This window comes from Rattus norvegicus, chromosome X, assembly GCF_021556685.1.
Source record: "Rattus norvegicus strain SHRSP/BbbUtx chromosome X, alternate assembly SHRSP_T2T, whole genome shotgun sequence".
NCBI classification, from domain to species: Eukaryota; Metazoa; Chordata; class Mammalia; order Rodentia; family Muridae; genus Rattus; species Rattus norvegicus.
The window spans coordinates 142,447,518-142,519,606 of record NC_141554.1 but is presented as its reverse complement, the minus strand read 5'-3'; the positions used below and the strand labels follow the sequence as shown (position 1 = coordinate 142,519,606).

The 72,089-nt window shown below is 40.4% G+C and overlaps 2 protein-coding genes across 4 annotated transcripts; both read left to right on the top strand.

Moving 5' to 3' along the window:
• Positions 1-13,122: 13,122 nt before the first annotated feature.
• On the top strand, positions 13,123-22,449 carry LOC120099192 (uncharacterized). Its single transcript, XM_087601032.1, has 8 exons — positions 13,123-13,260; positions 13,695-13,761; positions 14,300-14,334; positions 16,905-17,022; positions 17,907-18,006; positions 19,109-19,207; positions 21,515-21,604; positions 21,722-22,449. Exons 1-8 carry the CDS (start codon positions 13,170-13,172, stop codon positions 21,773-21,775), a joined length of 654 nt encoding a protein of 217 aa, XP_087457158.1. The 5' UTR covers positions 13,123-13,169; the 3' UTR covers positions 21,776-22,449.
• A 12,054-nt stretch (positions 22,450-34,503) lies between these two features.
• Positions 34,504-45,936, top strand: LOC120099189 (cancer/testis antigen 55-like). Of its 3 annotated transcripts, XM_087601029.1 has the most exons (5): positions 34,504-34,767; positions 35,796-35,980; positions 44,035-44,179; positions 44,925-45,037; positions 45,674-45,936. In XM_087601029.1, exons 1-5 carry the CDS (start codon positions 34,686-34,688, stop codon positions 45,866-45,868), a joined length of 720 nt encoding a protein of 239 aa, XP_087457155.1. In that variant the 5' UTR covers positions 34,504-34,685; the 3' UTR covers positions 45,869-45,936. The 3 variants fall into 3 exon arrangements, 2 of the variants coding, with proteins under 2 accessions (XP_087457155.1, XP_087457156.1); XR_015646777.1 differs by lacking the exon at positions 44,035-44,179; XM_087601030.1 differs by lacking the exons at positions 44,035-44,179; positions 44,925-45,037.
• Positions 45,937-72,089: the final 26,153 nt, after the last annotated feature.

The window sequence follows — 72,089 nt, the reverse complement described above, 5'->3', positions numbered from 1 at the left end:
CCAGTGAACTAGACTCGTGGGGGGAGGGCGGCAATGGGGGGAGGGTTGGGAGGGTAACACCCATAAGGAAGGGGAGGGGGGAGGGGGATGTTTGCCCGGATACCGGGAAAGGGAATAACACTCGAAATGTATATAAGAAATACTCAAGTTAATAAAAAAAAAAAGAATACTCAAGTATTCCCTTGCATGCCACCAAGCATCTTCCTCATGAAATCCAAGGCTCTTGCCTATTTTGAAGAGATGGAGGTCTTCAAGAACAGTCCATATGTGGGACTGTCCACCAGGCAGGACTATTTTCTTCAACGGAAAGAAGTGAATGATTCATGGTCCCCTGAAATGCCAGAGTGAGAAGAGGTCCATCAACCTGGTGATTTTTTGCTATTCTACTGGGAGCCAGCCTCCACCTGAATCCCACGATATCCTGAGCATCTTCAGGTCCTGATCCTGCAGTAAATGGAGCACATCCCTATGAAAGAGGCCCCATGTACTCTGTATCTTCCACCAACAGAATCCATCCCTATCCTTACCTCAGACGTTTCCTCTAGACTTTAACCCTGAGCTCTATTTATCAGCCAAGAGAATTTATTCTTATGATAAAGGTCACAGGTCACAAACGCTACTACAATTAAATAGATTAAAGAAGTCAATTAAGAGGTCAGTCTTTGGAGGCCTTGACTAATTCCCTCAAAGAATGTACTGTACTGAATTTCATTCTTCACCTCTTCTGTGGGTCCTCATTCCACAGGCGTGTGAGGCTTAAGGGAGTCCCTGACAGATCTATGTATTAAACATGATGTCATTAAACGCGACACAGGAAACAAAATAATATATCAATTTGCTGAGGAAATGTCAACACCAAATACACAAGAACGAAATCATGTTTCCCGTTGAAAAAAAAAAAAGACACGTGCTCCACTATGTTCATCGCAGCCTTATTTATAATAGCCAGAAGCTGGAAAGAACCCAGATGCCCTTCAACAGAGGATGGATACAGAAAATGTGGTACATCTACACAATGGAATATTACTCAGCTATCAAAAACAATGACTTTATGAAATTCGTAGGCAAATGGTTGGAACTGGAAAATATCATCCTGAGTGAGGTAACCCAATCACAGAAAAACACACATGGTATGCACTCATTGATAAGTGGCTATTAGCCCAAATGCTTGAATTACCCTAGATGCCTAGAACAAATGAAACTCAAGACAGATGATCAAAATGTGAATGCTTCACTCCTTCTTTAAAAGGTGAACAAGAATACCCTTGGCAGGGAATAGAGAGGCAAAGATTAAAACAGACACAGAAGGAACACCCATTCAGAGCCTGCCCCACATGTGGCCCATACATATACAGCCATCCAATTAGACAAGATGGATGAAGCAAAGAAGTGCAGGCTGACAGGAGCCGGATGTAGATAGCTCCTGAGAGACACAGCCAGAATACAGCAAATACAGAGGCGAATGCCAGCAGCAAACCACTGAACTGAGAACAGGAGCCCCGTTGAAGGAATCAGAGAAAGAACTCGAAGAGCTTGAAGGGGCTCGAGACCCCTTATGAACAACAATGCCAAGCAACCAGAGCTTCCAGGGACTAAGCCACTACCTAAGGACTATACATGGACTGACCCTGGACTCTGACCTCATAGGTAGCAATGAATATTCTAGTAAGATCACCAGTGGAAGGGGAAGCCCTTGGTCCTGCTAAGACTGAACCCCCAGTGAACTTGATTGTTGAGGGGAGGGTGGCAATGGGGGGAGGATGGGGAGGGGAACACCCATGAAGAAGGGGAGGGGGAGGGATTAGGGGGATGTTGGCCCGGAAACCAGGAAAGGGAATAACACTCGAAATGTAAATAAGAAACACTCAAGTTAATAAAAAAAAAAGAACTGTGAACAAATAAATATAACCTTAATTACTATTTTTAAAAAAAGTGATTGGGCCTTGATAATGGACACAAAATTAAGTCAAAATGAATAAAAACAAAAATAAAAAACAAACCTTTAGAGTTTTAATCTTTAAATTATATCTTACATGTATGGGTGTTTTGCCTGGATGTATTTAGGACCATCACATGTGTGCCTGGTGTCTGAAGAAGCCAGAAGACAGCATCAGATCGCTATAGACCCTATAGCATAGGGGAATAAGTTTATATTTCACAGTAATTGTAGCTTTCTTTAAAACACATGCAGATTAATTCTCACCCAACATTCAGAACTAAAGATTGACTGAAAATGTAGCTCAGTAGTAGAGCAACATGTGAAAGTTAAGAGTTTCATCTTCGGTGGTGCACACAAAACAAATAAACAGAAAACCTACAAAACAAACAAGCAAAAAACAGCATTATGCCTCACCTATGAAATGTTGTTTTGTCCAGTTTGTCCAATTAATCCAAATTGTAAAGTGAGCAAGAAAGACAATTTGCATTTGTGAGGAAATAAACAAAACCAGCATTAAGCATTTCATTTTATAAGCCTAATCTTAGGCATGATTAGAGATATATAAACAAACAGTGGCTACAGCAACAGAACAGACCTCGCACAGGGGCTAGAGAAATGGCTCCTTTGGTAAAATACTTTCCTTGCAAGTATATGGACTTAAGGTAGGGGGCTAGAATCCACTTAAAAACTGCAGGGTGCAGCCCCGTGCAGGGTAGGTGGGTACAGCTTGCTGGCTAGCTAGGCTAGAGGAATTGGTGAGCTGTAGATTCATAGAAGCCCCGTCTCAAGATTTAAGTTGGAGCATGATGAGGATATACATGACATCCAGCTAAACAGGTATGCATGCAACTGCACACATAGAAACACACACATACACAGAGAGAGGAGGGGAGGGATGAGGGTAAAGAGAAAGGAGAGACAGAGACAGAGGGAGGCACACATGAACATGAACATAAGTGTATTCACATATATACACAGGGACATGTGAGAACACATACACATAATTTAAAATTATCATTCTTTTCAACACTGTGTTTCTCTGTGTAGCTCGGGATGTCCCGGAACTTACTTTGTAGCCCAGGCTGACCTCAAACAGAAATCGGCCTACCTCTGCCTTCCAAGTGCTGGAATAAAAGGTGTGCATGTGTATCATCACTACTTGGCTTCAAATTATTTTTTACTTAGTAGGGAGATCCGTTTTTGGCTTTTTGGATTTTTTTTTCTTGTTAAGATATATCTAAATCATCAGAATGTCATCTTTCCTTACAGTTTATAAAGCAAGCATATAAAATCTAAGTTACTTTCTGGAGATGGATAAGTTGAAAAGAACTATCATTTAAAATTATTTCTGGGACTGGAGGGATGGCTCAGTAGTCAACAGCACTGGATGCTTTTTTAGAGGTCCTGAGTTCAATTCCTAGCAACAATTTGATGGCTTACAACCATATATAAAGTAATCTGATGTCCCCTTCTGTCATGCAGGTATATAGGTACACAGAGAACTCGTATATTTAAATAATAATATACATAAATAAACACAGTAAAACATTTCTTTTCTTATTAATACTATTATTCTATAAGTACATAAATCGCCCCTCCATTTCCTTCCACCAAAACGGCCCAAGATTACACTTTGTTCTTTTTCAAAGTTAGACCCTTTTTGAAAAACTAATGTACACATGGGAAAACACCGAAAGCAAAAATATTTTTGAGAAATGTCCTAGCATACAAAATGAACACACAAGACTGAAGGGAAAAATGGTACTGCTGTTAAAAGCACCTTTTGCTATGGCAGAGGACCCGGCTCAAAGCACCTATATCATGGCTCACAATTTGTGAATAACTACAGTTTCAGAGAATCAGTGCTCTCTTCCAGGCTCTGTAGACCACAGAGAGGCAAAAATGAGACAGAGGGGGTACAGGACCTAGTATACTATAGTCATCATCCTCAGTACTAGGAAGGTGTAGACAGGACAGTACCATAGGTTGTAGGGGGTCTGGATGCTCACTTCTGATCGCAGAGGGCAGCACAGACTCCTGTGTTGTGTACATGTACGTGAAGAAGATGTCCACCCCTTTAAATTTATACATAAATAAAAGTGAAAATGCATTCAAGAGTCTCTTCAGTTGAAATAAAGTAGTGGTGTTCGTAGTGTTTCATATGTTACAGATTTGATTCAAGTATTTCAAGTCTGTAAGGGATTATAAACTGAGGAAATAGAAAACATTAGTCCTAAAGTCGGTAGCTCACACCCACTGCCTGAAAATTCCCTCAAGACTCTTAACAGGTTTGCCCTTCAATGAGCCGGTGCCAGGTATTCCATGTACGCCCTTCAGTGAGCCGGTGCCTGATGCTCATGTACGCATGCGCAGGATATATTCAGCCAATCAGCATGGTCGCTGTGTGAGACCAGCTTTTCTCCTACTCCAATCACAAGTGATCCTCAGAGACCTCAGGCCTGTGCTTCCTGGGAGTGTTTTTTTTTGTTTTTTTGTTTTTTTGTTTTTTTTTCAGTTGAGGAGCTGAGTGCGGGAGGGTGCAGCTGTGACGGTGTTCACCCCTCAGTTGGCCGGTAAGTAAGGACCAGCTCTGTTCAGGGGTGTTGGACAGTTGATCTAGGCGTGATGTGGGGGGGGGCATCTCAAGGGCAGATGGCCACTATGTGAGGAAAATCCTCGGAATTGGCGGTTCCTATGGCCGCTGAGGGTAAAATGGAGGTGGAGGACCGTACAGTGGCAGAGGATTGAACAGGCCAGGGCCTTAGAGGATTGGGAACCCTTGGAGAACACAGTCTTGGTGTCTGGGGAGGGGATCAGAGAGCCGGCGGCTGGACTTGGAGTTGGGGGATCAGGGAGCCCTGAGTGAGGAGCCATTGTGTCCTTAGTGCTTGTCCTGTGTGGTGTCCGTTAGAATCCGTTAGAAACAACCTGGGGATTCCTCCCTACTCCTTATCTTCTCTGGTGTATTTCTTTGGTATGGAATGTATCGACGTTGGAGACAGGGGAGTGGCAAAGCAAGAGTGAATAAAAAAATAAAAAGGAGACATTGCAGGAGATTAAAAAATAATCTGGGAGGGGTTGGGGATTTAGCTCAGTGGTAGAGCGCTTGCCTAGGAAGCGCAAGGCCCTGGGTTCGGTCCCCAGCTCCGAAAAAAAAAGAACCAAAAAAAAAAAATAATCTGGGATGGATTCTAAACACCTATCCTCTGGTCTCAGTCGCCCACATATTGGGATTAATGATTTGCAGAACCACGTACTGCTTCTTCTGTCAGTTTTAGTTTTGTAGGATGGGATCTACCTTTGTTGCTCAGGCTGGCCTGGATTGGGCTGGCCTTGAACTTATGATCTTAAGATGTTTGAAATCCTCAGTTTCCCATATCCTAAGGTTCTGAAATATGAGGCTGTTCAGTGTGGGTGGTGGTGGGTGTTTGTTGTAGACAGAGCATTGGGTCTTTTTGACATAAATGTTCAAATACAGTGCTCGATAACTTTTTGGATAGCACTGTGATTTTCAGTTAATTCTGACATACGCACATACAGAATTGCTGATTTTTTTTTGTTTGTTTAAAAGAATCTGTGGGACATAGGACCAAAATTCAGATGTCCCAGGAGTTTAGTGCAAACTCATTTTGCTCATCTTTTTTGGGGTGGGGTGGAGGTTTGGTGCGGTGTGGGAGGACTCACATAGTATAGGCTGGCCTGATTTTGCATGTTTTAAATTGAGAAATGACAGATTATTACCTTTGGTTCAAAAGAAGTTTTTTTTTTAAAGATGTAAGTTAAAGAAGTTTAAAATCAATGTTGGGAGGGAGAGGAACATGTTAAGTGGGATACATGGAGAAGATGGTAAGAAGAATTGCATATATACATCACCATCATTGAATGTGTGTAAAAAATTCTGTGGTAAAGAGAAATTCTTAAAAAATAATCTTAAGGGGCTGGAGAGATGGCTCAGAGGTTAAGAGCACTAACTGCTCTTCCACAGGTCCTGAGTTCAATTTCCAGCAGCCATATGTTGGCTCACATCCATTTGTAATGGGATCTAATGCCCTCTTGTGGTGGGTCTGAAGACAGCAACAGTGTACTTATACAACATAAGTAAATCTATTTTTTTTTTATTAACTTGAGTATTTCTTATATACATTTCGAGTGTTATTCCCTTTCCCGGTTTCCGGGCAAACATCCCCCTCCCCCCTCCCCTTCCTTATGGGTGTTCCCCTCCCAACCCTCCCCCCATTGCCGCCCTCCCCCCATAGACTAGTTCACTGGGGGTTCAGTCTTAGCAGGACCCAGGGCTTCCCCTTCCACTGGTGCTCTTACTAGGATATTCATTGCTACCTATGGGGTCAGAGTCCAGGGTCAGTCCATGTATAGTCTTTAGGTAGTGGCTTAGTCCCTGGAAGCTCTGGTTGCTTGGCATTGTTGTACTTTTGGGGTCTCGAGCCCCTTCAAGCTCTTCCAGTTCGTTCTCTGATTCCTTCAACAGGGGACCTATTCTCAGTTCAGTGGTTTGCTGCTGGCATTCGCCTCTGTATTTGCTGTATTCTGGCTGTGTCTCTCAGGAGCGATCTACATCCGGCTCCTGTCGGTCTGCACTTCTTTGCTTCATCCATCTAGTCCAATTGGGTGGCTGTATATGTATGGGCCAAATGTGGGACAGGCTCTGAATGGGTGTTCCTTCAGTCTCTGTTTTAATCTTTGCCTCTCCCTTCCCTGCCAAGGGTATTCTTTTTCCTCATTTAAAGAAGGAGTGAAGCATTCACATTTTGATCATCCGTCTTGAGTTTCCTTTGTTCTAGGCATCTAGGGTAATTCAAGCATTTGGGCTAATAGCCACTTATCAATGAGTGCATATAATGTATGTCTTTCTGTGATTGGGTTAGCTCACTCAGGATGATATTTTCCAGTTCCAACCATTTTCCTACGAATTTCATAAACTCGTTGTTTTTGATAGCTGAGTAATATTCCATTGTGTAGATGTACCACATTTTCTGTATCCATTCCTCTGTTGAAGGGCATCTGGGTTCTTTCCAGCTTCTGGCTATTATAAATAAGGCTGCGATGAACATATTGGAGCACGTGTCTCTTTTATATGTTGAGGCATCTTTTGGGTATATGCCCAAGAGAGGTATAGCTGGATCCTCAGGCAGTTCAATGTCCAATTTTCTGAGGAACCTCCAGACTGATTTCCAGAATGGTTGTACCAGTCTGCAATCCCACCAACAATGGAGGAGTGTTCCTCTTTCTCCACATCCTCGCCAGCATCTGCTGTCACCTGAGTTTTTGATCTTAGCCATTCTCACTGGTGTGAGGTGAAATCTCAGGGTTGTTTTGATTTGCATTTCCCTTATGACTAAAGGTGTTGAACATTTCTTTAGGTGTTTCTCAGCCATTCGGCATTCCTCAGCTGTGAATTCTTTGTTTAGCTCTGAACCCCATTTTTTAATAGGGTTATTTGTTTCCCTGCGGTCTAACTTCTTGAGTTCTTTGTATATTTTGGATATAAGGCCTCTATCTGTTGTAGGATTGGTAAAGATCTTTTCCCAATCTGTTGGTTGCCGTTTTGTCCTAACCACAGTGTCCTTTGCCTTACAGAAGCTTTGCAGTTTTATGAGATCCCATTTGTCGATTCTTGATCTTAGAGCATAAGCCATTGGTGTTTTGTTCAGGAAATTTTTTCCAGTGCCTATGTGTTCCAGATGCTTCCCTAGTTTTTCTTCTATTAGTTTGAGTGTGTCTGGTTTGATGTGGAGGTCCTTGATCCACCTGGACTTAAGCTTTGTACAGGGTGATAAGCATGGATCGATCTGCATTCTTCTACATGCTGACCTCCAGTTGAACCAGCACCATTTGCTGAAAATGCTATCTTTTTTCCATTGGATGGTTTTGGCTCCTTTGTCAAAAATCAAGTGACCATAGGTGTGTGGGTTCATTTCTGGGTCTTCAATTCTATTCCATTGGTCTATCTGTCTGTCTCTGTACCAATACCATGCAGTTTTTATCACTATTGCTCTGTAATACTGCTTGAGTTCAGGGATAGTGATTCCCCCTGAAGTCCTTTTATTGTTGAGGATAGCTTTAGCTATCCTGGGTTTTTTGTTATTCCAGATGAATTTGCAAATTGTTCTGTCTAACTCTTTGAAGAATTGGATTGGTATTTTGATGGGGATTGCATTGAATCTGTAGATTGCTTTTGGTAAAATGGCCATTTTTACTATAGTAATCCTGCCAATCCATGAGCATGGGAGATCTTTCCATCTTCTGAGGTCTTCTTCAATTTCTTTCCTCGGTGTCTTGAAGTTCTTATTGTACAGATCTTTTACTTGCTTGGTTAAAGTCACACCGAGGTACTTTATATTATTTGGGTCTATTATGAAGGGTGTCGTTTCCCCAATTTCTTTCTCGGCTTGTTTCTCTTTTGTATAGAGGAAGGCAACTGATTTATTTGAGTTAATTTTATACCCAGCCACTTTGCTGAAGTTGTTTATCAGCTTTAGTAGTTCTCTGGTGGAACTTTTGGGATCACTTAAATATACTATCATGTCATCTGCAAATAGTGATATTTTGACTTCTTCTTTTCCGATCTGTATCCCCTTGACCTCCTTTTGTTGTCTGATTGCTCTGGCTAGAACTTCAAGAACTATATTGAATAAGTAGGGAGACAGTAGGCAGCCTTGTCTAGTCCCTGATTTTAGTGGGATTGCTTCAAGTTTCTCTCCATTTAGTTTAATGTTAGCAACTGGTTTGCTGTATATGGCTTTTACTATGTTTAGGTATGGGCCTTGAATTCCTATTCTTTCCAGGACTTTTATCATGAAGGGGTGTTGAATTTTGTCAAATGCTTTCTCAGCGTCTAATGAAATGATCATGTGGTTCTGTTCTTTCAGTTTGTTTATATAATGGATCACGTTGATGGTTTTCCGTATATTAAACCATCCCTGCATGCCTGGGATAAAGCCTACTTGATCATGGTGGATGATTGTTTTGATGTGCTCTTGAATTCGGTTTGCCAGAATTTTATTGAGTATTTTTGCGTCGATATTCAAAAGGGAAATTGGTCTGAAGTTCTCTTTCTTTGTTGTGTCTTTGTGTGGTTTAGGTATAAGAGTAATTGTAGCTTCGTAGAAGGAATTCGGTAGTGCTCCATCTGTTTCCATTTTGTGGAATAGTTTGGATAATATTGGTATGAGGTCTTCTATGAAGGTTTGATAGAATTCTGCACTAAACCCGTCAGGACCTGGGCTCTTTTTAGTTGGGAGACCTTTAATGACTGCTTCTATTTCCTTAGGAGTTATGGGGTTGTTTAACTGGTTTATCTGTTCCTGATTTAACTTCGATACCTGGTATCTGTCTACGAAATTGTCCATTTCCTGAAGATTTTCAAATTTTGTTGAGTATAGGTTTTTATAGTAAGATCTGATGATTTTTTGAATTTCCTCTGAATCTGTAGTTATGTCTCCCTTTTCATTTCTGATTTTGTTATTTTGGACGCACTCTCTGTGTCCTCTCGTTAGTCTGGCTAAGGGTTTATCTATCTTGTTGATTTTCTCAAAGAACCAACTTTTGGTTCTGTTGATTCTTTCTATGGTTCTTTTTGTTTCTACTTGGTTGATTTCAGCTCTGAGTTTGATTATTTCCTGCCTTCTACTCCTCCTGGGTGTATTTGCTTCTTTTGTTCTAGAGCTTTTAGGTGTGCTGTCAAGCTGCTGACATATGCTCTTTCCTGTTTCTTTCTGCAGGCACTCAGCGCTATGAGTTTTCCTCTTAGCACAGCTTTCATTGTGTCCCATAAGTTTGGGTATGTTGTATCTTCATTTTCATTAAATTCTAAAAAGTTTTTAATTTCTTTCTTTATTTCTTCCTTGACCAGGTTATCATTGAGTAGAGCATTGTTCAATTTCCACGTATATGTGGGCATTCTTCCCTTATTGTTATTGAAGACCAGTTTTAGGCCGTGGTGGTCCGATAGCACGCATGGGATTATTTTTATCTTTCTGTACCTGTTGAGGCCCGTTTTTTGACCAATTATATGGTCAATTTTGGAGAAAGTACCATGAGGAGCTGAGAAGAAGGTATATCCTTTTGCTTTAGGATAGAATGTTCTATAACTATCCGTTAAGTCCATTTGGCTCATGACTTCTCTTAGTCTGTCGACATCACTGTTTAATTTCTGTTTCCATGATCTGTCCATTGATGAGAGTGGTGTGTTGAAATCTCCCACTATTATTGTGTGAGGTGCAATGTGTGTTTTGAGCTTTAGTAAGGTTTCTTTTACGTATGTAGTTGCCCTTGTATTTGGGGCATAGATATTTGGGATTGAGAGTTCATCTTGGTGGATTTTTCCTTTGATGAATATGAAGTGTCCTTCCTTATCTTTTTTGATGACTTTTAGTTGGAAATTGATTTTATTTGATATTAGAATGGCTACTCCAGCTTGCTTCTTCTGACCATTTGCTTGGAAAATTGTTTTCCAGCCTTTCACTCTGAGGAAGTGTCTGTCTTTGTCTCTGAGGTGTGTTTCCTGTAGGCAGCAGAATGCAGGGTCCTCGTTGCGTATCCAGTTTGTTAATCTATGTCTTTTTATTGGGGAGTTGAGGCCATTGATATTGAGAGATATTAAGGAATAGTGATTATTGCTTCCCTTTATATTCATATTTGGATGTGAGGTTATGTTTGTGTGCTTTCATTCTCTTTCTTTTGTTGCCAAGACGATTAGTTTCTTGCTTCTTCTAGGGTATAGCTTGCCTCCTTATGTTGGGCTTTACCATTTATTATCCTTTGTAGTGCTGGATTTGTAGAAAGATATTGTGTAAATTTGGTTTTGTCATGGAATATCTTGGTTTCTCCATCAATGTTAATTGAGAGTTTTGCTGGATACAGTAACCTGGGCTGGCATTTGTGTTCTTTTAGGGTCTGTATGACATCAGTCCAGGATCTTCTGGCCTTCATAGTTTCTGGCGAGAAGTCTGGTGTGATTCTGATAGGCCTCCCTTTATATGTTACTTGACCTTTCTCCCTTACTGCTTTTTATATTCTTTCTTTATTTTGTGCGTTTGGTGTTTTGACTATTATGTGACGGGAGGTGTTTCTTTTCTGGTCCAATCTATTTGGAGTTCTGTAGGCTTCTTGTATGTCTATGGGTATCTCTTTTTTTAGGTTAGGGAAGTTTTCTTCTATGATTTTGTTGAAGATATTTACTGGTCCTTTGAGCTGGGAGTCTTCACTCTCTTCTATACCTATTATCCTTAGGTTTGATCTTCTCATTGAGTCCTGGATTTCCTGTATGTTTTGGACCAGTAGCTTTTTCCGCTTTACATTATCTTTGACAGTTGAGTCAATGATTTCTATGGAATCTTCTGCTCCTGAGATTCTCTCTTCCATCTCTTGTATTCTGTTGGTGAAGCTTGTATCTACAGCTCCTTGTCTCTTCTTTTGGTTTTCTATATCCAGGGTTGTTTCCATGTGTTCTTTCTTGATTGCTTCTATTTCCATTTTTAATTCCTTCAACTGTTTGATTGTGTTTTCCTGGAATTCTTTCAGGGATTTTTGTGTCTCCTCTCTATGGGCTTCTACTTGTTTATTTATGTTTTCCTGGAATTCTTTCAGGGATTTTTGTGTCTCCTCTCTATGGGCTTCTACTTGTTTATTTATGTTTTCCTGGAATTCTTTCAGGGATTTTTGCGATTCTTTCAGGCATTTTTGCGATTCCTCTCTGTAGGCTTCTACTTGTTCTCTAAGGGAGTTCTTCATGTCTTTCTTGAAGTCCTCCAGCATCATGATCAAATATGATTTTGAAAATAGATCTTGCTTTTCTGGTGTGTTTGGATATTCCATGTTTGTTTTGATGGGAGAATTGGGCTCCGATGGTGCCATGTAGTCTTGGTTTCTGTTGCTTGGGTTCCTGCGCTTGCCTCTCGCCATCAGATTATCTCTAGTGTTACTTTGTTCTGCTATTTCTGACAGTGGCTAGACTGTCCTATAAGCCTGTGTGTCAGGAGTGCTGTAGACCTGTTTTCCTCTCTTTCAGTCAGTTATGGGGACAGAGTGTTCTGCTTTCGGGTGTGTAGTTTTTCCTCTCTACAGGTCTTCAGCTGTTCCTGTGGGCCTGTGTCTTGAGTTCACCAGGCAGCTTTCTTGCAGAAAATTTGGTCTTACCTGTGGTCCTGAGGCTCAAGTTCGCTCGTGGGGTGCTGCCCACGGGCTCTCTGCAGCGGCAGCAACAAGGAAGACCTGTTCCGCCCCTTCCGGGAGCTTCAGTGCACCAGGGTTCCAGATGGTCTTTGGCTTTTTCCTCTGGCGTCCGAGATGTGTGTGCAGGGAGCAGTCTCTTCTGGTTTCCCAGGCTTGTCTGCCTCTCTGAAGGTTTAGCTCTCCCTCCCACGGGATTTGGGTGCAGAGAACTGTTTATCCGGTCTGTTTCTTTCAGGTTCCGGCGGTGTCTCAGGCAGGGGTCCTGCCGCTCCTGGGCCCTCCCCCACGGGAGCCCAGAGGCCTTATTCAGTTTCCTCTTGGGCCAGGGATGTGGGCAGGGGTGGGCAGTGTTGGTGGTCTCCTCCGCTCTGCAGCCTCAGGAGTGCCCACCTGACCAGGCAGTGAGGTCTCTTTCCCACGGGGTCTGGGAGCAGAGAGCTGCTGCGGGCCGGGATCCGCGGGTGTGGGACTTCCGGTAAACACAGAACGCGCCCGGTCCTAGAGAAATTCTGCTTCTGTGTGTCCCAAGCTCACCAGGGAGCTTTCTTGCAGCAGAAAATTTGGTCTTACCTGTGGTCCCGAGGCTCAGGTTCGCTCGTGGGGTGCTGCCCACGGGCTCTCTGCAGCGTCAGTAACAAGGAAGACCTGTTCCGCCCCTTCCGGGAGCTTCAGTGCACCAGGGTTCCAGATGGTCTTTGGCTTTTTCCTCTGGCGTCCGAGATGTGTGTGCAGGGAGCAGTCTCTTCTGGTTTCCCAGGCTTGTCTGCCTGTCTCAGTAAATCTATTTTTAAAAAAGGAACAAAAGAGGGAGAGTAGGGGACAAGCAACCCCTTTAAAAATAGATAAATCTTAAAAAAGACAAGGCATGATCTTTCATGAAACTAAGAGATTTATTTGATTTCTGACAATTTAAATTTATCTACTTAAGTGATTCCTTTGGACTCAGATAATTTCAAATTTTTCTTCCCCCCACCCCTTTTTTTTTAACTAAGAAAACCTCTGAGTGCTTACTAGTAGAAGAAGGAATCTTAGGGAAGTCATGACAGTACCAATGGAGGAGCGCTTAATACTTTTTGACTTTGATGATGAAGAAGATGATACAAATGTTTTGGAGAAGGCTCTTTCTGAAGGTACAGCATATGCAATGTTGGGCATTGATGGGTCCTGTAGTTCCTTAGATTTTTACCTAGTCACTTGAAGTGTAATAAAACTTTCCTAAGGGTTTTCATATACTTCATTTCTAATTTTATCGACATCTATATGTTCCTACCCTAGAGTTTAGCAATGCCTACAACTTCTCTTGGCACTGCAGTCACAGTATGTTGTGAAATAATAACTTGCTATGATTTTACCCCAGGAACACTTAAATGTTGTTACTATAAAATATTGGCGAATCGCGAATTTATTTTATAAAACCTGTAAAGGAATTATTTCAGTTCTGAGGCTGCTCTAGAAACTGACCTGGGGTATTCTTCCAGGGAAATGCAAATCTATAGGAATTTTATTAACTATTACTAATATAACATAATTTCAACTGTGTTTACATTTCTCCTTGTCAATACAGAAAAGAACCCAGCATTTGACAAAGATGAGAATAAGTCACCTCCTATAGAAGCAGATGAAGATATGGGGTAATATTTTCCAATAATTTTTGCCAGTTCAATAGAGTACATCAAAAGTAGTGTCTGATCCTTGCACTGGAGAGGTAGATGCAGGAAGATCAGGAATTCAAGGTCATCCTCAGCTATGTATCCAGTTCAAGCCCAGCGTGTTTTCCTTGAGACCTTGGGATCACAGACACAACGAGACTGGGACAATATGATCACCAGCATGACATCTTCACATGTACACGCCCAAAGGACAGGGGAGAACCATAAAAATGAGAGTGGGACCAGCTGGGCAGAAGAAGGGTCTCAGTTAGATTTGAGTTTATGAAGAAAGCAGTGTGGGGTATACATGTGTGAATTGTTAAATGTAAATAATACAAGTTCACGTTGTTTGTCCAACGTGTGTTTTATATGACTATGAACTTTATTGCAAACCAAACATTATATCTTTATTATAAACAATTACAAGGACGTTCTTTGTAAAGTTCTGTGTGTGGTGGTCAAATGCACTACCGGTTATCTGTATTTCCAGCTTTAATTTTTTTGTTGTCCTTCTTCACAGGGATGAAATACACAGCATGTTGCATAAATTTGGAGGTATGATTTTTGGAGATATTTTTATCTTTAGAAACGTGTTTAAAATCATATACCAATTTTTGTAAAAGTAATGCCAATGTTTATTCTATGTTAACTGACAATTAGTCCCTTCTTAGGACAGAATTTTACAGAAATTTTGTGATTCTAAAACAATATTTCACAGGTGAACGTTTCCATCCTTTAAACAAAAGTGAAAAGATTGTTTTTGGACCCTGGAGGCAACTAGAAATTTAGAAACAAAACAAATGGGACAGTGTTGCATTTCGTTCTATTCACAAACTAAGGGATAGTACACAGAAGTGTCTCTGTGCCTTTCTGTGCCTCAGCTTTCATTCCCAACATTTATTATGTGAGGCTCTTGAGGAATCTTTTTCTGCTTGGTTCCCAGCATTCCCATGGTGACTCACAACCATCTATAATTGTAGATCATCCATGACCTTCTATTTCTTGAGCTCTGACCTTCTCTTCTTATCTCTGTGGACAGAAGTTTAAATACTATGTTTATCAATTGAGTGAACTCATTCTAATCGTTTCTTTTGTTTTGTCTTTGTTATTTTGTATATTGCTTGCTTGGCTTTGAGGCGGGGTCTTACTGTCAATTGTGAGTTCAAACTGCTCTGGAAGTTGTTATGATGCCAAGTCTAGGCCTAGTCTACAGATCTCCTCTGTCAGCTTCCTGGTTGCTAGAATTACAGGTAGGAGCCACCACAACCAGTTTGGGAAGCAGTGTTCTTTTAAAAGGAGTTAAGAACAATTGATTCTTTTGTAGGAATTATTGATATCATGAACTTTTCCCAAAGACATTTTTTTTTGGAGCTGAGGACCAAATCCAGGGCCTTGGGCTTGCTAGGCAAGCGCTCTACCATTGAGCTAAACCCCCAACCCTGAGACATATTTTTCTATTTGTGATGACAAAGAATTTGTTTTCTACACTATTTCATGAATTTGTGGTTATGGGTTCTGAAAGTATATAATTGTAGTTAATAGCCAAATTTGTTCTAGTTACTGAACGGTCCCTATTTATGGTAGAATGCATGTTTAATAAACATTATTTGATGTACTGGATTTTTATGCACTGCTCTATTAAATGGAATTCCTTCTGAAACATTCTTTGAAATTGCTATCAACTCTTTCTTAATTATATCCATGCTGCTTACATGGGCTACTTTTTCATGTGTGTGTGTGAGTGTGTGTGTGTGTGTGTGTGTGTGTGTGTGTGTGTGTGTTTTGCAGGTGTGCACATGTATGGGCAATTATGTTGGAGCACATGTCAGTCAGAGTTTGAAATTAGAATGTATTTGTCAATTGTATGTGGGGGGTGGCATGTATGGTTTGCATGTATATGTGGTATATGTGCTTACCTGGTACCCTCAAAGGCCTAAAGATGGCATTAGATCCCCTTTGCTGTGGTTATGAGGCACCATGTGGTTGCTGAAAACTGAACCCAGGTTCCCTGCTCGAGCTGCCAATGTTCTTAAAAACTGAGCCAACTGTCTAGAGCCTCCAAATTATTATTTTTGAGACAGTATTTTTCTGTATCTTGAGCTATCATTTCAGTGAGACGGAATGGCCAAGAGTCCCAGGGATCTGCCTATCTCTACCCGTAAGTGCTGTGTTTCAGGACACGAAGCATCACACCTGGCTTTTATGTGTGTGGTACAAGTTCAAACCCACGTTCTCCTGCTTTGCACAACAAGCAGTTTAACAACTAAGGCATCTCCCCAGACCAAAGCCCCTATTTTCATATATATATATATATATATATATATATTTGATTATTTAGCCTACTTTATACACTTATCTTACTGTTAGATTTAAAGATGACTGGGATTGTTTTTAAAAGAATTTCCATGTATTTTATAGCTCAAGTTCTAAGACTGGACTTTGAAGATCATTTCTCTAGTTAAAGCATGACTGCCAACCACAGTACAGTAGTGTACTATATCATTTCACCTGGACAATATTTTTTGAATAACAGTATTTCCCTTTTAGCAAAGTGTTTGGGAATAACTTAACGTATAACCTCAACCCTCTTGTTTTATTTCCTGGGTTGTTTAGTATAATGTCTCGATTTTAGAAATATCCTCAACTAGGAAAATCAGATCTGAGATGAAGATGGATATTTCTTCTGCAAAATACATGGGTCAAAAAATATTTCAGGTTTCAGAGATTTGTGTGTTTTATTTGCATTGACCTCACTGGTTGTGCATCCCTAGTCTGCAAATGCAAATTTCTAAGTACTCTAAAATATGAAACTTTGTGTGTTGTTTGGGTTTTCAAGACAGGGTTTCTCTGTTCAGCCCTGGCTGCGCTGGAACTCACTCTGTAGACTAGGATGGACTGAAACTCTCAGAGATCCACTAACTTCTGCTTTCCAAGTGCTGCGATAAAATAAAGGTGTGCACCACCACCACCTATCAAACATATGATACTTTTTGTGTAGCATGTTGATGCTATATCTCAATTTAATATTTGAGTATCATCAATATTTTAATAAACCATATCAGTCTATGCTTGAAAGTTTAGGAACAATAGAATACTTTTAATATTACCCTTTATTTTCAATACAGAGAATGTGAACAATTCTCTTCTTGAGAAAAGAAGAAGAATCCAAATGTACTCTCAAATGATTTCCAAGGAGAGTAGCTATAAAATGAAACAAGTTTGGAAAACCAAACAAAAGCAATTGTAAGTTTGGTGGTAATTTTAGGGCCATGTTTATATCATTTCTCACTGTATATTGGTGCAAATGACTTAGGAAATATTATTACCTGTGTATTGGAATCTCCAGCGAAAATGTTGACCTTGATTCTGTAAGCAAGTAATGTTATAATTCCAGGCTGTCATAGAACTGACATGTGTTTCTTGGAAGTCAGTGAAGATTATATTTTCTTCCTTATTATTTTTAAAGTAATTCATGTTTACTCTGGAAATATATTAATTAGGGAAGTGGTAGGTGCCATGTACACTATTAAATGTCTTTTAGTTAACTGTATAGACAATGTAGAGGAGAGTTAATTGCATATCTTAAGTCATTTGTATATTTGAGCTAACTCAATTAGTCTTTGTATTAAAAGTTAGCTGTGACAGAGGGCTTAGTGAAATATTCTGACTCAGAAAAAACAACTTACTTCCTTATTAGAACCAGCAGAAAAAATAAAAAATTGGTGGAAATGAAATTGACTTTCATAAAAAATGTGTGTGTGTGCGTGTGTGTGTGGGCGTGTGTCTGAGATTTAGCTCAGTAGTAAAGTGGTTGCCTATCAAGTACAAAGTGAAAGATTGGGTCCTGGGCTTTGGAAAAAGTATAATAATACCTTTAAAAATCCCAATTTTGGGGTTGCAGATTTAGCTCAGTGGTAGAGCACTTGCCTAGCAAGCGCAAGGCCCAGGGTTCTGTCCCCAGCTCCGAAAAAAAAAAAAAATCCCAATTTTATTTCTTGGGGTCCCATCAGAATATTTGAAGTGTTATGACTAATTTCTTTTTCAGAGTATAAATATGACAGTTCAATTTTGTTTTGATATTTCATAGTGATATAAGATATAAGCATGTATTCTTATCTTTTTTACAGGCTAAAGCTTAACAATATGTATTACCAGCAATTTATGGATCTGTTTAAACAATGGGATTTGGATAAGCAGAGATTTGAAAAACAGCAAGAAAACCTAATTGTTGGTATCACTCTCAGCTTTCTAAATAATCTCTTATAACAAAAACTCCAGTAGAATCAGGATGCTCACGTTATAATAGGTCTGTGGAAGTAAACCAAGCTATACTTCAGTTGTTGACTTTGTTCTTACCCCTCAGAACCACACCCGTTTTGTTCTGGAGGCCCGAAATGAGAGCCCAGGGTTTCATCCAAGCTAGGAAATATCTCTTAACCCTACGCTATAGCCTCAGACAGTTCTTGCTTTTGAGACAGGGTTCATTAACTTTGCCAGGCTGACCTATACCTCAGGCATTGCCTTGTCCCTGTGATCCTCATGCCTCATAGTGCCAGAAGCTGTTATGGCAGCCTGGTGTCAACTAGCCTGGCTGGAGAGTCAAATCAAAAATAGAGAGTAGAGGATATAAAAGCTGAATTGTTGGGACATCGATGGGCATGTGACAAGAACTTGGTAAAGAGCAGGTATGCTGACCCTGAGAAATGAGAGCAGAGTCAGATAAAGGGTGGTAAGGAGAGACTCTATGTTTCCTTTGTATTGTTTCTGTATACTTAGTGAAATACGACCATCAGCAGGTGAAAATGTTACCTAGGTACACTAGCTGGATTTCAGTTTTCCAGCCAAGGTACTTAGCCACGTCCAAGTGAGTATAAAAACCAATTTTATGTAGACATTGAGGTATCAAAGAATAAGCTATTACTTGAATATAGATCTTTCCCACTTGTTTTTACTGGGATGTGCATGCTGTTAATGTCTGATGTTTGGGGGGCCGAGGAAGAATAGGGACAAGTTCCAGCCAGCATGTGCAACATAGGCTGACTCTGTCTTAAATGTTTACTAATTCCTATTTAGTGACTAGTGGATCATTATACTGCATATTAACGATTTTTAAATTATTTAAACTTAAATATCTGTCAAAGTAAAATGTTAAAAGTATTCCTTTTAAAATGCTTCCTTTTGACTTTGCTATAGAATTATTATTTTTCTTTAAGGATCGAGCCTAGCTTAGAGAATTAGTGTTTCCCTGTATATAATTTATGAATCCTTAAAGAACAGCTAAAATCCTTTACCAAACTCTTGTTACTTAAGCTTTCTTTTATATCTGCAGAGTATCTTCAAACAACAACAAATGGTACTAATACAGCAGAAAATTAAACAGAACCAGAGAATGACACTAATCATGCAGATGGTTATACAGTACACACAGGTACTTACCCACGAGGGAGCATAACACCTCAGAAAAGAAGCCTGCAATGTTTTTTTGCAAGCTGGTGAAACTTTATTAATCTAAAATCTTAACTGCTTGTCTGTTTGAATTGTTTGAGGAAAATATTGCATGTAGCTTTAGGGTTCTGTTTTACGATGATTATTCAAGGTAGGAAACTAGGAAATTACCTAGAAATGTACTTTTCCTGCATCTTATTGATAGCTGATCAACACTTAAGTCAAGCCACGAAAGACTGGACAGTTGAGGATGTTTTTAGAGGGAGAGTCAAGCATAAATGTGGGTCTACATATTAAATAGTTTAATAAGGAATTTAAAGGGTTTTCAATTTAAAATACCTTTTCTGAAAACAAAAGTTATTTGTCAGTGTTTGCAGGCAGAGGCCTTGTCAGGCTGCTCTAATGTTCCCTTTGAACAGGATTTTAATTGGTATCAGAGTTTGATAAAACACCAGTCAACCTTTCTTCTAAACATTCTTATGAAATGTTCCATTTCCCATTAAGAACATTGGTGTGATGTTTAATTCTTCCTTGTCTTTTAGGTTCTCAAATCAAGCTACAGCACATTTGTTTCTTCGTGCAGTGGCTCAGTATAGCACTAAATTTATCTCACTAAGGCTCTTAACCTGAGTCCATTTTTCTCCTGTTAACCATCATCATCTTTGAACTGTGAACACGTGTTAACTGATCTCGTGCTGTCAGTCCAACCTTCCTATGTCTGCCATGCTGTCTTTCTCTAACATCTCTGTTTCCAGCAAATTATCAGTAATTTCTCATTTTGTAGCCTTAGGCTTTAGAGATTCCCTGTGACTGAGTCTTTCTTAAAGTTTCATTTACTACATGTACCCATTATCTCCACTCATCTATTGATTTCTTATTGATATGCAAACTACACCCAAGTCATTTACCAATGTGTACTTTGTATATACAGAAAGAAGCATTTCTGTCTATATTTTAGTTTATTAACATTGTTGTTTGTGCTTTTCCTTACTGGAGAGAAACAAAGCATATGTCTTCGATGATGGTGATGATGATGTTGTTGTTCTTGATGATGATGATGGTGATGATGATGTTGTTCTTATTGTTGATGATGATGGTGATGATGATTTGTTGATGTTGATGATGATGATGGTGATGATGATTTTGCTGTTGTTGATGATGATGGAGTTAATGTTGTTGTTTTTGATGATGATGTTTTCGTTGTTGATGATGATGATGGTGATGATGATGTTGTTCTTGTTGATGATGCTGATGGTTATGATGATCATGTTGTTGTTGATGATCATGATGGTGATGATGATGTTGTTGTTGATGATGGTGGTGATGGAAATGTCGTTTATGATGATGATGATGGTGAAGATGATGAAGAAGAAGATGTTTCTTCACAGCACTAAGTGTAGTACTCTTTGGGGTAGTAGCAAGTGGGTCCGTATTTTATTAATGCATGTTAATGGTCTAAAACTTATTTCTTCTAACCACATGGGATGGTACAGGTGTATAGTGATAGTATTATACAGCCTTAACTAAAGTACTATAGTATAACCCTGCCTTTTAAAAATAGTGCACATGTGTGATTTTTTTAAAGGTAAAAACCAATGAATTGCTAAATGTGAGGTTTTTTTGAGACAGGCCTCACTATATAAACTAAGAAGGCCTTGAGCTCACAATCCAGCCTTGAACTCAAGAGATTCGTGTGCCTTGGCCTTCCAAGTGCTATGAATTAAATTATGCACCACTACATATAGTTTAGCAATGTAATTTTAATTTACATAAGTTAAACAGATTTCACAGTACAGATTATTTTTCCTTTATTAAATCCATGTTACATAACCATTCTGCCCAGATGATTGAAACTTTCTAGAAATTTATAAAATTATCTTGCTGATGGGATATTGTAGTTTTTATTCACATATCTTTTTTTGTCTCTTCTTTGAGCCAGAGATTCCCTGTGTTCCTCAGGCTTATCTCTAGATTTCTATCCTTCCTGACTTTCAAGAGTACCAAGAAATCATGTGAAACTCTGCATGATTTTGCTCCATTTAGACTTCAAAATTTAATTGATCCTTTGTTTTGGGGAAATATGCTAATTTCATCCCTTTAATGACATTGTACATGTGTCTGCTATATTTCAATTCATTATCTTTAATTCTTTTATTATTTGTAATGTTTTTAAAAATTGGAATAAATAATGAGAATTATTTGAATACTAATACTTTCTCACTTGTGAAAATGAATTTTGCAATTTAGAAACTAAAAGGAATTATAAGTGAACCAGTCTTTCGTGTTTTAGCTTTTGACGAACATAAAGGATAAAAGTGCTTCATGCCTTGAATTGAAAAAGGAAATTGCTGAGTATCAAAAGAAACAAATGATAGAAACTGTAAGTTATATTTTGAACTAGAAATGACATAATTGAGCAGAAACATTAAAGTGTTTTATTTAGTAAAATTTGCACAACAGTAACAATTCACCATGTTTCTTTTCTCCTATGAGACAGCAGCAGCTCGAGATTGCAAACATTCGAAAGTCTCTTCTATCCATACTATTCTGAGGAGTCCTTGAAGAACAAACACTTCAACTTGTTTGCTGCAATAGAATTCTAATGTTCTCTAAAAACAGTTCCTTACATCAAATTTAAGTTTAAATGAAATCTAAGCAGGCCTATGACAAGCAGCTCTTTTGCTGTATCAAGATTTTAACTCCTGGGTTTTTAATTAGTGACATTTCTCTCTCCAACAGTGTGAATTCTCATGTATGATTGAACATCAGTTAGTTTGTTTGTTCATTTATTTAAGCATCAGAAAACCCCTAATCAATGATGAAAGAGACAAAGAACAATTATAGAAGGTTATGTTGGCATTTGCCTTGCTTTGCTTGGCTTTATTTTTGAGACATGAGCTCGCCATGTGACCCAGGCTGGTCTCCCATTTCTGGGCGTAACCTCAGCCTGCAAAGTACCCATGGTTTTTAATTTTTAATTTGACAAAATTGATATTGCCTGGATCTCACAATTGAGCACATTTGCTACCTTGTTTTTAATGAAAAAGCAACAGCAAAAGATTGAAAATTCTCAAGAGCATTTACAAATCTGTATTAATGAAATGAACTGTTCAAATGAAATCTAAAATGTCATGTGACTTGCAGCCATTCCTCTGTAGCAAGGCTTATTGTAATATGAACTGTTTCTCTATGGTTGTAAATATTATATCACAAATAAAGATTATTTGAATTTCAGTTTCGGCTTCAGAATATTTTTACCATTCTTAAAAGATACAAAATATTGTTATGGATGTTAAATTGAGCATTGTATTATGTTTTGTGGATTTTTGTCTTTTCTTGTTTTGGAGACAGAGTCAAATGGTGTTTCCCATATCAGATCGACCTCCAGGCCTCAACTGAGCTTCACATTTCAGCCCTCCAAATAACTAGTTCTACGGCTGTGTGCACAACACAACACAACACGACGAGTTGTTCTTGAAGGAAAGTCTTCAAGAACCCCATTTTGCATGTATACCCTCCTTTGTGTTCTTAGAAAAATACGAAGCCAATTCTATGTGGGAAATAGTCTATGATGTATAAAATGTACCCAAATCGTGTTTAACAATAACTGAAGTTGTCATGTGTGCCTTCATGGCACCATAGTCCTTGACATCATGATTATGAACCTGACCGAGCTTCTGCAAGGCCCAGTGGATGCTTTTCTTTGTTACAGATGCCATGGTCATGGTTTCTCTTCAGAACAGTAGCACAGTCACTAAGACAGTAGAGGATGTCTATATTGTGAGGAAATGGACACTTGAGGAACTAAAGTTTAACTCTCTCAAACCCAAGTATGAAAAATCTGTGTTTATCTATCCCAATTATACATTTTAGTACTGAGGAAGTAACCATGGGATGAGTTCAGGAAACACCTGGACATACTATGAGTCATATTACATTGAAATTCCATTAATTAATTATTTCATTAAGCCCATACTTTAACTAGAGGCCACAGTATTTCTTGCCGTCTCCTGGAATCATTCTCAATTGAAAATCAGCATCCAGTAGACCCAAGAAGTCTTTCCTTCCCTCACAGTAGAGTTACCCTGGTAAAAGGCCATTGGTTCCTCTACAGAATCTCTCCAGAAAGGCAAACTGTAAAACTCTTAGATATTGTATTAAGGTTCTTCCTTAGGGGAACCTGGCTGTCCCCACTTTAAGATTCTATGTTACATTAGTCAGAATGGCTAAGAACAGACACAGAACTGACTGACAGCTCATGCTGGCAAGGATGTGAAGCAGTGGGAACAATTATTCATTTCTGGCGAGACAGCAATTTTGTATGGCCACTATCAAAATCAATATGGTGCTTCCTCAGAATATCGGGAATCTGCCTACCTCAAGACCCAGCTATGCCACAGTTTGGCATACTCCCAAAGGATGCTTCATCCTAACACAAGAAAACATGCTCACCTATGTTCATTGTGGCTTTATACATAACAGAATCAGGAAACAGCCTAGATGTCCCCCAACTAAAGAATGGATAAGGAAGATAGGGTACATTTACACAATGGAGTATTATTTAGCTGTTTAAATATGACATCATGAAATTGGGAGGTAAATGGATCCAACTAGAAAAAAATCATCCTGAGTGAGTTAACCCAGACCAACAAAGACAAAATGGTATATATTCCCCTATAAATGGATATTAACTATTAAGTAAATGATAGTCTTCAGATCCAGAGATCTTAGATAAAGAGGAGAGTAGCAGTGTAGGCGAGCATCTTCCTGGGAAGGGAAAATTGAATAGATTTTGGGTGTACTGGGAGGTGGTGGGGACAGGAGCATGAGGGATTGGCTTGTAGGGAAGGCATAGAGGGAGAGAGTGCAGGGAGAGTCAGGTGGAATTGGAGGAAAGTTGAGGAGTGTAGAAACCTAGCACAGTGGAAATTGTGGTAATCAATGACAGGGACCAGGGACCGTACTCTGGGAGGATATGGAGCCTGAACTGACCATCTGTTGTACTTAGGCAAGGCTTCCAGTGATGGGCTAGGATTTCATTCAGTTGAAATTTAGGTCAAGGGGATCTTTTTGAGATCCTCAAATGGCCCAAGCTAATGCTAGGACAGAGGACCACTTTCCAAAAATGCTCAGTGGTGACCCCATTACAGAGGACAACATCTACACAGGTCATGAACATAGGAAAGACAACCTGGTGTCTGTACAGACCCTTCACTTCTATGTTCTAGTCTCTTTGGTTCAGGGAGGTACTCGGCAGGCTACTGAAAGAGAAACTCAGACACCAAGCTGGCAGCAAAACCTTCAATCTACAATCTGCCTGCAAGGAGGCAATGGTTGCCATTGAATTTATGGTAGTGGTCAACTGCTTTAACTTGAGACCCCTTCTACAATTGGGAGCTCATGCCCTACACTATCGTGATTGCCAGGAATAGAAGACTGGATAGCAGAGAGACCTTGGGTAGAACAAAACAAGAGATTCAGGCAATAAATAAATAAATAAATAAATAAATAAATAAATAAATAAATAAATAAAATTATCTTGGTGATATTTTGCTATACACGTAGATTGAGGTCCTGCACAGTCAGAATCCTCAGACTGACCTCTTATAGCAGCAAATGGGAGAAGATGCAGAGATCACAGTGAAACATGTGGAGAGAGAATTATTTACAGATCTGCATAGGATTCCTCCTCTCAGAACTCAGGGAAGCCCATGGAAGTGGCAAAGGAAAGATAACAAGAATATAAGAGTCAAAGGCGATTGGGGACAGGAAGAGAACACAGCCCACTGAATCAACTGAGCAGGGCACATATGGAGTCACAGGGATGAAAGCAATGAGCACAGGGCTTGTGTGCGTCTGCATCAGGTCCTCAGCATTTATGTGATGGTTGAGAGCTTGACATTTCTGTAGGAGGCCTAACAACGGGAGCAGGTTTGTCTCTGTCTCCCTTGCCTGCTTTTGGCATTCTTGTCCTCCTATTTTTTTCCCCGCCTTGTTCAACCATCATGTGAGGGCTTTCATCTTGTCTTCTTGTGTCTTCTGTTGTTCTTCTTTGTGGTTCTCTTTCAGAGGCCTGGTCCTTTGTGAAAGAAGACAGAAGTGAAGTGGGTCTTGGCGAGAGGAATCCCTAGATCTGGATTTGTTTCTACTTTGGAGTCTAGAAGAACTGGGAAGTGTTCTTCAGCTGATATTTCAGCTGAATTGGTAGGCAGGTGCAAGGGAAATTTTAGTTCCTTGAGGAGTAAGGTGATGAAGGTGTCTAATTTTCTCTGCCTAGACAGAGATCTGGACAAGCTGAGACTTCCAAGCTATCCTTTCAGGTGTGAGCTGATAGTCCTCAATCATGCCTGTGGCTCCCTGTCTTGGTCTATTGAGTTCAGTGCTGGATCTTAAGGATGCTTTCTTTTCCAGTTTGCTGGCACTAGAGAATCCATCTTTGCCTTTGAATGACTGATCCAATGTCCATTGAATCTAGTCAGCTAAACTGGACAGGACTCTCCTAAAGGTTCAAAATTTCCCCTACACATTTTGTAAAAGAGTTAACAAAAATCCTTAACACCTAGATTCAACTCAGCTCCACTACAGGGATGATCTATTCGCAGCAATCAACACAACCACCTGTGTGAAAGGCACAAAGGCCTTGCTCTAACTGCTCTAGACATAGGGATATAACATCTGCCTGAAAAAGGCTCAGGCTTTGCCAAACACAGGTCTCCTAACTCAGGCCACAATATGAGGGAGGGAAGCTGACAAGCTCACCCTGGGCCAGTACCTGACTTTACGGGTTCTCCATGTTTTGGAAACACTTCTAAGAGGGTCAAATGGGCACTGGGTGTCAAATGCCCACATAGAGTCTGGAGTCTGGTGCTTGATTAGCTCTCTCTCTCTCTCTCTCTCTCTCTCTCTCTCTCTCTCTCTCTCTCTCTCTCTCTCGTTTCATGGTGAACAGAATCTCAACTCTGTATATTGATACCTGATGTTATCAGGACCCTGAGGTCCCCTCCAAGACTGCAGGCTTATATCTTGAAAAACCTCCTGTAATGCTTTAACCTCCCTTTTAGTTCACCACGCACCAGACATAGTGGATAGCAAAGTGTAATAAGGCAAAATGGGGTGTGGAACAGTTCTTTGGGGGCGAATCCAATCTGTGTTCTCAGGATACTACCAGTTCAGTTCAGTTTAGTTGACATGAATCGGCAGCAGTAGGTCGAACCACTCGCAAACACCATTCACAAACCAGCAAAACATCTGAGTCTGTGGAAGTAGCAAGAGGCCACCTGAATTTACACGACAAGGAATTCTTTGGGGCACTTCTCTCTACAAAGTCATGACAAACAATAATCAGCAAAGAGTGGCAAGGTGAACCAATACCACGAAGTATCACACTATCTGTTGGATTCTATGTATTCACTTTCAAACTTCTTATGTGCTCTCAAGTATCTGCTCTAGCAAAATATCACGTGCCCTTTCTCCAGGCAGCCTCTAGGAACATACCATGTGTCTGTTCTCAGAAAAACATTCTCCAACATGTCTGCTTTAGTTAAAACATCCTTTCATAAGACGGTTTCCAGAAAAACATCCCAAGATACAACTGAGTTTTCAAAGAGACCAGAATATTCCACATTACATAACTGGGAGGCCTCTCTGGAAACTTTTCAGGGCAGTTGTCCAGATCTCCAGGACACACTCCTGCCTCAGGCAGAGGCTGATCCCTTTACTGACGGAAGCAGCCTAGTTATCAATGGAGCCAGGAGAACTAAAGCAACACTAACTAACTACCCAATAGGCTACACAAGGGCACAAGCCTTATCACAGGACACATCAGACTAAAAGGCAGACATGACTGCTATGACTTAGAGCGGGAAATGAACATTTCATACACATAGATGGTATGCTTTTGATACCCTTCATGTCCATGCTATGATTTATAAGGACTGCGGGTTAGTAACTGCTATCAGGAAAACTGGAAACTGACAGAAAAAATCCTAGTTATCCTTGAAAAACTCTGGCTCCCTAAATAGGTGGCTGTTATCCATGACAAAGGGCATCAGACTGTAACATATCTGAAGTCCAAGGAAGATTAGAGAGCTCGACAGGCAGCAGAGATGGTTAAGGAGCTCCTTTCTGTCTTTCCAATTAGTTTTCCTAACCCAGAGACCCTTTCCCAACACATCTGCTCCATGGAAGTTAAAAGTAAAGATTGCTTCTAGGATGCAAAGCAGGATCTGTTTTGTCAGACTCAAGAATTATTCTCCCTGAGGTTCTTGGATGCCTCTTGATATATCAACTGCACCAGACTACCCATTTTGCCATCACCAGACTGGCTGAGTTAGTTATTTTCCAGACACAAGATTCTACATCTCTCCAGGCTTCCTTTCAATCTCTCTGCTGTGCACAAATCAATCCAAGACAAGGGTAAAAGGAGTTTTTGATATGTGTCTGAAGTGAGTAGCCTCTGGTGAAAAAGGGAAGTCAACATTGGAAAGATGAAGCCTCCTCAAATTCAGTATAAATATCTGTGGCCACCTTCTTGTAGTAGGTGGCTACCTATATGGAGATAGCTCTGGCAATAGCCAAGACTCTTTTTACGTCCATCCCTGTGGTTGTGCCTCCCCTATACATTGGATCAGATAATGGACATTTCCTCACCTTGTTTATACCTCAAATGGTCAGTAATCCTTTCAGTGTAACCTCGAAGTTTCATTGCACCTACTGACCTCAGAGATCTGGACAGGTTCAACACAAGAACCATACTATTAAGCCCATTGTTTCTAAATTAGTTCTGGAACTGGCTTAAAACTGGTCCAACTTTTTACCCTTGGCCAATCTTCTGGTAAGATATACCCTGACAATATCCACTGAGGCTAAGACTTTCTCATAAATAGGCCTCATGTTTGGTTACATATTCCCTCTTGTTGTGACTAAACTAGCTTCTTATACCTTTTCTCCTGTTTTATTTTACACACACACACACACACACACACACACACACACACACACCCCTAACTGGACTGAAGTGCCAAATAAGCCTATTTAAGAAACTCATCTCATGAAACTCTTAAAGATTCTGATACTATGGACAGACAGAAGCCTGGCATGGCTGCCCTCTGAGAGGTCCAACAAACAGCTGAAAGAGATGCAGATACTTACACACAACCATTGGAGAGAAGCTACAAACCCCTTTAATTGAATTAGGGAGAGGCTGGAACAAGCTGAGGAAGAGGGTGACCTCATAGGAAGACCAGCAATCTCAACTAACCTGGAGCTTCAGGATCTCTTAGACACTGGATCCCCAACCAGGTGCATACAATACCAACCAGTCAGCATACACTAGCTGATTTGACACTGCGGATACATTCCCTAAAGCTCCTCTCTTTTTATTGATGCCAATATATCAGGAATGGGTGGTTAAGTGTCAGCAATATTGCCGACCGGTACAAAAATTCTTGAAATCCGTCTGGAGGTTCCTCAGAAAATTGGACATTGAACTACCTGAGGACACATCGATACCTCTCTTGGACTTATACCCAAAAGATGCCCAACATATAACAAAGACAGATGATCAACTATGTTCATAGCAGCCTTATTTATAATAGCCAGAACCCAGATGCCCTTCAACAGTGGAAGGGATACAGAAAATATGGTATATCTACACAATGGAATACTACTCAGCTATCATCAAAAATGACTTTATGAAATTTGTAGGCAAATGGATGGAACTGGAAAATATCATCCTGAGTGAGGTAACCCAATCACAGAAAAACACACATAGTATGCACTCATTGATAAGTGGATATTAGCCCAAATGCTTGAATTACCCTAGATGCACAGAACACTTGAAACTCAAGACAGATGACCAAAATGCGGGTGCTTCACTCCTCCTTTAAAAGGGGAACAAGCATAGCTTTGGGAGGGAATAGGGAGGCAAAGTTTAGAACAGAGGCAGAAGGAACACCCATTCAGAGCCTGCCCCACATGTGGCCCATACATGAACAGCCACCAAACTAGATAAGATGGATGAAGCAAAGAAGTACAGGCTGACAGGAGCCGGATGTAGATCTCTCCTGAGAGACACAGCCAGAATTAGGCAAATATGTAGGTGAATGCCAGCAGCAAAACACTGAACTGAGAACGGAACCCCCATTGAAGGAATCAGAGAAAGAACTGGAAGAGCTTGAAGGGGCTCGAGACCCCATATGTACAACAATGCCAAGCAACCAGAGCTTCCAGGGACTAAGCCACTACCTAAAGACTATACATGGACTGACCCTGGACTCTGAACTCATAGGTAGCAATGAATAGCCTAGTAAGAGCACCAGTGGAAGGGGAAGCCCTTGGTCCTGCCAAGACTGAACCCCCAGTGAATGGGATTGTTGGGTGGAGGGCAGTGATGGGGGGCATGGGGAGGAGAACACCCATATAGAATTGGAAGGTCAGGGGTTAGAGGGATGTTGGCCCCGAAACCAGGAAAGGGAATAACAATTGAAATTTATTATAATAGCCAGAAGCTGGAAAGAACCCAGATGTTCTTCAGTGGAGGAATGTACACAGAAGATGTAGTAAATTTACACAAAGGAGTACTGCTCAGCTATTAAAAGCAAAGACTACATAAAATTCTTAGGCAAATGGATGCAAATAGAAAATATCATCCTGAGTGAGGTAACCCAGTCACAAAATAACACACATAGTGTATGTACTCACTGAGAAGTGAATATTAGCCCCAAATCTCGGAATTCCCAAGATACAAGTCACAGACCACATGAAGCTCAAGAAGAAGGAAGACCAAAGTGTGGATGTTTCAGTCCTTCTTAGAAAGGGAAACAAAATACTCAAGGGAGGAAATACAGAGAGAAAGTGTGGAGTAGAGACCGAAGGAATGGCCATCCAGAGACTGCCCTACCTGGGAATCCATCCCATATATAGATACCAAACCCAGACACTATTGCAGATGCCAAGAAGTGCTTGCTGACATGAGCCTGATATAGCTGTCTCCTGAGAGGCTCTGCCAGAGCATGACAGATACAGAGGCATATGCTCATAGTCAACCATTGGATTGAGAACAGGGTCCCCAATGGAGAAGTTAAAGAAAGGATTGAAGGAGCTGAAGGGGTTTCATAGGAAGAACAACAATACCAACCAACCAGACCACCTAGAGCTCCCAGGGACCAAACCACCAACCAGAGAGTACACATGGAGGGATCCATTGCTCCAGCCACATATGTAGCAGAGGATGGCATTCTCTGACATCAATGGGAGGAAAAGCCCTAGGTCCTGAAAAGAATCGATGCCCCAGTGTTAAGAAATGCCAGGGCAAGGACGTAGAGAGGGAGTGGGAGGGACCTTCATATAAGCAGGGGAAGGGATGATGGGATAGTGGATTTCCAGAGGGGAAATCAGGAACGGTGATAGCATTGGAAATGCAATATATATCTATATATATATATATATATATATATATATATATATCCAATATAAATAAATAAATACCACTGAATCCATTTATGTAAGTGACGGGTTCTGAGGGTACCTGGAATAGAATGGGGGACAAGGGACTCGAAGAAGGACGCCAAGACAAGAGTCTGATCAAGGGGACAACTTTATTTTTCCCCAAGGCTGAATTTATACCATAACATGGGTAACAGAGGGAGGGGGGAAGTAAGAAACATTTACGCAGGCCAAGGACACAATATCCGTGTGGTCAGGGAGTAGGCTGATGTTGACAAGTTGTTAGAAAAGTCACAGGTTTGTCATGTCTATTAGCCAACAGGGTGTCTTTATCTTATTATTATTCATTTTGACCACCAGATTTGTGTTAGTCTTCTACAGCTGGCTGGGGATGAACCCAGTCATACCTAATTCTAACCATAGTAATAACATCAACAATGGAGGGCTTCAAGGGCATCGCTCTCAACAGATTTGGAAGCAAAAAACTTGAAATGTAAATAAGAAATACTGAAGTTACTGAAGATGGAGAAAAAATGAGAAATATAAGCAAAATAGTACAAAGTGCACATGCTTCAGTTCACAAATCAGAACTATATGATATTCTCATGGTTCATTAGGCTTTCCAGCATCTCTTAATATATTTACTGACTCTCAATATGGAGGGAGTTGATTTGCACACACAATCTGCTGAACCTATTCCAGATGATTCTTTGCTATTACACAACATGAAATTTGAAACATACATTATCCAATAATACATATACATACAACCTCAAACAGGTGTGTGAGGACCATCAGCACTAGGAAATGAACTAGATCAGTTATTAATAGGAAGTATATTAGAGGCTTCAAATTTTATAAAAGACGTCATGTGAATAGTAAAACTTTAGGGAAAAAACTCATATTACTTGGCAAAATGCCAAAGAAATTACAAAAACATTGTTCTACTTGTACTGTATATAATCTAGTTCTATTACCTGCCAGAAGTAACCCTTAAGGTAACCAGAGAAATGAGATTTGACAAAGAGCTGTGCTATATTTTGCAGATTTGGAAAACTAAAGTATGTGTATCATACAATTGTGCTGTATTCAAGATTCCAGTGAGTTCTGCCTTAAGCTCTGAAAAGGCTGGATTTGTAATAACATATTTATTACAAGTGATGGGAATTTTAGGAATACCTTTACCGGTTAAAACTGATACTACGCCGGCATCAGGTATCCAGTTAAATACAACAATTGTTGAATGTGATAAGACAAAAGATATTCCCTGGATATCTTACAATCCTACAGGACAAACAATTTTGTAGAGATGTAACAGGACTGGAAAGGAAATGCTTACTAAACAGAAGGGGGATATAGGGTCTCCCAGAGACAGATTAAATAATGCTTGCTTTATTGACTTTAACTTTTTAAATTGTCGACGAGACAGGCAGCGGAGCTGCTGAGAAACACTGGATTTTAGAAAGGACTGCCATCCCAATTCTTTTAAGGCTGTGCTAACTTCAGAATGGAAGTCAGGAACTGTGATGCATTGGGGGAGAAGTGAAGCTTTTGTTTCAACAGAAAGTGAAAGGTGGGGATTCCTGCAAAATAATAAAGTTTTGTCTTCATGGGGGGAGTATAGTGGCTTCTGTTCTCATGCCAATTGTGTTACCCAAAAATCTATCTGCAATGTAGGCTAAAGGAAGTCTCCTGCTTGCCTTTAAAAGTTCATTGATCAAACTGCTCAGGACTACACTTGAGTCCACAAATAGCTTAGTATGAACAGAAAAAATCATTTCAATTGGCTACAAATTGTTTCTAACTGGTCAAGTATGAAGGGTTGCCTCTAACTCTCATAGATAGGCCTGTGCCAGGCAGCAAATGTTGACCATATGGGCTTCTCCAGCAGAGTAACCCTTTCTCTGGTCTCTGACCTGTGCTATGGACCTGGAGAACAAATCAAAATAAAGCAGGATGCCTTTCCTACGCAAGAGCAGATATCTGGAATCTCCAGGGGTGAAAGTTTTTTGTATCCTGTGCTTTAAAGAGGATTTGTTAGGGACTGATATCTAATTTGGGAGTTACAAGCTGTGGTTCAAGTCAGGTCCAGCTAACCATCTTGAAATAAGCCGATTCAAAGAACCAACTTAAAAGTAGAACAAAATGATTTATTTAGTGGAGCCACATTGGGAAGTGGGACAAAGATATCTAAAGGTATCCCCCCAGGTCCATTTTCAGGGCCTGGAAGAGAGATCTAAGTTTAGATACAAGTCTCAAGGTAAATGAATCTAAGAAGTCCCAGTCAAGATTTGACCCTGCATATTCTGACCTTCACTGTCTGGGCTTCAGTCTTATCCTGTGAGGTGGGCTGCCAAATCGATGGAATTTTGAAATGCCTTGCTTAAAGATGACATCTCACTTTGGATGGGACCATTTTCTTCTCTCGGCATGGGATTCCTGGGAAAATTCCCATTTTGGGGTAGTCCATTGTTTCAACAGCCTGATAGTCAGACTGAGAGACACAAGTATCCTTTCAGAATATCTTCACTTCTGCCAGGCCAGGTATAGACTTAATATTTTGTCCTCAGTCCAGCTCTGGTGGTCTGCTTCTCTCCTTAAGCCATACAATCATTAATCTAAGCATATATCCCAAAAGATCTTTACTTCAACTAGTAAATAAAGCCCAATTTACATGTTGTACCCATTGAACATGAGTTCTGGCATCTGTACTCAAGCACTAGAAAAAATGTTTGCTGCAAATTATAAAATGTATCTTTATGTAAAATAGAAATGGAGGGTTGTGGATTTAGCTCAGTGGTGGAGCGTTTGCCTAGCAAGCAGAAGGCCTTGGGTTTGGTTCCCCCCACCAAGGAAAAAAAGACAACATAAAATAAGAATGGTATTCCTAACATATTCTCTCTCTCTCTCTCTCTCTCTCTCTCTCTCTCTCTCTCTCTCTCTCTCTCTCTCTCTGTCTTTGTCTCTGTCTCTCTCTGTCTCTCTTTGTCTTCTACGTGTCTCTCACTGTCTCTCTCTCTATTTGTCTCTCTCTCTTGCATACAAACACACACACTCGTACACACACACGCCACACACACACACTATATAGGATTCTAAAGGTAACAGTGGCTAGTGCATTTTAAAAATATTTTATATGTTATCAATCAGTTTCTCTTTTTTCCTGTTGTTTTGTTTAGTTTCCTTTTGTTTTGTTTTGTTGACTCAGGGTCTCCCTGTGAAGTTTTGACTGACTTGGAACTTGCTGTGTGTATAAGGCTAGCCCCAAATGCATAGATGCCTCTTGCCCATCTCCAGAGATATGTCATTAAGTGCATTGACGGCATGGGCCACCGTTTCCAGCTTGCATAGGTGGGTTTGTTTGGATATGTATGCACCACTTGAATTCCGGGACTGGGATAGCTGTTGGAAAAATATAACTGGTATTGTAGACAGTTGTGAGCTGCCTTGTGGGTGGTGGAACCGAACACCGCCCTCACTAAAGGCAACTAGTGGCTTAACTAGCCAGACTCCTGGTTAGTGCTTATTTCCATCAGCAGGTGTGATTTTTAATAGGCTGAACAGGTACGAAGGTTTCTGCTAAGACAACCTCACGCCCCTGTCAGGAAAATGTTGAAAAAGCCAGCGCCCTTATGAACAGAGTGCGCAAGGTTACAACCTCAAGCGGCTTTTCCAGAGACCTTCCTGTTGTTGCCATCATAATGGGTGGGCGGGACCAAATGTCTTCGCCTAGTGACCGTCAGGGCTATAGCTAATAAGAAGTGACGTACAAACACCATTGTCTCTCATTGGCTGACCAGTGGGAAAATTTGCCTTTGAAGCAGAGGGAGCTTTATGGGAAGCTGGCAGTAGGTGAGGAGGTACCCAGACACTGGCTCTCCTAAGAGCTTCATCTTAGCCATTCACTCCATCACACAGAGGCTGGGGAACGGGGGCCATAAACTGAGTGAGACAAAGGAAGTCTGCTGAATCATCTGTAACCCTCGGACACTGGCTGGGCTGGAGGTGATATCACCATGTTGAGCCTTCTACGGTGGATATCCACATTCTTTCACGGGAGCAACACGTCTGAAGAAATATCAGAGGAACAGCCTCAAGGTAATCTGGTAACCCACACCCCCACTCGAGGAGACTCCTCAGAAAGGCTTTCCTCCACCTTAAGGTGAGGTTGGGACACAAATAGTCTAGACGGACAGGCCAACATCCTGGGTGGCTGTTGAGCATGAGGATGTCCCTGAGTTTCCACGAGTAAGGCCAGTACTGAACGGTATCCTAAGCTCCTTTGGGATGGCAAAGCAGGAGGGTGTTTGGCAAACTCACAGAACACGTGACACAAGGCTTTGTGGGTTGTACTGTCTCTGCCTTCGCATCTGGCCCTTGAAAGATGCGTTTGTCTATCCCCAAGAGAAGGGGCACATTGCACATTGAGAGTGAATTAGGCTTGGTTTTCATGCACACATGGTTCTAAAGCCAGGAGGCAGGTTTCTAAGGGTGACACCATGAAGGACGGTGGCCTGTTGACCCAGCAGAGTACTCGAGCCAGACTCTCAAACATTACTTACCCATTACCCATTATGCTTATGAAGAACAAAAGGAAATTTGACACTGTATCCTTAGATCCACGGATCTTTAAAGCTTTCTCAGAAGGGATGTTGAAGAATCTAGGGCTCTGGCTATGGATTTGCTGCTGCTGTCGAGTGAGGCGAATGCTAGTAAGAGTGGGAGTTTAAAGGGCCTTCCTGAGCAGTAGATGAACCCAGCACTTGAATACTTAGTGAGACAGGTCACCCACAGCTCAAATAGGTGCCATAGAGGTGCGATTGAGTACTTACAACCTTGGGATGCAGAGATGGCTGCTGTGTTACGGTCAGTGAAGTGATGCTTTGTGCTCATGTGTACACGGGTGGAGTATTGGTGTTACTAATGCTGTGATGCTACACTATGGCCAGAGCATCCCGGGAACGAAAGGGTTTATTTGGCTTGTGGTACCACATCACAGTTTCTCACTGAAGGAAGTCAGAGCTGGAATTCAAACAGAGCAGGAACCTGGAGGCCGGAGCTGATGCATGTAGTGGGTACTTGCATTTGACATGAACCAGTGTCACCTTTGTTTACCTGTGTCGTAGATAACACCAGGTTGAAGTCTATTCAGGGAGTGGTCACCTCTCTGTGCAATTACTATGGCTGGATCAATGACTCCATCCTCTTCAACGTGGAGGTAATCAGTGACAATGTGCCTCTGAAGATCGGGACCAATGTCCTTGCGCTTGTGGAACAAGATGAAGTAACTCATACCCTGAAAACAATCAAGGTATGGCCGAATTTATCCAGAGTACTTAACCTAAGGGGATTTTGTTACCTCTCTTGGATTAAAAGAAACACGAATGTAAATATGGGGTGAGTTTAATGGGCTTCTTCTATGGGGTTGCAGTATCTTTTTATTTCTGTTCCTAAAGATTGATTTCAGTTCTCTCTCATATTTAAATGTTTTGCACAATGATAATTATTGGATTTCATATAATCCTCTTCCCTTCCGAGTAAGAAGCTCTTTCTCTTGTATGAATTCAAACAGATATAATTGTTGTGATAAACTTTAATATCAATATGTTATACAATATTCAAGATGTATTTAATGTACAGCAAATTTCTGGTCTAGATTTTTGAAAGACTTATCTCTATAAACATAATCAGCTCAGATATTTGCATATCAATATCTATTCTCAGATAATTTTTGGCTATACTGTTCTAATTAATAGGCTCAGCCATAGGTACAGAAAAGCCTTTTATCCATGTTGATAAACACCAACACATTAGTAGTTCTAGTTGTTGTTCTTCTTGTCATTATTGTTATTATAATTATAGAGAAAATAATGGAAATTTGACAATCACATTTCTGCGTTTTGTTTTTCAAAATTTGCTATAACCTGAAGTATAAAAAAGGAATTTTGTACTTTTCATTTATTCAACCAATCTTAGACTTTTTTAAAATTAAATCATTTTCCTGTACATTAATTTTTATTGGATATTTTTATTTACATTTCAAATGTTATCTCCTTTACCGGTTTTTTGGCCATAATCTCCCTATCCTGTCACCCTACCCTTCTTTAAAGTGTGTTCCCCTTCCAAACACACCCCGTTTCTGCCTCCCTACACTGACATTCCCCTACACTTGGGGATCCAGCCTCGGCAGGACCAAGGGCTTCTCCCATTGGTGCCCAGCAAGGCCACCTTCTGCTACATATGCAGCTAGAGACCTGGCTCTGTCCATGTGTAATCTTTGGGTATTGGTTTAGACCCTGGGAACTCTGCTTGGTTGGTTTTGTTGTTGTTCTTATGTGGTTAGAAAAATCTTCAGGCCCCTAAATCCTTTCTCTAATTCCGCCAATGGTTCTAAGTTCCATGGATTGTAGCTAACACTTGACTCTGTTTTTGATATGCTCTGGCTGAGCCTCTCAGGAGACAGCTATATCAGGCAAAAATCAGCATGCACTTCTTGGCTTCATCAACATTGTATACATTTTGGGGCTGTGTATAAGTGGGCTGGATCCCCAGGTGGGGCAGGCTCTGAATGTCCATTTCTTCAATCTCTGCTCCAAACTTTGTCTCCACATCCCCTCCTATGAATATTTCTGTTCCTCCATTTAAGAAGAGCTGAAGCATCCACACATTGGTTGTACTTCTTCTTGAGCTTCATGTGGTCTGTGTATTGTATCTTGGTGAATTCAAACTTTTCGGCTAATATCCACTTATCAGTGAGTGCATACAATGTGTCTTCTTTTGTGATTGGGTTACCTCACTCAGGATTATATTTTCTAGTTCAATCAATTTGCCTATGAATTTCAGGAAATCATTGTTTGATTGCTGAGTAGTACTCCACTGTGTAGACATACCATTTTTCCATAGTCATTACTCTATTGAAGGACTTCTGGGTTCCAGTCTCTGGATTTTGTGAATATGGCTGCTATGAACATATGGGAACATGTGACTTTGTTGTATGTTGGAGCATAATTTGGGTATATGCCTAGGAGAGGTATAGCTCTTTCTCAGGTAGTGCAAAGTCCAATTTTCTGAGGAACCTCCAGACTCATTTCCAGAGTGGTTGTACCAGTTTGCAATCCCACCATCAATGGGAGTTTTTGACCTTACCTATTCTGACTGATGTGAGGTGTAATCTCAGGATGGTTTTGATTTGCATTTCCCTGATGACTAAGGATGTTGAACATTTCTTTAGGTACTTAGCAGCCATTTAGTACTCCTCAGCTGTGAATTCTTTGTTTAATCTGAACCCCATTTTAATAGGGTTATTTGGTTCTCTGGAGTCTAACTTCTTGAGTTCTTTGTACATTTTGATATTAGCCCTCTATTGGATATAGGATCAGTGAAGAATGTTTCCCAATCTGTTGGTTGTTATTTTGCCCTAACGACAGCGTTTTTCTTTGTCTTACAGAAGCTTACCAGTTTTATAATATTCCCATTCATTGATTCTTGATCTTAGAGAGTAAGCCATTGGTGTTTTGTTCAGAAAAATTTCCCCAGTTCCCAAGTGTTCCAGACTCTTCTCCACTTTTTTCTATGTGTTTGAGAGTATGTGGTTTTATGGAAGTTCTTGGTCCACTTTGACTTGAGCTTTGTACAGAGCGATAAGTATGGATCAATTTGCATTCTTCTACCTGCTGACCTCCATTTTAATCAGAACCATTTGTTGAAAATGCTATCTTTTTTCCATTCAATGGATTTAGCTGCTTTATCAAAGATCAAGTAACCATTTTTCAGTGTGTTCATTTCTGGGTCTTCAATTCTATTCCACTGATCTGTATGCCTGTCTCTGTACAAATACCATACGATTTTTATCACTATTGCTGTGTAATACTACTTGAGGTCAGTGATGGTGATTCCTCCAGAAGTTCTTTTGTTGTTGAGTATAGTTTTTGCTATCCTGTGTTTTTTGTTATCCCAAAGGAATTTGCAAATTGTTCTAACTCTATGAAGAACTGAGTTGGTATTTTGATGGGGATTGCATTGAATCTGCAGATTGCTTTTGGCAAAATGGCCATTTTTATTATATCAATCCTGCCAATCCATGAGCATAGGAAGGCTTCCCATCTTCTAAGATATTCCTCAATTTCTTTCTTCAGAGACTTGAATTTCTTGTCATACAGATCTTTCACTGCCTTGAGTAGAATCATACTGAGGTATTTTATGTTATTTGGAAGTATGGTGAAGGGTGTCATTTCCAAAACTTCTTACTTAGCCTGTATATCCTCTGAGGAGAGAAAGGCTACTGATTTGTTTGAGATAATTTTATATCCAGCCACTTTGCTGAAGTTGTTTATCAGGCTTGGTAGTTCTCTGGTGGAACTATTAGTGTCACTTACGTATACATTCATATCACATGCAAATAATGATATTTTAGCTTCTTTCTTTCACATTTGTATCCATTTGACCTCTTTCTGATTTCTGATTGTTCTAGTAAGGACTTGGAGTCCTATATTGAATAAGTAGGGAGAGAGTGTGAAGCTTTGTCTAGTCCCTGATTTTAGTGGGATTGCTTCAATTTTCTCTCCATTTAGATTGATGTTGGCCACTGGATTGCTGTATATGTCTTTTACTGTGTTTAGGTATGGCCTTGAATTCCTGATCTTTCGTAGGCTTTTATCATGAAGCGGGTGGAATAGTTTGTCAAATGATTTCTCAGCTTCTAATGAAATGGCGATGTGGTTTTTCTTTGAGTTTGTTACATGGTGGACTACATTGATGATTTCCATATATTGAACCATCCCTGCATCCCTGGGATGAAGCCTTTTTGATCATATTTGATGATTGCTCTGATGTGTTCTTGGATTCGGTTTGCAAGAATTGTATTGAGTATCTTTGCGTCAGTATTCGTAAGGGAAATTGGTCAGAAGTTCATTTTCTTTGTTGGATCTTTGTGTGGTTTACATATAATTATAATTGTGGCTTCATAGAAGGAATTGGATAGTGCTCCTTCTGTTTCTATTTTGTTTTGAGAGTATTGGTATTAGGTCTTCTATGAAGGTCTGATAGAATTCTGCAGTAATCCCAACTGATCCTGGCTATTTTTTGGGTGGGAGATTTTTAATAACTGCTTCTATTTCTTTAGGGGTTATGGGATTTTTAGATGGTTTAGCTGGGCGTGATTTAACTTTGATACCTGGTATCTGTCTAGAAAATTGTCTGTTCCATCCAGATTTTCCAGTTTAGTTGTATAAAGACTTTTGTAGTAGAATCTGAAGATTTGTTGAATTTCCTCAGTTTCTGTTGTTTTCATTTCTGACTGTGTTAATTTGGACACACTCTCTGTGCCCTCTGGTTAGTCTAACTAAGTGTTTATCTGTATGCTTGATTTCCCCAAAGAACCAGCTCCTGGTTTTGTTGATTCTTTGTGTAGTGCGTTTTGTTTCTACTTTGTTGATTTCAGCCCAGATTTTGATTATTTCCTGACTTTTACTCCTCTTGGGTGTACTTGCTTCTTTTGGTTCTAGAGCTTTTAGCTGTGCTGTTAAACTGCTTATGTATGCTCTCTCACGTTTCTTTTCAAGACACTCAGAGATATGTCTTTTCCTCTTAGCGTTGTTTTTATTGTGTCCCATAAGTTTGGGTGTGTTGTGCCTTCATTCTCATTAAATTCTAAAAAGTTTTTAATTTCCTTGTTTATTTCTTCCATAACATTGGGTAGTGCGTTGTTCAATTTCCATGTGTATGTGGGCTGTCTGTGGTTATTGTTGTTATTGAAAACCAGCCTTAGTCGTTGGTGATCTGATATGATGCATGGGAATATTTTCATCTTCTTGTATGTGTTAATGCTTTTTTTGTGACCTATTATATGGTTACTTTCGGAGAAGGCTTCATGGGGTGCTAAGAAGAAGGTATATTCTTTTGGTTTGGGATGAAATGTTCTATAAGTATCTATTAAATCCATTCAGTTCAGAACTTCTGTTAGTTTCTCTAAGTCTCTGTTTAATTTCTGTGTCTATGACCTGTCCATTGTTGAGAGTGGGGTGTTGAAATCTCCTACTCTTACTGTGTGAGGGGCAATGTGTGCTTTCAGGTTTAGTAAAGTTTCGTTTATGAATGTAGGTGTCCTTGCATTTGCAGCATGGATATTTAGGATTTAGGGTCGCTCTTGGTTGATTTTACCTTTGTTGAATAGGAAGTTTTCTTCCTTAACTTTTTTGATAACTTTTGGTTGTAAATCAATTTTATTTGATATAGGAATGGCTACTCCAGGTTATTTCTTTGGACCATTTGCTTGTGAAATTGTTTTTTCAGCCTTTTAATCCGATGTAGTGGCTGTCTTTGTCACTGAGGCCTGTTTACTGTATGTAACAAAATTCTGGGTCCTGTTTCAGTATCTAGTCTGTTAGTATATGTCTTTTCATTCGGTAATTGAGTCCATTAATGTAAGAGATATTAAGGAATAGTGATTGTTGTTATCTGTTGGTTTTATTGTTAGAGGTGGATTTAAGTTTGTATGCCTCTCTCCTTTTGGATTTGTTTCAAGGAGATTATTTCCTTCCTTTTTCTATGGTGTAGCTCCCTCCTTTTGTTGGGATTTTGTATTTATTATGCTTTGTGTGGCTGGATTTGTCAAAAGAGGACATCAGCCCAGGGTCTTCTGGCTTTTACAGTCTCTGGTGAAAAGACTGGTGAAAATCTGATAGATCTGCCTTTATATGGTACTTGACCTTTTCCCCTTACTGATTTTAAACTTACTTCTTTGGGTTTCGTTGAATTTACTATTTTGACTATTATGTATCTGACAGGAGGAAATACTTTAATGGTCCAATCTATCCAGAGTTCTGTAGCCTTGTTCTATGTTTATGAGGATCTCTTTCTTTAGGTTGGGGAAGTTTTCTTGTATAATTCTGTTGACCATATTTACTGGCCCTTTCGATTGGGAATCTTTGTTCTCTGCTATACCTACTATTCTTAGATGCATAGGTACTCCTGGCAACTGGCTTTCAGCTCTGGGCTCAGGCTGAAATCAGAAAGGTCCTCCCCGTGCCTGGTCCTAGGTTCCTGTGCCCAGAGAGCAAAGAAGGCACTAGGCAGGTTCCTCTTGTGTCATGAGTGTGAGCACAATAGGTCTCCCCTGAGCTCTCAGGAGTATCCTGACTTCTGAGAGTCCAGATACATCACACATGGGACTTGGGTACAGATTTCCCATCAGAGATCATTCTGTATTATGGGAAAATATCTTTATTATAGAAGAGGTGCATATAATCAGTTATTTTAACGAATACCACTTTTCTTGATTTTACATATAGTCTTACTATACTAGAAGCATATTCTTTCTATCTTTTATTGTTACCCAAATTGCTAAATCACAGTCAATTCAAAACTGGCATCGTGGTACATGTCTTTAGGAGGTAGAGGCATTTGGAATCTTTGTGAGTTCAGGGCCAGACTGGTTTACATGATAAGTTACGGTGAGCCAGGTGTATAATTTAAGGCTTTGCTTGAATAAACAACCCCTGATGAATTTTGTTTTTCATATATTTCAATGTTATGCAATGAGTTAGTACTCTGTACATTACAAGTCCACAAGTAGACGGAAGCCTGGCTAGCCTGCAACCTGCAGCCGTCTTCCTAGTTCCTGGCTCCTAATTGCTGGAATTACAGGCCTCATGGACAGTGTCTAGTTTCACTCCTATGATTTGAGGATGTTATACACATATTGGCACAAGAATATTTGACATAAGTGTGCATGCACATTGCTTTCCAAATGTCTGCAAGTGGTGCTATACTCTGAAATGAATCCTCCACTCTACTTCATTTGGTTTTCAGGGATTAACAGTATCTTAGGGCCTTTCTTAGTCTTGGAATCTGTCTTTGTGGTTTGCCACGATTGTTAGTGGTATCTCTGTGTTGAAGAATGAGAGCTGGGAGAATCTAAGTCTGCCACGGGAACTGAGAAATTCCTTAGGGTACCGTATGTCTATGGATTAGTGGAGGGTCAGAATGAAGAATGGTCAAAGTCTGTGATACTCATCTGGCAGCAGAGTGACAGAATTAGTGAGTGGTCAGATAGGTTCTAAGCTCTTCACCACTCAGTGCAAGTGATCCTATGAAAAGCACCATCCCATGAGTACTCTTAAGTAGCCATACATAGCGTGAGAGGTGGGAACTGCAATTGTTTAGATGTTGAAAACAGCCGTTGACATTAGTAGCTTAAGCTTCCTCAATGATCATAGAACATCAGCTCTCATCATTCTTCCCCTCTATACTTGATGAGTGCATCCAAACTAAATATCGAACAATGAGGAATGCAGCTCACTAATTAACATGTGTGTACCAACTCTGATTCCAGATGTCTCTCTCTGCTGTCCTTTTGTGAGTCTTCATGCACTATTTTAATAGCATGCACAATGTTCAGTTTCCATTTTCAAATGGAGACTCAGTCACTGTTTCTGGATAATGTAATTGTCCAGGATGGTTTGTGGGAGATGCTTTTCTGCTTTGTGCTCAAGTGAATATTCTACTTTCGTGTAAAGAATGTTCTTCTGCTTGATGAAGAAAGATTCAAAGTTATACTACTTCCTCTAACGTTCGTTATCTCTGATAATTCAGAAGAATAGTATTCCCTCAGACCGTGGGGCCTGCATTGCATGATTTGTCATTGAAAAATCTTCTGATGGTGGTTGCTTCTCCCACTTCATGATAAATTCCTGCTCCCAGATCCTGATAGGGAAAAGCATGTTTTCCTTTTTTCTCCAATACTGTGCTGCTCATTCTTGTCTCTGTTGATTTAATTCAGGTCACACCCATCTCACAGGCAACACAGTTTTGTTCCTTCACATGCACAGTAAAGCTACCCCAGGTTGTCCCCCACAGTGTGCCTCAGTCTGTTTTCTTCTGTATAAATGTGCAGAATTTTTCTCTTGTTTATTACAGCCATGATTGCACATTGTGTATAAGTATATTTTAAATGTATTTTGCAGTATTGAATTTTGAGTACTTGAATAGTAAATGTACTCTATTCTAAAGTCAGAAGCTAAGTTTGTGGGTGCATTAAACATAGGTATGGCACTCCCTATTGAAAGACAGTTAGAAATCCAGGAAGCAAGCACAGACATGATTTCTGTCCTCATCTCATTCCATAACATATTTTCAACAGGAAATGTTAGGTTGGAGAACAGTTGTGTAAGCAAATTCTGCAGCAGGAGGACTGTTTCTGGCATGCATAATAAAACCCATTTTCTCTGACAGGGGACTATGTCCTCAAAGTATCCATGTCTTAGGTACTCACTAGGATAATGTTGCTTTGATGAGGAATCCTTGGTATGGCTACAATCTCCGGCATGATATTTTTATTTCACCTGCAGTCAATGTCTCCTCTTATAGGTGAAAGTTATGACTGATCTTCCCGAGGGCAGTGAGCCGTCAAAACTTGGCAAAAGGCTTTGTATTAGATGTGTCACCTCTGTAACTGAAGAAGACGTGTATATCAGCGAGGACGTGTCTTTCCCATTATACCTCTTTTCTGGCGGTAGGACTTATAGCTTTAGAAACATAGAGCAAGAAATACAAGTATCGGCTTGGGTTAAAAGCTCTTGAGAGTGTGGGAAGCATCCTTGAAGTTGAAAGTAATGTATAATACAGGGGGAAAGGACAGTATTTTAAATACCACCTAGAGATCCTGTCCCCTGTGACAACCATCATCACATGTCCACGTGGATTCCCTGACTCAGTTGATTTCATTGGCTGCATCATTTTTTAACTTTGGTTTTTCACATAGGGCTCTCAAAAGTATGGGAAACTCATATGTATCGAGAATTGTGTACGAGAGTAAGAAAACCATCCATTATGAGATTCTCATCTTTGTGCCCCTGCTCTGGGTTACATTTAAAATCTATTCAATGATGGCATTATATAAGTATAAGTGATTTATCTTGAAAATACTTGTATCACACATGTCTCTCTTAATGCCTGATGAATAATGCATCATTGTAAATGAACCAGTGTTTAAAGGGCTTTCTGCTTCCCTTCCTGTAGGAAGATATTTACAGTATCTTAGTATTCGAGGAATTTCTTTACATTAGGAAATGTTGTTCAGCACATGGCAAGAGCCTAGATATGACAGTATTACTACTTAACAATTCTCCCTTTCTTTTTTTTTTCCTTCTTTTTTTCGGAGCTGGGGACCGAACCCAGGGCCTTGAGCTCGCTACGCAAGCGCTCTACCGCTGAGCTAAATCCCCAACCCCTAATTCTCCCTTTCTTGGCTGTTTTAGCATTCAAACCTTTCAAAGGAGACTTGGTTCTGGTTGAGTATTCCATGAATTCGGGCATGTCAAACATCAATATCCACTCTGTGAGCCCCCTCAGCTGTCAGGATATCAATGAGGTAATTGTCCTCCATGCTGTCTTGTCATGATTAGGCAGCTGCCTCTCTTTCTTACTGATCCCTTTCTTGCTCCAGATTTTTTTGGTACGTTTGGCAGTAAATCTTCTGCAGAGTGGACACTACTGTCCACAAATTGAACAGTAAATATGGAGAGGGTAATGTAGAAGGTGTGTGTGTGTGTGTGTGTGTGTGTGTGTGTGTGTGTGTGTGTCTGTCTGTCTGTCTGTCTGTGTATTTGTGTATGTGTATTTGTGTGTGTGTATGTGGCTGTGTGTGTGTGTGTGTGTGTGCATGTACGTCCGTGTGTGGTTAAGTGCTCAATCCATAAGTTGTGAGCTCTCCTTGATGTTATGCTGTTCTATGGACAACAATTAGAAAGCATCTTGGATGTAAGGACATCGTAGAGAAATTTTGAGTGGATTGGGTTTGAGGTGTTCAGCCCGCTGATGAAGGCATGTCAAAGCATTCATTGTAGGACAGCCTGTGAATGAGTTGAAAATTCAGGAAGGTAGAGCATGAGGTCATGATGGGGTGAGGGGCCTGCTGATTGGAACTGGGTGTCTGGGTGTGTGGGGGACCATCTGTGGTGGATTGTATGCTTCCCCAGACTCATAGCCATCTTTCTCAACATTGCAGGTCTATGTTACTAGCATTGATGGAAGAAATGGCATGGTAGAAGCCAGAGTCTTTTTCACCCTTGACTCTCTCCAGATACCTTCTGGGTATACACCTGGATTATACGACATTGTAGATGTGGTCACTGTCGACAGTATCCAGCAACATTGTTCACTGAGGGCAGTATCAGTGACCCCAGTACAAGTGGAGATTTAACCAGACCTACAATTCGCTTTCCGGCTTATGCCCAAGGTTCTGGTTTAATAAAATAATGTTGCGTGTAATCCAAAGATCTCTGAACGATGACTCTTTCTTTGAAAACCCTGGTAATTTCGTTGGCAACGTGACTCACTTCAGAAAGGTAGCTTGTCAATTCAAAAACATACCGTGTTGAATCATGCTTTAGGAAAGAAACAGCCCTGCCCTCAGGTACATACATCATTCTCCATAAAGTGGAGGAGATTTTCTGCTGCCCATGGCCTTGTAGGCCTCTAAGCCTCATGAAGGGGCAAAGCATGTTGCTCAAGATCCCAAGAGTGTGGCCAGGTAGGATTTAACATTGTAGCTTGCCTTCCATTTGAATGTCTTTGATCCTTTCCAAAGCTTATTTCTCTATGATAGTTTTCATTTCTGATCAGTACTCCATTTTGTAAATATAGTGCTTATTTATAGATCCCTGTCCTACGATAGTCTTCAATGCAGTCAGTTCAGCGTAATGAAAGGTCATACTACAGTCCAGTTCAAACAGAAAGATGGAGCAGAGTTTCATTAGACCCTGAGGCAGGGGGCCAAAAAATTCTTTCAGACTTTTATACTTCTTGAACTTGGCTGTGTCTCCAACATTTTCTGGCCTTCAGAAGGAATCCTGGTCCTGGCCACCATCCAAAGTGTTAGGGATTCCTGTACTGGAGACTGATGCCACATGACCAGTTGTCTATGTCTGTTCTTTTCATGGTGTGGTCCTTCAACCCCCATGACAGGGTTCAATTCCATGCCTGTTAGTAATCCATGGTTATCCTAAACATTTATAGTTTCAACTGTGCAAAACTGACCTATCTTGCAGGCAGACGATCAATATTCAGAACTTCCACCATATACCCTTTCTCCTGAGTGTGACCATCCCCCACCCCATCAGAATGCAGAGCCCAAAGCACCAATGTTTTTTTTTCTGCCCTGCCACCCAACAGTTTGCTCATGTCGAAGATGCTATTGCCTCTTTTGCCCACTGTAGTTTGATGTGATTATTCAGGTGAAGGCAGACACAGGATAGAACCAGTCTGTCATTGGACAAGAAGGAAGGATGGGCAGGAGAAAAGCTTTAGAGGTGGAGGAGACTGTAGGAGAGAGTAGCCGAGAGAACATGGAGGCAGAGGTTAAGATTCTTCCCTTCACATATTACATATTGCAGGTTGTTATGACTAATTTTAAGGGATGGGAGTGTAAATGATTTTGGGTAACGAGATGAGCAAACTATGTCTTATCTAGGTGGGCAATTATATCTTATCAATTGGATGAGAGTTTATGGTGTTGTACATTCTTACATGTGGTGATTTAATTGAGTTCACGAGAATGTGTGGTAGTTGGACACACTGGGCCTCCATGAATTAGGTATGGATGTCTGGTATGGTGGCAACCTGTCTTGGGATGTAGATGGTGGGTACAGAGATTTTTGCCAGGTTCAGAGCGTAGCCTTCGGCAGTGTGATATTGGATGGAGCTTAGCAGTTGAGACGCTCTTTATCTGAGATGAAATTATCCAATACAGGCCACGTGGCCAAAGGTTCTGGCACTGGTGTGGGGTATAAGAAACCACATTTTTCATTTTACCACAACAGCCCACATACCATTGGAGGAGATCTGTCACCTCGAGTGACTTAAGGTCCAGGTACCTTGTTGGGTTCCAGTGCCTACCAATCCAGTACTATTGTGTCCTTTGTGTCAAACTTCAAGGCCAGGCAGTCTCCAGAAGGATGAGATTCTCAGTCATTCACCACTACTGATAACCCTCACTAGTGACATCATACACCACCATACTCAGAGCAGCCAAAACTTCTGATCAACCTTCTGATCACCATGATGCATAGACACAAGCCTATTTGAGACAACTGTCAACAACTCCTGGCTGCCCCCAAGCCCCCTCATTTTTAAGGCCCATAAAGAGTGTATGATCTTCCAGGCAGATCTTGGTTGGTCTTTAAAGTCACACACACACACACACACACACACACACACACACACACACACACACACACACTAATGATCTGGAGTGATGTGCTGATACCTTCAAATGTAGCGGCAACACACCAGAGGGTCTCCAGGCCTTTATAAGAATAAGAAAAATCATCCTGGAGGAGTTCAGGATGAGGATTGTAGAGTCACAAATCTGGTAAAAAATCAAAAGTCACCCACGAATCCCTGAACCAACTCCATGGTCAGCTTGGTGACAGTTAAAGACAGGACACCCCTTTTTGTTGGGGTTCAACCTCAACACAGGATTAGAGTTCTCAACTGGAAGCAGGGATATCTGGAAGGCATATAGTCAGCACGTACAGACAACCTTTCTTGTTCAAAAGTAACAGACAATCTTTCAGGTTTAAAGCCTCTCTCTCTCTGTCTCTCTCTCTGTCTCTCTCTCTCTCTCTCTCTCTCTCTCTCTCTGTCTCTCTCTCTCTCTCTCTCTGCTCAAATCTGCATGTACTTTTGCTCCCACATAGGGCTGAAGGATGTACTCTCTCATCCGTTCACTTTCTCACACTCAGACACTCATTGTTTGGGTACTTCTTCTCACACACATCCCCCTTACATACTCTCCTCACATTCTCTTCACAGCACACACCTCATGCACACCTCACTCTCTCTCTCTCTCTAACACACATGTACAGAATCCTCACATTATCCACACTCCACACTCTCCCCACACTGTCTCACACCCTCTCTCCTAATACACTCTTTCTTCACATACTCTCTCCTCATGCTCTCTCTCTCTTCTCTCTCTCTCTCTCTCTCTCTCTCTCTCTCTCTCTCTCTCTCTTTCTTTTTTTCAAAGAATGGCCACTGGCTTCTGAGATGTCTCTGTCTTGGCCTATGGCAGGCATTCCCTTAGTTCTAATGGCTGGTCCACTGGAGGGATGTGTCTCCTACTTTTAAAAGTCCCAGATGCAATCCTTTTTTTTCTTCTTTTCCTTTTTTTTAACCAGTGGTTGTTGAGATGTCTCCATTCCGGCCTGCTGTGGGCAGTCCCATTCATGGTATGCTGTCCCCACCACCTAATGACCCAAAGACCCATATGCATTAGTCAATAGTCAACATGGATTTTGCCCCACAATTGGTAACCGACGTTTAACAGAAGCTCCAAAAGCTAAAGGCTTTCACAGAACTGACTACTGAACAGCTCAGCAACATCAGCATCAAAGTCATTGCTCACTGGGAAGGGGCTTTAAATGAAGAAAAGGAAAATGACTTAGAGAAGAAAGCAAACAATGAGGATGGTCACAATGAGGACTGCAGAAAATTCAGACACCCTGCAACCCAAAAGAAAGGAAGATCACCAGAAGCTTTAACAGAGGTACCAATATTCTTACTCACAGAAGAAGGACACTAGTAGAATGAATAGGTCAGGAAGAGGGTACCAGGGGCCAAAGATAAACACGCAAAAGGAAAAAAGGTCCCTGCAGTAGTAGCCACAGTGAAACAAAAGATCCAACAGGTTTCTGAGACAAACACGTGAAGGATAGACTCAGACTGAATGGTAAGAGGCTCAATTCAGATCAGCCCTCAGGAACCTGTGGTCAAAATAGGTGTTAAGGCCCACACAGTGGACCTCATCTTGAACACAGAAGCTGTCATAACCATGGTAACTTATCCCAAAGGGAAGTTCATTAAAGACACTATGACCTTTGTTGGATTCATCAATACAATTTAGAAATATTGATTTTGCAAGCCCTGTACCTGCTTTACAGATGGCTACTGAGTCAGGCACCTAATTTTATATGGGTCAGTAGTCCCTGCCCCCTACTTGGAAGACACTTACTATGAAATCTGGGAAAACCTGTGATCATCTTGAATCCCAATGGCACCCATGGATCTGTCTGGTGGACTAGTGGTGTGTTCACTTTGAAGTCATGGTTTGAAGTACCAATATACTTGCTCCCCCTTTAATAGATCATAGAGCAGTTTCCTTGTGTATGGAAACCTGAGGAGAAACCAGAATAACAAGGAACCACACAGCCCAAGGACTGGACCATACTGCAATATATAGATCTTCTACTGTCTGCTCCTATCATAGGGAAATAGAGGTAACTGCAGATTTAAAAGTGTCTTCTTTGGACAAGAATGTAGTTTCTATGCAAATCAAACCAGAGATAAATATAAAACGGTTATATAACTGTTAGAAAATGTAGATTGCTAGTTAATTGTTAGAATAAACGAGGGCCAAAGAGAAAACCGAAAGACTTGCCTGGGTGAGACCTGAACCTCCTGAAGGCCTTGGTCTTCCCAGTGGGACCTGTATTAATCTCCTGACTTTACTGTTTGGTCCATGCCTTTAAATCTTACATCACTAGAAACAGTAAAGAAGCTGTTTGTTTTATATGTGTATATTGGCCTGCACATGTATTTAGGCACAACATATCTGTGTCTGGAGCCCTAAGAAGTTAGAAGGGTGCATTTAAGTACACACAAGGCTGATGCGGACAATGGCTGAGCAGTCAAAAGAACCTTTTGCTGTGGCAGAGGACCCGGCTCAAAACACCTATATCATGGCTCACATTTTGTGCATAACTACAGTTTCAGATAATCAGTGCTCTCTTCCAGGCTCTGTAGACCACAGAGAGGCAAAAATGAGACAGACGGGGTACAGGACCTAGTATACTATAGTCATCATCCTCAGTACTAGGAAGGTGTAGACAGGACAGTACCATAGGTTGTAGGGGGTCTGGATGCTCACTTCTGATCGCAGAGGGCAGCACAGACTCCTGTGTTGTGTACATGTACGTGAAGAAGATGTCCACCCCTTTAAATTTATACATAAATAAAAGTGAAAATGCATTCAAGAGTCTCTTCAGTTGAAATAAAGTAGTGGTGTTCGTAGTGTTTCATATGTTACAGATTTGATTCAAGTATTTCAAGTCTGTAAGGGATTATAAACTGAGGAAATAGAAAACATTAGTCCTAAAGTCGGTAGCTCACACCCACTGCCTGAAAATTCCCTCAAGACTCTTAACAGGTTTGCCCTTCAATGAGCCGGTGCCAGGTATTCCATGTACGCCCTTCAGTGAGCCGGTGCCTGATGCTCATGTACGCATGCGCAGGATATATTCAGCCAATCAGCATGGTCGCTGTGTGAGACCAGCTTTTCTCCTACTCCAATCACAAGTGATCCTCAGAGACCTCAGGCCTGTGCTTCCTGGGAGTTTTTTGTTTGTTGTTTTTGTTGTTTTGTTTTTGTTTTTGTTTTTGTTTTTGTTTTTCAGTTGAGGAGTTGAGTGGGGGAGGGTGCAGCTGTGATGGTGTTCACCCCTCAGTTCACCTGTAAGTGAGGACCAGCTCTGTTCAGGGGTGTTGGACAGTTGATCTAGTTGTGATGGGGGGGGGGGCATCTGAAGGGCAGATGGCCACTATGTGAGGAAAATCCTCAGAATTGGCGGTTCCTATGGCCGCTGAGGGTAAAATGGAGGTGGAGGACCGTACAGTGGCAGAGGATTGAACAGGCCAGGGCCTTAGAGGATTGGGAACCCTTGGAGAACACAGTCTTGGTGTCTGGGGAGGGGATCAGAGAGCCGGCGGCTGGACTTGGAGTCGGGGGATCAGGGAGCCCTGAGTGAGGAGCCATTGTGTCCTTAGTGCTTGTCCTGTGTGGTGTCCGTTAGAATCCGTTAGAAACAACCTGGGGATTCCTCCCTACTCCTTATCTTCTCTGGTATATTCCTTTGGTATGGACTGTATCGACGTTGGAGAAAGGGGAGTGGCAAAGCAAAAGTGAATAAAAAAATAAAGAGGAGACATTGCAGGAGATTAAAAAATAATCTGGGATGAATTCTAAACACCGATCCTCTGGTCTCAGTCGCCCACATATTGGGATTAATGATTTGCAGGACCACGTACTGCTTCGTCTGGCAGTTTTAGTTTTGTAGGATGGGATCTTCCTTTGTATCTCAGGCTGGCCTGGATTGGGCTGGCCTTGAACTTACGATCTTAAGATGTTTGAAATCCTCAGTTTCACATATACTATGGTTCTGAAACATAAGGCCTTTCAGTGTGGGTGGTGGTGGGTGTTTGTTGTAGACAGAGCATTGGGTCTTTTTGACATGAATGTTCAATTACAGTGTTCGATATCTTTCTGGATAGCACTCTAATTTTTAGTTAATTCTGAGATACGCACATACAGAATTGCTGAACTTTTTTAAAAGGAGTCTGTGGGACATAGGAGCAAAATTCAGATATCCCAGGCGTTTAGTGCAAACTCATTTTGCTCATCTTTTTTGGGTGGGTTGGAGGTTAGGTGCGGGGTGGGAGGACTCACATAGTATAAGGTACCCTGATTTTGCATGTTTTAAATTGAGAAATGACATACTATTAACTTTGGTTCAAAAGAAGTTTTTTTTAAGATGTAAGTTAAAGAAGTTTAAAATCAATGTTGGGAGGGAGAGGGACATGTTAAGTGGGATACATGGAGAAGATGGTAAGGGGAATTGCATATATACATCACCATCTTTGAATGTGTGTAAAACTTCTGTGGTAAAGAGAAATTCTTAAAAAATAAATCTTAAGGGGCTGGAGAGATGGCTCAGAGGTTAAAAGCACTAACTGCTCTTCTACAGGTCCTGAGTTCAATTTCCAGCAGCCATATGGTGGCTTTGTTCCATTTGTAATGGGATCTGATGGCCTCTTGTGGTGGGTCTGAAGACAGCTACGGTGTACATATATATAAGAAGTAAATCTATTTTTAAAAAAAAGAACAGAAGAGGCAGAGGAGGGGGCAAGCAATCTCTTTAAAAATGAATAATTCTTTAAAGAGAGAAGATATGATCTTTCATGGAACTGAGATAATTATTTGGTTTTTGACAATGTAAATTTATCTATTTAAGTGATTCCTTTGGATTCAGGTAACTTGAATTCCCCCCTCCCTTTTTTGGTTTTTGTTTGGTTTTAACTAATAAAACCTCTGAGTGCTTACCAGTAGAAGAAGGAATCTTAGAGAAGTCATGACAGTACCAATGGAGGAGTGCTTAATACTTTTTGATTTTGATGATGAAGAAGATGATACAAATCTTTTGGAGAAGGCTCTTTCTGAAGGTACAGCATATGCAATGTTGAACATTGATTGGGTCCTGTAGTTCCTTAGATTTTTACCTAGTCACTTGAAGTGGAATAAAACTTTCCTAAGGGTTTTCATATACTGCATTTCTAATTTTATCTACATCTATATGTTCCTTCCCTAGAGTTTAGCAGTGCCTACAACTTCTCTAGGCACGGCAGTCACAGTATGTTGTGAAATAATAACTTGCTATGATTTTACCCCAGGAACACTTAAACGTTGTTGCTATAAAATATTGGCAAAGTGCAAATTTGTTTTATAAAATCTGCAAAGGAGTTATTTCACTTCTGAGGCTGCTCTAGAAACTTACCTGGGCTATTCTTCCAGGGAAATGCAAATCGATAGTACTTTTATTAACTATTACTAATATAACATAATTTCAACTATGTTTCCATTTCTCCTTGTCAATACAGAAAAGAACCCAGCATGTGACAAGGATGAGAATAAGTCACCTCCTATAGAAGCAGGCGAAGATATGGGGTAATAGTTTCCAATAATTTTTGCAAGTTCAATAGAATACATCAAAAGTAGTGTCTGATCCTTGCACTGGAGAGGTAGATGCAGGAAGATCAGGAATTCAAGGTCATCCTCAGCTATGTATCCAGTTCAAGCCCAGCGTGTTTTCCTTGAGACCTTGGGATCACAGACACAACGAGAGTGGGACAATATGATAACCAGCATGACATCTTCACATGTACACGCCCAAAGGACAGGGGAGAACCATAAAAATGAGAGGGGGACCAGCTGGGCAGAAGAAGGGTCTCAGTGAGATTTGAGTTTATGAAGAAAGCAGTGTGGGGTATACATGTGTGAATTGTTAAATGTAAATAATACAAGTTCACGTTGCTTGTCCAACATGTGTTTTCTATGACTATGAACTTTATTGCAAACCAAACATTATATCTTTATTATAAACAATTACAAGGACCTTCTTTGTAAAGTTCTGTGTGTGCTGGTCAAATGCACTACCGGTTATCTGTATTTCCAGCTTTAATTTTTTGTCGTCCTTTCTTCACATGGATGAAATACACAGTATGTTGCATAAATTTGGAGGTATGATTTTTGGAGATATTTATATCTTTAGAAACGTGTTTAAAACCATATATCAATTTTTGTAAAAGTAATGTCAATCTTTATTCTATGTTAACTGACAATTAGTCCCTTCTTAGGACAGAATTTTACAGAAATTTTGTGATTCTAAAACAATTTTTCACAGGTGAACATTTCCATCCTTTAAACAAAAGTGAAAAGATTGTTTTTGGACCCTGGAGGCAACTAGAACTTTAGAAACAAAACAAATGGTACAGTGTTGCATTTCGTTCTATTCACAAACTAAGGGATAGTACAGAGATGTGTCTCTGTGCCTTTCTGTGCCTCAGCTTTCATTCCCAACATTTATTATGTGAGGCTCTTGAGGAATCCTTTTTCTGCTTGGTTCCCAGCATTCCCATGGTGATTCACAATCATCTATAATTCTAGATCATCCATGACCTTCTATTTGTCCACCTCTGACCGTCTGTTCTGATCTCTGTGGACACTCGTGTTATACACATGTGTAGATACAGAAAACTTTCATATGTATAGAATAAAATAATCCTAATTAAAATTATTTTTGTTGGAGAGAATGTTCTGAAGTTTAAATACTGTATTTATCAACTGAGTGAACTCATTGTAATCGTTTCTTTTGTTTTGTCTTTGTTAATTTGTATATTGCTTGCTTGGTTTTGAGGCGGCGTCTTACTGTCAATTGTGAGTTCAAACTGCCCTGGAAGTTGGTATGATGCCAAGTCTAGGCCTAGTCTACAGATCTCCTCTGTCAGCTTCCTGGTTGCTAGAATTACAGGCAAGAGCCACCACAATCAGTTTGGGAAGCAGTGTTCTTTTAAAAGGAGTTAAGAACAATTGGTTCTTTTGTAGGAATTATTGATATCATGAACTTTTCCCAGAGACATATTTTTCTATTTGTGATGACAAAGAATTTGTTTTCTACACTCTTTCATGAATTTGTGGTTATGGATTCTGAAAGTATAAAATTGTATTTAATAGTCCAGATTTGTTCTAGTTACTGAATGGTCCCTATTTATGGTAGAATGCATGTTTAATAAACATTATTTAATATACTGGATTTTCATGCACTGCTCTATTATACCGTATCCCCTATGAAAGATTCAATGAAATTACTTTCAACTCTTTCTTAATTATATCCATGCTGCTTACATGGTCTACTTTTTCATGTGTGTGTGTGTGTGTGTGTGTGTGTGTGTGTGTCTATCTATGTGTGTATATGTGCGCCCTCGCATCTGTGTATGAGTGTGTGTGTGAGTGTATGTGTGTGACTCTTGTTACTTAAGCTTTCTTTTATATCTGCAGAGTATCTTCAAACAACAACAAATGGTACTAATACAGCAGAAAATTAAACAGAACCAGAGAATGACACTAATCATGCAGATGGTTATACAGTACACACAGGTACTTACCCACGAGGGAGCATAACACCTCAGAAAAGAAGCCTGCAATGTTTTTTGCAAGCTGGTGAAACTTTATTAATCTAAAATCTTAACTGCTTGTCTGTTTGAATTGTTTGAGGAAAATATTGCATGTAGCTTTAGGGTTCTGTTTTACGATGATTATTCAAGGTAGGAAACTAGGAAATTACCTAGAAATGTACTTTTCCTGCATCTTATTGATAGCTGATCAACACTTAAGTCAAGCCACGAAAGAATGGACAGTTGAGGATGTTTTTAGAGGGAGAGTCAAGCATAAATATCGGTCTACATATTAAATAGTTTAATAAGGAATTTAAAGGGTTTTCAATTTAAAATACCTTTTCTGAAAACAAAAGTTATTTGTCAGTGTTTGCAGGCAGAGGCCTTGTCAGGCTGCTCTAATGTTCCCTGGGATCAGGATTTTAATTGGTATCAGAGTTTGATAAAACACCAGTCAACCTTTCTTCTAAACATTCTTATGAAATGTTCCATTTCCCATTAAGAACATTTGTGTGATGTTTAATTCTTCCTTGTCTTTTAGGATCTCAAATCAAGCTACAGCACATTTGTTTCTTCGTGCAGTGGCTCAGTATAGCACTAAATTTATCTCACTAAGGCTCTTAACCTGAGTCCATTTTTCTCCTGTTAACCATCATCATCTTTGAACTGTGAACACGTGTTAACTGATCTCGTGCTGTCAGTCCAACCTTCCTATGTCTGCCATGCTGTCTTTCTCTAACATCTCTGTTTCCAGCAAATTCATCAGTAATTTCTTATTTTGTATCCTTAGACTTTAGAGATTCCCTGTGACTGAGTCTTTCTTAAAGTTTCATTTATTACATGTACCCATTATCTCCACTCATCTATTGATTTCTTATTGATATGCAAACTACACCCAAGTCATTTACCAATGTGTGCCTTGTATATACAGAGAGAAGCATTTCTGTCTATATTTTAGTTTATTAGCATTGTTGTTTGTGCTTTTCCTTACTGGAGAGAAACGAAGCATATATCTTCGATGATGGTGATGGTGATGATGATGTTGTTGTTGTTGATGATATGATGGTGATGATGATGATGTTTTTATTGTTGATGATGATGGTGATGATGATTTGTTGATGTTGATGATGATGGTGTTGATGGTGATGATGTTATTGTTGTTGATGGTGATGATTGTGATGATGATGATGTTTTCATTGTTGATGATGATGATGGTGATGATGATGTTGTTCTTGTTGATGATGATGATGGCTATGATGATCATGTTGTTTTTGATGATCATGATGGTGATGATGATGTTGTTGTTGATGGTGATGATGGTGGTGATGGTAATGTTGTTGTCGTTTATGGTGATGATGATGGTGATGATGATGAAAAAGAAGAAGATGTTTCTTCACAGCACTAAGTGTAGTACTATTTGGGGTAGTAGGAAGTGGGTCTGTTTTTAATTAATGCATGTTAATGGTCTAAAATTTATTTCTTCTAACCACATGGGATGGTACAGGTATATAATGCTAGTATTATAGAACCTTAACTAAGCTACTATAGTATAACCCTACCTTTTTTTTTGGTTCTTTTTTTTTTTGGAGCTGGGGACTGAACCCAGGGCCTTGAGCTTCCTAGGTAAGCGCTCTACCACTGAGCTAAATCCACAGCCCCATAACCCTACCTTTTAAAAATACTGCATATGTGTGAGTTTTTTTAAATGTAAAAACTCAGGAATTGCTAAAATGTGAGATTTTTTTGAGACAGGCCTCACTGTATAAACTTAGAAGGCCTTGAGCTCACAATCCATCCTTGAACTCAAGAGATTCGTGTGCCTTGGCCTTCCAAGTGCTATGACTTAAATTATGCACCACTACATATAGCTTAGCAATGTAATTTTAATTTACAGAAGTTAAACAGATCTCACAGTACAGATTATTTTTCCTTTATTAAATCCATGTTACATAACCATTCTGCCAAGATGATTAAAACTTTCTAGAAATTTTTTAAGTTATCTTGCTGATGGGGTATTGTAGTTTTTATTCACATATTTAATTTGGCTCTTCTTTGAGCCAGAGTTTCACTGTATTCCTCAGGCTTATCTCTAGATCTGTATCCTGACCTTCCAGAGTACCAAGAAATCATGGGAAACTCTGCACATACTTGTTCCATTTAGATTTCAACATTTCATTGATCTATTGTTTAGGGGAAATATGCTAATTTTGTCCCTTTAACCACATTGTACAGGTGTCTGTTGTATTTCAATTCATTATTTTTAATTCTTGTATTATTTATAATGTTTTTGAAAATTGGAATACATAATGAGAATTATTTGAATACTAATATATTCTCACTTATGAAAATGAATTTTGCAATTTAGAAACTAGGAGGAATTATAACTGAACCAGTCTTTCGTGTTTTAGATTTTGAAGAACATAAAGGATAAAAGTGCTTCATGCCTTGAATTGAAAAAGGAAATTGCTGAGTATCAAAAGAAACAAATGATAGAAACTGTAAGTTATATTTTGAACTAAAACAACATAATTGAGCAGAAACATTAAAGTGTTTTATTTAGTAAAATATGCACAACAGTAACAATTCACCATGTTTCTTTTCTCCTATGACACAGCAGCAGCTCGAGATTGCAAACATTCGAAAGTCTCTTCTATCCATACTATTCTGAGGAGTCCTTGAAGAACAAACACTTCAACTTGTTTGCTGCAATAGAATTCTAATGTTCTCTAAAAACAGTTCCTTACATCAAATTTAAGTTTAAATGAAATCTAAGCAGGCCTATGACAAGCAGCTCTTTTCCTGTATCAAGATTTTAACTCCTGGGTTTTTAATTAGTGACATTTCTCTCTCCAACAGTGTGAATTCTCATGTATGATTGAACATTAGTTAGTTTGTTTGTTCATTTATTTAAGCATCAGAAAACCCCTAATCAATGATGAAAGAGACAAAGAACAATTATAGAAGGTTATGTTGGCATTTGCCTTGCTTTGCTTGGCTTTATTTTTGAGACATGAGCTCGCCATGTGACCCAGGCTGGTCTCCCATTTCTGGGCGTAACCTCAGCCTGCAAAGTACCCATGGTTATTAATTTTTAATTTGACAAAATTGATATTGCCTGGATCTCACAATTGAGCACATTTGCTACCTTGTTTTTAATGAAAAAGCAACAGCAAAAGATTGAAAATTCTCAAGAGCATTTACAAATCTGTATTAATGAAATGAACTGTTCAAATGAAATCTAAAATGTCATGTGACTTGCAGCCATTCCTCTGTAGCAAGGCTTATTGTAATATGAACTGTTTCTCTATGGTTGTAAATATTATATCACAAATAAAGATTATTTAAATTTCAGTTTCGGCTTCAGAATATTTTTACCATTCTTAAAAGATACAAAATATTGTTATGGATGTTAAATTGAGCATTGTATTATGTTTTGTGGATTTCTGTCTTTTCTTGTTTTGGAGACAGAGTCAAATGGTGTTTCCCATATCAGATCGACCTCCAGGCTTCAACTGAGCTTCACATTTCAGCCCTCCAAATAACTAGTTCTACGGCTGTGTGCACAACACAACACAACACGACGAGTTGTTCTTGAAGGAAAGTCTTCAAGAACCCCATTTTGCATGTATACCCTCCTTTGTGTTCTTAGAAAACTACTAAGCCAATTCTATGTGGGAAATAGTCTATGATGTATAAAATGTACCCAAATCGTGTTTAACAATAACTGAAGTTGTCATGTGTGCCTTCATGGCACCATACTCCCTGACATCATGATTATGAACCTGACCGAGCTTCTGCAAGGCCCAGTGGATGCTTTTCTTTATTACAGATGCCATGGTCATGGTTTCTCTTCAGAACAGTAGCACAGTCACTAAGACAGTAGAGGATGTCTATATTGTGAGGAAATGGACACTTGAGGAATTAAAGTTTAACTCTCTCAAACCCAAGTATGAAAAATCTGTGTTTATCTATCCCAATTATACATTTCAATACTGAAGTAACCATGGGATGACTTCAGGAAACCCCTGGACATACTATGAGTCATATTACATTGAAATTCCATTAATTACTTCTTTCATTAAGCCCATACTTTAACTAGAGGCCACAGTATTTCTTGCCATCTCCCTGGAATCATTCTCAATTGAAAATCAGCATCCAGTAGACCCAAGAAGTCTTTCCTTCCCTCACAGAAGAGTTACTCTGGTAAAAGGCCATTGGTTCCTCTACAGAATCCCTCCAGAAAGGCAAACTGTAAAACTCTTAGATATTGTATTAAGGTTCTTCCTTAGGGGAACCTGGCTGTCCCCACTTTAAGATTCTATCTTACATTAGTCAGAATGGCTAAGATCAGACACAGAAGTGACTGACAGCTCATGCTGGCAAGGATGTGAAGCAGTGGGAACAATTATTCATTTCTGGCGAGACAGCAATTTTGTATGGCCACTATCAAAATCAATATGGTGCTTCCTCAGAATATCGGGAATCTGCCTACCTCAAGACCCAGCTATGCCACAGTTTGGCATACTCCCAAAGGATGCTTCATCCTAACACAAGAAAACATGCTCACCTATGTTCATTGTGGCTTTATACATAACAGAATCAGGAAACAGCCTAGATGTCCCCCAACTAAAGAATGGATAAGGAAGATAGGGTACATTTACACAATTATTTAGCTGTTTAAATATGACATCATGAAATTGGGAGGTAAATGGATCCAACTAGAAAAAAATCATCCTGAGTGAGTTAACCCAGACCAACAAAGACAAAAATGGTATATATTCCCCTATAAATGGATATTAACTATTAAGTAAATGATAGTCTTCAGACCCAGAGATCTTAGATAAAGAGGAGGAGAGTAGCGGTGTAGGCGAGCATCTTCCTGGGAAGGGAAAATTGAATAGATTTTGGGTGTACTGGAAGGTGGTGGGGACAGGAGCATGAGGGATTGGCTTGTAGGGAAGGCATAGAGGGAAAGAATGCAGGGAGAGTCAGGTGGAAATGGGGGAAAGTTGGGGAGTGTAGAAACCTAGCACAGTGGAAATTTGGTAATCAATGACAGGGACCAGGGACCATACTCTGGGAGGATATGGAGCCTGAACTGACCATCTGTTGTACTTAGGCAAGGCTTCCAGTGATGGGCTAGGATTGCATTCAGTTGAAATTTAGGTCAAGGGGATCTTTTTGAGATCCTCAAATGGCCCAAGCTAATGGTAGGACAGAGGACCACTTTCCAAAAATGCTCAGTGGTGACCCCATTACAGAGGACAACATCTACACAGGTCATGAACCTAGGAAAGACAACCTGGTGTCTATACAGACCCTTCACTTCTATGTTCTAGTCTCTTTGGTTCAGGGAGGTACTCGGCAGGCTACTGAAAGAGAAACTCAGACACAAAGCTGGCAGCAAAACCTTCAATCTACAATCTGCCTGCAAGGAGGCAATGGTTGCCATTGAATTTATGGTAGTGGTCAACTGCTTTAACTTGAGACCCCTACTACAATTGGGAGTTCATGCCCTACACTATCGTGATTGCCAGGAATAGAAGACTGGATAGCAGAGAGACCTTGGGTAGAACAAAACAGGAGAGTCAGGCAATAAATTAATTAATTAATTAAATAAAATTATCTTGGTGATATTTTGCTATACACGTAGATTGAGGTCCTGTACAATCAGAATCCTCAGACTGACCTCTTATAGCCGCAATGGGAGAGGATCCAGAGATCACAGTGAAACATGTGGAGAGAGAATTATTTACAGATCTGCATAGGATTCCTCCTCTCAGAACTCAGGGAAGCCCATGGAAGTGGCAAAGGAAAGATAACAAGAATATAAGAGTCAAAGGCGATTGGGGACAGGAAGAGAACACAGCCCACTGAATCAACTGAGCAGGGCACATATGGACTCACAGGGCTGAAAGCAATGAGCACAGGGCTTGTGTGCGTCTGCATCAGGTCCTCAGCATTTATGTGATGGTTGAGAGCTTGACATTTCTGTAGGAGGCCTAACAACGGGAGCAGGTTTGTCTCTGACTCTCTTGCCTGCTTTTGGCATTCTTGTCCTCCTATTTTTTTCCCCGCCTTGTTCAACCATCATGTGAGGGCTTTCATCTTGTCTTCTTGTGTCTTCTGTTGTTCTTCTTTGTGGTTCTCTTTCAGAGGCCTGGTCCTTTGTGAAAGAAGACAGAAGTGAAGTGGGTCTTGGTGAGAGGAATCCCTAGATCTGGATTAGTTTCTACTTTGGAGTCTAGAAGAACTGGGAAGTGTTCTTCAGCTGATATTTCAGCTGAATTGGTAGGCAGGTGCAAGGGAAATTTTAGTTTCTTGAGGAGTAAGGTGATGAAGGTGTCTAATTTTCTCTGCCTAGACAGAGATCTGGACAAGCTGAGACTTCCAAGCTATCCTTTCAGGTGTGAGCTGATAGTCCTCAATCATGCCTGTGGCTCCCTGTCTTGTTCTATTGAGTTCAGTGCTGGACCTTAAGGATGCTTTCTTTTCCAGTTTGCTGGCACTAGAGAATCCATCTTTGCCTTTGAATGGACTGATCCAATGTCCATTGAGTCTAGTCAGCTAAACTGGACAGGACTCTCCTAAAGGTTCAAAATTTCCCCTACACATTTTGTAAAAGAGTTAACAAAAACCCTTAACACCTAGATTCAACTCAGCTCCACTACAGGGATGATCTATTCGCAGCAATCAACACAACCACCTGTGTGAAAGGCACAAAGGCCTTGCTCTAACTGCTCTAGACATAGGGATATAACATCTGCCTGAAAAAGGCTCAGGCTTTGCCAAACACAGGTCTCCTAACTCAGGCCACAATATGAGGGAGGGAAGCTGACAAGCTCACCCTGGGCCAGTACCTGACTTTACGGGTTCTCCATGTTTTGGAAACACTTCTAAGAGGGTCAAATGGGCACTGGGTGTCAAATGCCCACATAGAGTCTGGAGTCTGGTGCTTGATTAGCTCTCTCTCTCTCTCTCTCTCTCTCTCTCTCTCTCTCTCTCGTTTCATGGTGAACAGAATCTCAACTCTGTATATTGATACCTGATGTTATCAGGACCCTGAGGTCCCCTCCAAGACTGCAGGCTTATATCTTGAAAAACCTCCTGTAATGCTTTAACCTCCCTTTTAGTTCACCACGCACCAGACATAGTGGATAGCAAAGTGTAATAAGGCAAAATGGGGTGTGGAACAGTTCTTTGGGGGCGAATCCAATCTGTGTTCTCAGGATACTACCAGTTCAGTTCAGTTTAGTTGACATGAATCGGCAGCAGTAGGTCGAACCACTCGCAAACACCATTCACAAACCAGCAAAACATCTGAGTCTGTGGAAGTAGCAAGAGGCCACCTGAATTTACACGACAAGGAATTCTTTGGGGCACTTCTTTCTACAAAGTCATGACAAACAATAATCAGCAAAGAGTGGCAAGGTGAACCAATACCACGAAGTATCACACTATCTGTTGGATTCTATGTATTCACTTTCAAACTTCTTATGTGCTCTCAAGTATCTGCTCTAGCAAAATATCACGTGCCCTTTCTCCAGGCAGCCTCTAGGAACATACCATGTGTCTGTTCTCAGAAAAACATTCTCCAACATGTCTGCTTTAGTTAAAACATCCTTTCATAAGACGGTTTCCAGAAAAACATCCCAAGATACAACTGAGTTTTCAAAGAGACCAGAATATTCCACATTACATAACTGGGAGGCCTCTCTGGAAACTTTTCAGGGCAGTTGTCCAGATCTCCAGGACACACTCCTGCCTCAGGCAGAGGCTGGTCCCTTTACTGATGGAAGCAGCCTAGTTATCAATGGAGCCAGGAGAACTAAAGCAACACTAACTAACTACCCAATAGGCTACACAAGGGCACAAGCCTTATCACAGGACGCATCAGACTAAAAGGCAGACATGACTGCTATGACTTAGAGCCTAAACTGCGGGAAATGAACATTTCATACACATAGATGGTATGCTTTTGATACCCTTCATGTCCATGCTATGATTTATAAGGACTGTGGGTTAGTAACTGCTATCAGGAAAACTGGAAACTGACAGAAAAAATCCTAGTTATCCTTGAAAAACTCTGGCTCCCTAAATAGGTGGCTGTTATCCATGACAAAGGGCATCAGACTATAACATATCTGAAGTCCAAGGAAGATTAGAGAGCTCGACAGGCAGCAGAGATGCTTAAGGAGCCCCTTTCTGTCTTTCCAATTAGTTTTCCTAACCCAGAGACCCTTTCTCAACACATCTGCTCCCTGGAAGTTAAAAGTAAAGATTGCTTCTAGGATGCAAAGCAGGATCTGTTTTGTCAGACTCAAGAATTATTCTCCCTGAGGTTCTTGGATTCCTCTTGATGTATCAACTGCACCAGACTATCCATTTTGCCATCACCAGACTGGCTGAGTTAGTTATTTTTGAGACACAAGATTCTACATCTCTCCAGGCTTCCTTTCAATCTCTCTGCTGCGCACAAATCAATCCAAGACAAGGGTAAAAGGAGTTTTTGATATGTGTCTGAAGTGAGTAGCCTCTGGTGAAAAAGGGAAGTCAACATTGGAAAGATGAAGCCTCCTCAAATTCGGTATAAATATCTGTGGCCACCTTCTTGTAGTAGGTGGCTACCTATATGGAGATAGCTCTGGCAATAGCCAAGACTCTTTTTACGTCCATCCCTGTGGTTGTGCCTCCCCTATACATTGGATCAGATAATGGACATTTCCTCACCTTGTTTATACCTCAAATGGTCAGTAATCCTTTCAGTGTAACCTCGAAGTTTCATTGCACCAATTGACCTCAGAGATCTGGACAGGTTCAACACAAGAACCATACTATTAAGCCCATTGTTTCTAAATTAGTCATGGAACTGGTTTAAAACTGGTCCAACTTTTTACCCTTGGCCAATCTTCTGGTAAGATATACCCTGACAATATCCACTGAGGCTAAGACTTTCTCATAAATAGGCCTCATGTTTGGTTATATATTCCCACTTGTTGTGACTAAACTAGCTTCTTATACCTTTTCTCCTGTTTTATTTTACACACACACACACACACACACACACACACACACACACACACACCCCTAACTGGACTGAAGTGCCAAATAAGACTATTTAAGAAACTCATCTCATGAAACTCTTAAAGATTCTGATACTATGGACAGACAGAAGCCTGGCATGGCTGCCCTCTGAGAGGTCCAACAAACAGCTGAAAGAGATGCAGATACTTACACACAACCATTGGAGAGAAGCTACAAACCCCTTTAATTGAATTAGGGAGAGGCTGGAACAAGCTGAGGAAGAGGGTGACCTCATAGGAAGACCAGCAATCTCAACTAACCTGGAGCTTCAGGATCTCTTAGACACTGGATCCCCAACCAGGTGCATACAATACCAACCAGTCAGCATACACTAGCTGATTTGACACTGTGGATACATTCCCTAAAGCTCCTCTCTTTTTACAGATGCCAATATATCAGGAATGGGTGGTTAAGTGTCAGCAATATTGCCGACCGGTACAAAAATTCTGGAAATCCGTCTGGAGGTTCCTCAGAAAATTGGACATTGAACTACCTGAGGACACATCGATACCTCTCTTGGACTTATACCCAAAAGATGCCCAACATATAACAAAGACAGATGCTCAACTATGTTCATAGCAGCCTTATTTATAATAGCCAGAACCCAGATGCCCTTCAACAGTGGAAGGGATACAGAAAATGTGGTACATCTACACAATGGAATACTACTCAGCTATCATCAAAAATGACTTTATGAAATTCATAGGCAAATGGATGGAACTGGAAAATATCATCCTGGATGATGTAACCCAATCACAGAAAAACACACATGGTATGCACTCATTGATAAGTGGATATTAGCCCAAATGCTCGAATTGCCCTAGATGCACAGAAAACTTGGAACTCAAGAACGATGACCAAAATACGGGTGCTTCACTCCTCCTTTAAAATGGGAACAAGCATAGCCTTAGGAGGGAATAGGGAGGCAAAGTTTAGAACAGAGGCAGAAGGAACACCCATTCAGAGACTGCCCCACATGTGGCCCATACATGTACAACCACCAAAGTAGATAAGATGGATGAAGCAAAGAAGTACAGGCTGACAGGACCCGGATGTAGATCTCTCCTGAGAGACACAGCCAGAATAAGGCAAATACGTAGGCAAATGCCAGCAGCAAACCACTGATCTGAGAACGGAACCCCCATTGAAGGAATCAGAGAAAGAACTGGAAGAGCTTGAAGGGGCTGGAGACTCCATATGAACAACAATGCCAACCAACCAGAGCTTCCAGGGACTAAGCCACTACCTAAAGACTATACATGGACTGACCCTGGACTCTGACCTCATAGGTAGCAATGAATAGCCTAGTCAAAGCACCAGTGGAAGGGGGAGCCCTTGGTCCTGCCAAGACTGAACCCCCAGTGAACGGGATTGTTGGGGGGAGGGCAGTAATGGGGGGCATGGGGAGGAGAACACCCATATAGAATGGGAAGGTCAGGGGTTAGAGGGATGTTGGCCCTGAAACCAGGAAAGGGAATAACAATTGAAATGTATTATAATAGACAGAAGCTGGAAAGAACCCAGATGTACTTAGGTGGAGGAATGTACACAGAAGATGTAGTAACTTTACACAAAGGAGTACTGCTCAGCTATTAAAAGCAATGACTACATAAAATTCTTAGGCAAATGGATGCAAATAGAAAATATCATCCTGGCCTGCAGCAGCTCTCTGCTCCCAGACCCCGTGGGAAAGAGACCTCACCACCTGGTCAGGTGGGCACTCCTGAGGCTGCAGAGCGGAAGAGACCACCAGCACTGCCCACCCCTGCCCACATCCCTGGCCCAAGAGGAAACTGTATAAGGCCTCTGGGCTCCCGTGGGGGAGGGCCCAGGAGCGGCGGGACCCCTGCCTGAGACACCGCCGGAACCTGAAGGAAACAGACCGGATAAACAGTTCTCTGCACCCAAATCCCGTGGGAGGGAGAGCTAAACCTTCAGAGAGGCAGACAAGCCTGGGAAACCAGAAGAGACTGCTCTCTATAAATACATCGCGGACGCCAGAAGAAAACACCAAAGGCCATCTGGAACCCTGGTGCACTGAAGCTCCCGGAAGGGGCGGCGCATATCTTCCTGGTTGCTGCCACCACAGAGAGCTCGTGGGCAGCACCCCACGAGCGAACTTGAGCCTCGGGACCACCGGTAAGACCAACTTGTCTGCTGCAAGAAAGCTGCCTGGTGAACTCAAGACACAGGCCCACAGGAACACCTGAAGACCTGTAGAGAGGAAAAACTACACGCCCGAAAGCAGAACACTCTGTCCCCAGAACTGACTGAAAGAGAGGAAAACAGGTCTACAGCACTCCTGACACACAGGCTTATAGAACAGTCTAGCCACTGTCAGAAATAGCAGAACAAAGTAACACTAGAGATAATCTGATGGCGAGAGGCAAGCACAGGAACCCAAGCAACAGAAACCAAGACTACATGGCATCATCGGAGTCCAATTCTACCACCAAAACAAACATGGAATATCCAAACACACCAGAAAAGCAAGATCTAGTTTCAAAATCATATTTGATCATGATGCTGGAGGACTTCAAAAAGACGTGATGAACTCCCTTAGGGAAACACAGGAAAACATTAATAAACAAGTAGAAGCCTACAGAGAGGAATCGCAAAAATCCCTGAAAGAATAGCAAAAATCCCTGAAAGAATTCCAGGAAAACACAATCAAACAGTTGAAGGAATTAAAAATGGAAATAGAAGCAATCAAGAAAGAACACATGGAAACAACCCTGGATATAGAAAACCAAAAGAAGAGACAAGGAGCTGTAGATACAAGCTTCACCAACAGAATACAAGAGATGGAAGAGAGACTCTCAGGAGCAGAAGATTCCATAGAAATCATTGACTCAACTGTCAAAGATAATGAAAAGCGGAAAAAGCTACTGGTCCAAAACATACAGGAAATCCAGGACTCAATGAGAAGATCAAACCTAAGGATAATAGGTATAGAAGAGAGTGAAGACTCCCAGCTCAAAGGACCAGTAAATATCTTCAACAAAATCATAGAAGAAAACTTCCCTAACCTAAAAAAAGAGATACCCATAGGCATACAAGAAGCCTACAGAACTCCAAATAGATTGGACCAGAAAAGAAACACCTCCCGTCACATAATAGTCAAAACAACAAATGCACAAAATAAAGAAAGAATATTAAAAGCAGTAAGGGAAAAAGGTCAAGTAACATATAAAGGCAGACCTATCAGGATCACACCAGACTTCTCGCCAGAAACTATGAAGGCCAGAAGATCCTGGGCAGATGATCATACAGACCCTAAGAGAACACAAATGCCAGCCCAGGTTACTGTATCCTGCAAAACTCTCAATTAACATAGATGGAGAAACCAAGATATTCCATGACAAAACCAAATTTACACAATATCTTTCTACAAATCCAGCACTACAAAGGATAAAAAATGGTAAACCCAACATAAGGAGGCAAGCTATACCCTAGAAGAAGCAAGAAACTAATCGTCTTGGCAACAAAACAAAGAGAATGAAAGCACACAAACATAACCTCACATCCAAATATGAATATAACGGGAAGCAATAATCACTATTCCTTAATATCTCTCAACATCAATGGCCTCAACTCCCCAATAAAAAGACATAGATTAACAAACTGGATACGCAACGAGGACCCTGCATTCTGCTGCCTACAGGAAACACACCTCAGAGACAAAGACAGACATTACCTCAGAGTGAAAGGCTGGAAAACAATTTTCCAAGCAAATGGTCAGAAGAAGCAAGCTGGAGTAGCCATTCTAATATCAAATAAAATCAATATTCAATTAAAAGTCATCAAAAAAGATAAGGAAGGACACTTCATATTCATCAAAGGAAAAATCCACCAAGATGAACTCTCAATCCTAAATATCTATGCCCCAAATACAAGGGCACCTACATATGTAAAAGAAACCTTACTAAAGCTCAAAACACACATTGCACCTCACACAATAATAGTGGGAGATTTCAACATCCCACTCTCATCAATGGACAGATCATGGAAACAGAAATTAAACAGAGACGTAGACAGATTAAAAGAAGTCATGAGCCAAATGGACTTAACGGATATTTATAGAACATTCTATCCTAAAGCAAAAGGATATACCTTCTTCTCAGCTCCTCATGGTACTTTCTCCAAAATTGACCATATAATTGGTCAAAAAACGGGCCTCAACAGGTACAGAAAGATAGAGATAATCCCATGCGTGCTATCGGATCACCACGGCCTAAAACTGGTCTTCAATAACAATCAAGGAAGAATGCCCACATATACTTGGAAATTGAACAATGCTCTACTCAATGATAACCTGGTCAAGGAAGAAATAAAGAAAGAAATTAAAAACTTTTCAGAATTTAATGAAAATGAAGGTACAACATACCCAAACTTATGGGACACAATGAAAGCTTTGCTAAGAGGAAAACTCATAGCGCTGAGTGCCTGCAGAAAGAAACAGGAAAGAGCATATGTCAGCAGCTTGACAGCACACCTAAAAGCTCTAGAACAAAAAGAAGCAAATATACCCAGGAGGAGTAGAAGGCAGGAAATAATCAAACTCAGAGCTGAAATCAACCAAGTCGAAACAAAAAGGACCATAGAAAGAATCAACAGAACCAAAAGTTGGTTCTTTGAGAAAATCAACAAGATAGATAAACCCTTAGCGAGACTAACGAGAGGACACAGAGAGTGCGTCCAAAATAACAAAATCTGAAATGAAAAGGGAGACATAACAACAGATTCAGAGGAAATTCAAAAAATCATCAGATCTTACTATAAAACCTATATTCAACAAAACTTGAAAATCTACAGGAAATGGACAATTTCCTAGACAGATACCAGGTACCGAAGTTAAATCAGGAACAGATAAACCAGTTAAACAACCCCATAACTCCTAACGAAATAGAAGCAGTCATTAAAGGTCTTCCAACCAAAAAGAGCCCAGGTCCAGACGGGTTTAGTGCAGAATTCTATCAGACCTTCATAGAAGACCTCATACTAATATTATCCAAACTATTCCACAAAATTGAAACAGATGGATCACTACCGAATACCTTCTACGAAGCCACAATTACTCTTATACCTAAACCACACAAAGACACAACAAAGAAAGAGAACTTCAGACCAATTTCCCTTATGAATATCGACGCAAAAATACTCAACAAAATTCTGGCAAACCGAATCCAAGAGCACATCAAAACAATCATCCACCATGACCAAGTGGGCTTCATCCCAGGCATGCAGGGATGGTTTAATATACGAAAAACCATCAACGTGATCCATTATATAAACAAACTGAAAGAACAAAACCACATGATCATTTCATTAGACACTGAGAAAGCATTTGACAAAATTCAACACCCCTTCATAATAAAAGTCCTGGAAAGAATAGGAATTCAAGACCCATACCTGAACATAGTAAAAGCCATATACAGTAAACCAGTTGCTAACATTAAACTAAATGGAGAGAAACTTGAAGCAATCCCACTAAAATCAGGGACTAGACAAGGCTGCCCACTCTCTCCCTACTTATTCAATATAGTTCTTGAAGTTCTAGCCAGAGCAATCAGACAACAAAAGGAGGACAAGGGGATACAGATCGGAAAAGAAGAAGTCAAAATATCACTATTTGCAGATGATATGATAGTATATTTAAGTGATCCCAAAAGTTCCACCAGAGAACTACTAAAGCTGATAATCAACTTCAGCAAAGTGGCTGGGTATAAAATTAACTCAAATAAATGAGTAGCCTTCCTCTACACAAAAGAGAAACAAGCCGAGAAAGAAATTAGGGAAACGACACCCTTCATAATAGACCCAAATAATATAAAGTACCTCGGTGTGACTTTAACCAAGCAAGTAAAAGATTTGTGCAATAAGAACTTCAAGACTCTGAAGAAAGAAATTGAAGAAGACCTCAGAAGATGGAAAGATCTCCCATGCTCATGGATTGGCAGGATTAATATAGTAAAAATGGCCATTTTACCAAAAGCAATCTACAAATTCTAATGCAATCCCCATCAAAACACCAATCCAATTCTTCAAAGAGTTAGACAGAACAATTTGCAAATTCATCTGGAATAACAAAAAACCCAGGATAGCTAAAGCTATGCTCAACAATAAAAGGACTTCAGGGGGAATCACTATCCCTGAACTCAAGCAGTATTACAGAGCAATAGTGATAAAAACTGCATGGTATTGGTACAGAGACAGACAGATAGACCAATGGAATAGAATTGAAGACCCAGAAATGAACCCACACACCTATGGTCACTTGATTTTTGACAAAGGAGCCAAAACCATCCAATGGAAAAAAGATAGCATTTTCAGCAAATGGTGCTGGTTCAACTGGAGGTCAACATGTAGAAGAATGCAGATCGATCCATGCTTATCACCCTGTACAAAGCTTAAGTCCAAGTGGATCAAGGACCTCCACATCAAACCAGACACACTCAAACTAATAGAAGAAAAACTAGGGAAGCATCTGGAACACATGGGCACTGGAAAAAATTTCCTAAACAAAACACCAATGGCTTATGCTCTAAGATCAAGAATCGACAAATGGGATCTCATAAAACTGCAAAGCTTCTGTAAGGCACAGGACACTGTGGTTAGGACAAAACGGCAACCAACAGATTGGGAAAAGATCTTTACCAATCCTACAACAGATAGAGGCCTTATATCCAAAATATACAAAGAACTCAAAAAGTTAGACCGTAGGGAAACAAATAACCCTATTAAAAAATGGGGTTCAGAGCTAAACAAAGAATTCACAGCTGATGAATGCCGAATGGCTGAGAAACACCTAAAGAAATGTTCAACATCTTTAGTCATAAGGGAAATGCAAATCAAAACAACCCTGAGATTTCACCTCACACCAGTGAGAATGGCTAAGATCAAAAACTCAGGGGACAACAGATGCTGGCAAGGATGTGGAGAAAGAGGAACACTCCTCCATTGTTGGTGGGATTGTAGACTGGTACAACCATTCTGGAAATCAGTGTGGAGGATCCTCAGAAAATTGGACATTGAACTGCCTGAGGATCCAGCTATACCTCTCTTGGGCATATACCCAAAAGATGCCCCAACATATAAAAAAGACACGTGCTCCACTATGTTCATTGCAGCCTTATTTATAATAGCCAGAAGCTGGAAAGAACCCAGATGCCCTTCAACAGAGGAATGGATACAGAAAATGTGGTACATCTACACAATGGAATATTACTCAGCATCAAAAACAACAACTTTATGAAATTCGTGGGCAAATAGTTGGAACTGGAAAACATCATCCTGAGTGAGCTAACCCAATCACAGAAAGACATACATGGTATGCACTCATTGATAAGTGGCTATTAGCCCAAATGCTTGAATTACCCTAGATGCCTAGAACAAATGAAACTCAAGACAGATGATCAAAATGTGAATGCTTCACTCCTTCTTTAAAAGGGGAACAAGAATACCCTTGGCAGGGAAGAGAGAGGCAAAGATTAAAACAGAGACTGAAGGAACACCCATTCAGAACCTGCCCCACATGAGGCCCATACATATAC

Coding starts and splice junctions, on each gene's coding strand:
- LOC120099192 (XM_087601032.1), top strand. CDS start 13,170: ATGACAGTACCAATGGAGGAGCGCTTAATACTTTTTGACTTTGATGAT. Junction 17,023..17,906: donor AAAACCAAACAAAAGCAATT/GTAAGTTTGGTG, acceptor TCTTTTTTACAG/GCTAAAGCTTAACAATATGT. Junction 21,605..21,721: donor AGAAACAAATGATAGAAACT/GTAAGTTATATT, acceptor CCTATGAGACAG/CAGCAGCTCGAGATTGCAAA.
- LOC120099189 (XM_087601029.1), top strand. CDS start 34,686: ATGTTGAGCCTTCTACGGTGGATATCCACATTCTTTCACGGGAGCAAC. Junction 34,768..35,795: donor ATCAGAGGAACAGCCTCAAG/GTAATCTGGTAA, acceptor CCTGTGTCGTAG/ATAACACCAGGTTGAAGTCT. Junction 44,180..44,924: donor ATTATACCTCTTTTCTGGCG/GTAGGACTTATA, acceptor TGGCTGTTTTAG/CATTCAAACCTTTCAAAGGA.